This window comes from Manihot esculenta, chromosome 10 (genome assembly GCF_001659605.2).
Source record: "Manihot esculenta cultivar AM560-2 chromosome 10, M.esculenta_v8, whole genome shotgun sequence".
Taxonomy (NCBI): Eukaryota; Viridiplantae; Streptophyta; class Magnoliopsida; order Malpighiales; family Euphorbiaceae; genus Manihot; species Manihot esculenta.
The window spans coordinates 3,673,013-3,745,101 of record NC_035170.2 but is presented as its reverse complement, the minus strand read 5'-3'; the positions used below and the strand labels follow the sequence as shown (position 1 = coordinate 3,745,101).

Sequence of the window (72,089 nt, the reverse complement as noted above, 5' to 3'; positions counted from 1 at the left end):
GGCTAGGAGAATGGAGGCTAGTGCTATCGTTGAGGGGAAGGTAAAACAGTCAGTGGCACAGTCTTCTGGTTCCAAGACCCCAGGTGGGGAAAGGTTAGACTCTTCTTCTCTGAGTGCAGCAGTTGCAGGCAGTAAGAAGTGGGACAGAGGCCACAGAAAATCTAAGAAGAATAAGTTCTGGAACAAGATCAAGTCAGGTCTGGGTTTAGGCAGTGGCTCAAGCTCTGGCGCAGAGGTTACAGCATGTATGAGATGTGGGAGACCACACAAGGGAGTATGTCTGGCAGGGACAAACACATGTTTCAGATGCGGACAGGCGGGTCATTTGGCTCGAGACTGTCCTAGAGCAGTCTTTGCAGCACCGTCTCAGCAGACAGCCTCCGGCAGTGTGGTGCAGCCAGTAGCTCCAGCCGCAACACAGGCCAGTGGCAGAGGCAGAGGGAGAGGGTCAGCCTCTTCATCAGCAGGATACAGAGGTGAAGGTCCATCAGCTCCGGCACGGATCTTCACTATGACTCAGCAGGAGGCCAACACATCCAACACCGTGGTGGCAGGTAATCTCATCATTGGTTGTTCTGATGTGTATGCCTTAATGGACCCGGGTGCATCTCATTCTTTCATTGCTACGAGAGTCGTGGAGAGGGTAGGATTGATGGTCTCTGGGTTAGAGTGTCCCCTATGGGTCAGTGGACCCAAGTGTGACCCGTCAGTGGCAGAGGCAGTCTGCCAATGTAGTCCAGTTTTCATGGAGGGAAGATGCCTTTCCGCCGACCTCGTGGTTCTAGATTTGACAGATTTTGATGTCATTCTAGGGATGGATTGGTTATCGACCCATGGTGCTACCTTGGACTGTAGAGACAAGGTAGTCAGATTCAGAGATCAGGATGGGTCAGAGGTCGTCTTCAGAGGAGACAAGAGGGGTATACCTAGAGGTCTGATCTCAGCTCTTCAGGCTCGTAGGTTGCTTAGGAGGGGATGTCAGGGGTTTCTAGCTCATGTGAGGGAGTTAGATAGTCATGTCAGAGAGCCCGCCTCAGTGCCTGTGGTGAGTGAGTTCTTAGATGTTTTCCCAGACGAGCTGCCAGGGTTACCACCTGCTAGGGAGATAGAGTTCGAGATTGAGTTAATGCCTGGTACCAGACCGATCTCTATCCCTCCCTACAGGATGGCACCAGCTGAATTGAAAGAACTGAAGGAACAGTTGCAGGAGCTGGTAGATAAGGGTTTCATCCGACCGAGTACTTCACCTTGGGGTGCTCCGGTTTTGTTTGTGAGGAAGAAGGATGGATCCCTCAGACTTTGTATCGACTACAGACAGTTGAACAAGGTCACTACCAAGAACAAGTACCCTTTGCCGAGGATCGACGATCTATTCGACCAGCTAGCAGGAGCAAGTTGTTTCTCCAAAATAGATCTGAGATCAGGGTACCATCAGTTGAGGATAAGGAATGAAGATGTACCGAAGACAGCTTTCAGGACCAGGTATGGGCACTATGAGTTCCTTGTGATGCCGTTTGGGTTGACCAACGCCCCTGCAGCATTCATGGACCTCATGAACAGAGTATTCAGTCAGTATCTGGATCACTTCGTTATTGTCTTCATAGATGATATCAATGTGTACTCCAGAAATGCAGAGGAGCATGCCCATCACCTGAGGACAGTTTTGCAGACCTTGAGAGAGCATGGCTTGTATGCCAAGTTCTCCAAGTGTGAGTTTTGGCTTAGGAGCATTTCATTCTTGGGGCACATTGTGTCAGAACAGGGTATTGAAGTAGACCCCAAGAAGGTAGAGGCTGTAGCTAACTGGCCTAGACCCACCACAGTGACCGAGATCAAGAGTTTTCTGGGTTTAGTAGGTTACTACAGGAGGTTCGTTCAGGACTTCTCAAAGATTGCTGCTCCTATGACCAAATTGACAAAGAAGAATCAGAAGTTCATATGGACCGATCAGTGTGAGGAAAGCTTTGAGGAGCTTAAGAGGAGGTTGACTTCAGCACCGGTGTTAGCTCTGCCAAGAAGTAATGATGACTTCTCAGTATATTGTGATGCGTCCCGTGTGGGACTGGGTTGTGTGCTAATGCAGAATGAGAGGGTGATCGCTTATGCTTCTAGGCAGCTGAAGAAGCATGAGCTGAATTACCCCACACATGACCTAGAGATGGCAGCAGTGATCTTTGCACTCAAGATGTGGAGGCATTACCTTTATGGGGTAAAGTGTGAGATCTTCACAGATCATAAGAGCCTGCAATACATCCTGAGTCAGAGAGAACTGAACATGAGGCAGAGGAGATGGGTAGAGCTGTTGAGTGACTATGATTGCAAGATTCAGTACCATCCGGGTAAGGCGAATGTTGTGGCAGACGCCCTAAGCCGGAAATCACTCGGCAGTCTATCCCACATTTCAGCAGAGAGGAGGCCGGTGGTGAAGGAGTTCCACAGACTTATGAGTGAGGGATTACAGTTGGAGTTGTCTGGCACAGGTGCCTTAGTGGCTCAGATGAGAGTGACACCCGTGTTTCTGGAGCAGGTAGCTCAGAAACAGCATGAGGACCCAGAGTTGGTCAGGATAGCCAGAACGGTTCAGTCAGGCCAGAGTAATGAGTTCAAGTTTGATGATAAGGGGATCCTCCGCTACGGGAACAGATTATGTGTGCCAGATGACATTGGTCTGAAGGGAGATATTATGGGGGAAGCCCATAATACCAGGTATAGTGTTCACCCTGGAGCCACCAAGATGTATCAGGATCTGAAGAGAGTGTATTGGTGGCCAGCTATGAGGAAGGACGTGGCACTGTTCGTGTCAGCCTGCGATGTGTGTCAGAGGGTGAAACTAGAGCATCAGAAGCCGGCTGGAATGTTGAATCCACTACCGATTCCAGAGTGGAAATGGGAGAATATAGCTATGGACTTCGTAGGGGGGTTACCGGCGACGTCCAACAGATTGGACTCCATATGGGTAATTGTGGACAGACTCACCAAATCTGCTCACTTCATCCCTGTCAGGAGTGGTTACTCTGTGGACAAGTTGGCGCAGGTGTACGTAGATGAGATTGTCAGACTGCATGGGGTCCCGGTATCTATAGTGTCAGATAGAGGGCCACAGTTCACCTCCAGGTTTTGGCGGAGTCTGCAGAACGCTATGGGTACCAGATTAGACTTCAGTACTGCCTTCCACCCACAGACAGACGGACAGTCAGAGAGGACCATCCAGACAATAGAGGATATGCTCAGAATGTGTGTGCTAGATTTTGGCGGTTCTTGGAGGCAGCATCTACCTTTGGTGGAGTTTGCCTACAATAACAGCTATCATGCTAGCATAGGGATGGCTCCATATGAAGCTTTGTATGGGAGGAAGTGCAGATCACCTATCTGCTGGGAGGAAGTAGGAGAGAGGACTCTTGCGGGTCCGGAGTTAGTAGAGCTTACCAGCAGGGTGGTACCCATAATCAGAGAGAGGATCAAGACTGCTGCTAGTCGGCAGAAGAGTTATGCAAATATCCGCAGAAGACAGCTAGAGTTTCAGGAGGGGGATTTGGTTTTGCTCAAGGTGTCTCCTATGAAAGGAGTGGTTCGGTTCGGGAAGAAGGGTAAGTTAGCTCCACGGTACATCGGTCCTTTCGAGGTGCTTCAGAGGGTCGGTAATGTGTCGTACAAGCTAGACTTGCCTGCTTCGATGGAGAGAATCCATCCGGTTTTCCATGTTTCTCTGTTACGGAAGTACGTGTCAGATCCGAGCAAGGTTCTTAGTGAGCCTGATGTAGAGATCCAAGAGGATCTCACCTATGTAGAACAGCCAGTGCGGATCCTAGACACTCAGATCAGAAAGCTGAGGAACAAGGAAATCCCGATGGTGAAAGTCCTTTGGAACCACCACAATATTGAAGAATGCACCTGGGAGACACGGGAGTCCATGCTCCAGCAATACCCCCATCTGTTTTGAGGTGAGTGTTAGTTGTTCTATGTGTTGCATGTATGATATATTGTATGCTATGTTGTATGTTATGATTGATGCCATGCTTTGTATGTTAGTTGAGGAACATTCGGGGACGAATGTTCTTAAGGGGGGGAGAATGTAATACCCGGCTAGACTCCGGTATCGGAATCCCTACCGTCCGGTGGGACCTCGGATGTCGGAAACCTCTAGAAGGGTAAAACTATGATTTTATGAAATGTTTTCATGTATTTCATGTTTTTAAGTAAGAACTTAAATGAGTTTTTGCATGAAAAATCTTTGGAGGAAAACCCAGGTTCGGCCGCCGAACTCCGAAGTTCGGCCGCCGAACATGCATGCTTTCGGAGGGACTTTAGGCGCCCGAAAATTTTGAGTGAGGGAAATGCAATTTCGGCCGCCGAACTCCAAGTTCGGCCGCCGAACCTTGCATGCATGCGGAGGCACTTTCGGCCCCCGAACGTGGCCTGGCCAGCCACCTATAAAAGGGGCACTTAGCCGAAATGGGAGAGTTTTCTCCCATTTTCAGCCGCAGCAAGCTTCCGACCTCCCTCTCCCAAATCTTGTGTTTTTCCTTCAATCCCCACCATTTTCTTTGAGTTTCAAGGTTCCACAAAAGTTTTTGAGTGTTTTTAAGCAAGTTTGGAGCTTGGAAGTCTTGGAGCTAAATCCCTCCATTTTTCCGAGCTAGGGTCGTTCTTCCTCTCGATCTTCAAGAGGTAAGCTTCGATCTATGCTTCTTTTATGTTTTATGAAAGTTTTATGCAAGTTGATGGGGTAGAATGCATGTTTAGGCTTGTTGTTAGGTTTATGGGTTTATGTTGTGATTTGAACAATGTATGTTGGAAATGTGTTGTTTGAAGTGTTGTAGTTGGGGTATATTATAGTTTGAGACCCCTAGGTGTGATGTATGATGTGTATGCATGTGTAGAGACAAGTTTATGCAGGTTTGAGGCGTTTTGGAGGCTGTGGACACAAGGGAGCCAAGTTTCTGCCCTTCGGCAGAAACTCAGGTTCGGCCGCCGAAGTGACTTTCGGCCGCCGAACCCCCTTGTGGAGGCAGTTTCGGCTGCCGAAGCCTGCCCCCGAAACTCAAGTTTCATCTCTGTCTGGGAGGTTCGGCCGCCGAAAGTGCCGCCGAACCTGCATGACTTTCGGCTGCAGAGGGACTTTCGGCCGCCGAACCTGCCGCCGAAAGTGCCCTGTTCAGCCATTTCTTGCATGTTTTCATGTGATGTTTTCAGGATGTTTTAGGGGGTTTTTGGGGAGTATTTTAGAGTCATATTCATGTATGTTTGGTCCCTCATTTGAGTCCACCTGTGTAGGTTCGGACCCGAGGAACCGAGACCCCCAGCAGTGAGCCAGCTGCTTCAGAGTCTCTTCAGAGCTAGCCAGAGGTGAGTGGAATAAATCTTAAGTTTTAAATTAACGAAATGAAATGTTTTAGCATGATTCACGCATCATGAATGCCATGAGTTATATTAGGTTGCTTGCATTAGAATTCACGAATATGTTGCATTGCATACTTTGTTGTTGATGTGGATGAATGTTGAATGATCCATTAGCCCTTGTATGTCATGATAGCCTATGTGAGTCCAGGTGTGCCTGCTATGGCTCTACGCCCCTGGTACTATGACAGATTATGGAAGTCCGGGTGTGCCTGCTACGGCTCTACGCCCCCGGCATGTATAAGTAAGAAAGATAGGGGCTAAATGGTGACAAGTTCATCCTTGTTGTGAAATGTTTGTGTTATGGCGCATACATGAAAGCATGATTTAAATTGATGTTTTATTATTCTGCTCACTGGGCTCTAGTAGCTCACCCCACTCCCTTTGTCCCCAGAGTTGCAGGTACAGGATAGATCAGGAAGTCGGCTAGAGTGAAGTTAAGTCATGTATGTTGTAATAGATAGTAGTGGACATGAACATGATGTAATGAGTATTTATAACCATGTAATGTAATGAATGATTTGATGATGTATTGAGGATTATAGTAGTGCTTGACCTAGAGGTGTGTGAATCCCCATTATGTACAGAGTGTTTAATGAGTAATGATGTTAATGACCATGATTATCCAAGCTGATATGTATGATGACGATACCCCATTGGAGTATTTGATGAGGACTCCAGTGTGGGGTTTATGTATGATTTTGTGCATGCACAGGTTTTGCTTGGATAAGAGAAAAGAAAATTTTTTACAGATCATGTATATGTTGTTATGTATGGGATTCCACAGGTTTACAGGAGGTATGTAGGCTTGCTACGGGTCCCGGCGGCCTTAAGCCGATCTGGATCCTAGCACCGGTAACGGGTCGGATTCCCGGGTCGTTACAGTTTGCATTAGAATTCACGAATATGTTGCATTGCATACTTTTGTTGTTGATGTGGATGAATGTTGAATGATCCATTAGCCCTTGTATGTCATGATAGCCTATGTGAGTCCAGGTGTGCCTGCTACGGCTCTACGCCCCTGGCACTATGACAAATTATGGAAGTCCGGGTTGTGTCTGCTACGGCTCTACGCCCCCGGCATGTATAAGTAAGAAAGATAGGGGCTAAATGGTGACAAGTTCATCCTTGTTGTGAAATGTTTGTGTTATGGCGCATACATGAAAGCATGATTTAAATTGATGTTTTATTATTCTGCTCACTGGGCTCTAGTAGCTCACCCCACTCCCTTTATCCCCAGAGTTGCAGGTACAGGATAGATCAGGAAGTCGGCTAGAGTGAAGTTAAGTCATGTATGTTGTAATAGATAGTAGTGGACATGAATATGATGTAATGAGTACTTATGACCATGTAATGTAATGAATGATTTGATGATGTATTGAGGATTATAGTAGTGCTTGACCTAGAGGTGTGTGAATCCCCATTATGTACAGAGTGTTTAATGAGTAATGATGTTAATGACCATGATTATCCAAGCTGATATGTATGATGATACCCCATTGGAGTATTTGATGAGGACTCCAGTGTGGGGTTTATGTATGATTTTGTGCATGCACAAGTTTTGCTTGGATAAGAGAAAAGAAAAATTTTTACAGATCATGTATATGTTGTTATGTATAGGATTCCACAGGTTTACAGGAGGTATGTAGGCTTGCTACGGGTCCCAGCGGCCTTAAGCCGATCTGGATCCTAGCGCCGGTAACGGGTCGGATTTCCGGGTCGTTACAGAGTGGTATCAGAGCCCTAGGTTCATATGGTCGGACCTAGTGTGTCGGGCTCATAGATGTTCTAGAAGGTCAAGCACACTAGGAAAATCATGTCCACTAGGATAGGATGTAGAGTCCTGTCTATATGATGATATGATATGCCATGATGATATGCATGTGCATAAATGCTATGATGTGATGCTATGTATGTGATGAGGGTTCATGTGTTTCCAAATGAACCATATGATGCTAATGATTGCTTATACTATGTGCTGTTTTTCAGAAGATAGAATGAGAGGAACCCGTCGATCTGCACGATTGACTGGAGTGCCACCTCAGGACGAGGGCGCTGATGCCCGTCCTCCAGCATTGCCTAGGGCAATGTCCAGTAGGTCCAACAGAGACAGAGTAGCTAGAGACCCTAGAAGGTCTTTGGATCTGGGTAGAAGCAGATCAGTAAGGGGAACAGTGCAGGGAGGAATGTCTGAGGATATGGAAGTAGATCAGAGGAGGGATGGCAGTCTCGGTGTGAGCATGCCGGAAGAGGGCATGGGAGAATCAGAAGGAGGCACTCAGGCCTCGAGTTATGTCCAGCCACATCACTACCCACCCTATTCACACCATCCAGGGTATTCGATGGGAGGTACATCGGATTACCCCAGTTTTAGCCCTTATCCTCCACATATGCCATACCCACCATACTCTCAGTACCCCATGTACCCACCTCCACCTCCCTATACCAGTACAGCAAACCCTACCCCAGGGGATGTTGCACCTCCACCACCACCAGTACCTACTGTCCCGGAAACACAAGTACCCAAACCTACCTCATCTGGAGGGAGCAAGGTCAAGATGACCGATTATATGAAGTTGGGTGCTCCTCAGTACAGAGCAACCGATGACCCATTTGAGTATCTGAACAGGGTCAAGACTATTACAGATGAGATAGGGGCTGATGACAGTAGAGCCATTCAGATGGCTGGGTTCACACTGGAGTGCAAGAAGGCACGTGGTTGGTTTAAGAACTATGTGGACCCGAGATCGGACAGTATGTCCTGGGAGGAGTTCGCAAATGAGTTTGCAGGATGGGCTTTCCCTGAGAGCTCTAGAGAGCAGAAGATGATAGAATTCGAACAGTTGAGGCAGACTGAACAGATGAGTGTGGAGGAGTACACAGACAGGTTCCTGGAGTTGTTGCCATATGCTGGGCAGAATTTGGACACAGATCAAAAGAAGTCAAGGAGATATATTATGAGGCTGCACTCCAGGTATTCCTCTTTGATACAGTCAGCAGAGAGGGAGAGTTTCCATGCCATAGTGGATATGGCTAGGAGAATGGAGGCTAGTGCTATCGTTGAGGGGAAGGTAAAACAGTCAGTGGCACAGTCTTCTAGTTCCAAGACCCCAGGTGGGGAAAGGTTAGACTCTTCTTCTCTGAGTGCAGCAGTTGCAGGCAGTAAGAAGTGGGACAGAGGCCACAGAAAATCTAAGAAGAATAAGTTCTGGAACAAGATCAAGTCAGGTCTGGGTTTAGGCAGTGGCTCAAGCTCTGGCGCAGAGGTTACAGCATGTATGAGATGTGGGAGACCACACAAGGGAGTATGTCTGGCAGGGACAAACACCTGTTTCAGATGCGGACAGGCGGGTCATTTGGCTCGAGATTGTCCTAGAGCAGCCTTTGCAGCACCGTCTCAGCAGACAGCCTCCGGCAGTGTGGTGCAGCCAGTAGCTCCAGCCGCAACACAGGCCAGTGGCAGAGGCAGAGGGAGAGGGTCAGCCTCTTCATCAGCAGGATACAGAGGTGAAGGTCCATCAGCTCCGGCACGGATCTTCACTATGACTCAGCAGGAGGCCAACACATCCAACACCGTGGTGGCAGGTAATCTCATCATTGGTTGTTCTGATGTATATGCCTTAATGGACCCGGGTGCATCTCATTCTTTTATTGCTCCGAGAGTCGTGGAGAGGGTAGGATTGATGGTCTCTGGGTTAGAGTGTCCCCTATGGGTCAGTGGACCCAAGTGTGACCCGTCAGTGGCAGAGGCAGTATGCCAATGTAGTCTAGTTTTCATAGAGGGAAGATGCCTTTCCGCCGACCTCGTGGTTCTAGATTTGACAGATTTTGACGTCATTCTAGGGATGGATTGGTTATCGACCCATGGTGCTACCTTGGACTGTAGAGACAAGGTAGTCAGATTCAGAGATCAGGATGGGTCAGAGGTCGTCTTCAGAGGAGACAAGAGGGGTACACCTAGAGGTCTGATCTCAGCTCTTCAGGCTCGTAGGTTGCTTAGGAGGGGATGTCAAGGGTTTCTAGCTCATGTGAGGGAGTTAGATAGTCATGTCAGAGAGCCCGCCTCAGTGCCTGTGGTGAGTGAGTTCTTAGATGTTTTCCCAGACGAGCTGCCAGGGTTACCACCTGCTAGGGAGATAGAGTTCGAGATTGAGTTAATGCCTGGTACCAGACCGATCTCTATCCCTCCCTACAGGATGGCACCAGCTGAATTGAAAGAACTGAAGGAACAGTTGCAAGAGCTGGTAGATAAGGGTTTCATCCGACCGAGTACTTCACCTTGGGGTGCTCCGGTTTTGTTTGTGAGGAAGAAGGATGGATCCCTCAGACTTTGTATCGACTACAGACAGTTGAACAAGGTCACTACCAAGAACAAGTACCCTTTGCCGAGGATCGACGATCTATTCAACCAGCTAGCAGGAGCAGGTTGTTTCTCCAAAATAGATCTGAGATCAGGGTACCATCAGTTGAGGATAAGGAATGAAGATGTACCGAAGACAGCTTTCAGGACCAGGTATGGGCACTATGAGTTCCTTGTGATGCCGTTTGGGTTGACCAACGCCCCTGCAGCATTCATGGACCTCATGAACAGAGTATTCAGTCAGTATCTGGATCACTTCGTTATTGTCTTCATAGATGATATCTTAGTGTATTCCAGAAATGCAGAGGAGCATGCCCATCACCTGAGGACAGTTTTGCAGACCTTGAGAGAGCATGGCTTGTATGCCAAGTTCTCCAAGTGTGAGTTTTGGCTTAGGAGCATTTCATTCTTGGGGCACATTGTGTCAGAACAGGGTATTGAAGTAGACCCCAAGAAGGTAGAGGCTGTAGCTAACTGGCCTAGACCCACCACAGTGACCGAGATCAAGAGTTTTCTGGGTTTAGCAGGTTACTACAGGAGGTTCGTTCAGGACTTCTCAAAGATTGCTGCTCCTATGACCAAATTGACAAAGAAGAATCAGAAGTTCATATGGACCGATCAGTGTGAGGAAAGCTTTGAGGAGCTTAAGAGGAGGTTGACTTCAGCACCGGTGTTAGCTCTGCCAAAAAGTGATGATGACTTCTCAGTATATTGTGATGCGTCCCGTGTGGGACTGGGTTGTGTGCTAATGCAGAATGAGAGGGTGATCGCTTATGCTTCTAGGCAGCTGAAGAAGCATGAGCTGAATTACCCCACACATGACCTAGAGATGGCAGCAGTGATCTTTGCACTCAAGATGTGGAGGCATTACCTTTATGGGGTAAAGTGTGAGATCTTCACAGATCATAAGAGCCTGCAGTACATCCTGAGTCAGAGAGAACTGAACTTGAGGCAGAGGAGATGGGTAGAGCTGTTGAGTGACTATGATTGCAAGATTCAGTACCATCCGGGTAAGGCGAATGTTGTGGCAGACGCCCTAAGCCGGAAATCACTCGGCAGTCTATCCCACATTTCAGCAGAGAGGAGGCCGGTGGTGAAGGAGTTCCACAGACTTATGAGTGAGGGATTGCAGGGTGAGTTGTCTGGCACAGGTGCCTTAGTGGCTCAGATGAGAGTGACACCCGTGTTTCTGGAGCAGGTAGCTCAGAAACAGCATGAGGACCCAGAGTTGGTCAGGATAGCCAGAACGGTTCAGTCAGGCCAGAGTAATGAGTTCAAGTTTGATGATAAGGGGATCCTCCGCTACGGGAACAGATTATGTGTGCCAGATGACATTGGTCTGAAGGGAGATATTATGGGGGAAGCCCATAATACCAGGTATAGTGTTCACCCTGGAGCCACCAAGATGTATCAGGATCTGAAGAGAGTGTATTGGTGGCCAGCTATGAAGAAGGACGTGGCACTGTTCGTGTCAGCCTGCGATGTGTGTCAGAGGGTGAAACTAGAGCATCAGAAGCCGGCTGGAATGTTGAATCCACTACCGATTCCAGAGTGGAAATGGGAGAATATAGCTATGGACTTCGTAGTGGGGTTACCGGCGACGTCCAACAGATTGGACTCCATATGGGTGATTGTGGACAGACTCACCAAATCTGCTCACTTCATCCCTGTCAGGAGTGGTTACTCTGTGGACAAGTTGGCGCAGGTGTACGTAGATGAGATTGTCAGACTGCATGGGGTCCCGGTATCTATAGTGTCAGATAGAGGGCCCCAGTTCACCTCCAGGTTTTGGCGGAGTCTGCAGAGCGCTATGGGTACCAGATTAGACTTCAGTACTGCCTTCCACCCACAGACAGACGGACAGTCAGAGAGGACCATCCAGACAATAGAGGATATGCTCAGAATGTGTGTGCTAGATTTTGGCGGTTCTTGGAGGCAGCATCTACCTTTGGTGGAGTTTGCCTACAATAACAGCTATCATGCTAGCATAGGGATGGCTCCATATGAAGCTTTGTATGGGAGGAAGTGCAGATCACCTATCTGCTGGGAGGAAGTAGGAGAGAGGACTCTTGCGGGTCCGGAGTTAGTAGAGCTTACCAGCAGGGTGGTACCCATAATCAGAGAGAGGATCAAGACTGCTGCTAGTCGGCAGAAGAGTTATGCAGATATCCGCAGAAGACAGCTAGAGTTTCAGGAGGGGGATTTGGTTTTGCTCAAGGTGTCTCCTATGAAAGGAGTGGTTCGGTTCGGGAAGAAGGGTAAGTTAGCTCCACGGTACATCGGTCCTTTCAAGGTGCTTCAGAGGGTCGGTAATGTGTCGTACAAGCTAGACTTGCCTGCTTCGATGGAGAGAATCCATCCGGTTTTCCATGTTTCTCTGTTACGGAAGTTCATGTCGGATCTTGGAAAGGTTCTTAGTGAGCCTGATATGGAGATCCATGAGGATCTCACCTATGTAGAACAGCCAGTGCGGATCCTAGACACTCAGATCAGAAAGCTGAGGAACAAGGAAATCCCGATGGTGAAAGTCCTTTGGAACCACCACAATATTGAAGAATGCACCTGGGAGACACGGGAGTCCATGCTCCAGCAATACCCCCATCTGTTTTGAGGTGAGTGTTAGTTGTTCTATGTGTTGCATGTATGATATATTGTATGCTATGTTGTATGTTATGATTGATGCCATGCTTTGTATGTTAGTTGAGGAACATTCGGGGACGAATGTTCTTAAGGGGGGGAGAATGTAATACCCGGCTAGGCTCCGGTATCGGAATCCCTACCGTCCGGTGGGACCTCGGATGTCGGAAACCTCTAGAAGGGTAAAACTATGATTTTATGAAATGTTTTCATGTATTTCATGTTTTTAAGTAAGAAATTAAATGAGTTTTTGCATGAAAAGTCTTTGGAGGAAAACCCAGGTTCGGCCGCCGAAAGTCAAGTTCGGCCGCCGAACATGCATGCTTTCGGAGGGACTTTAGGCGCCCGAAAATTTTGAGTGAGGGAAATGCAGGTTCGGCCGCCGAACTCCAAGTTCGGCCGCCGAACCTTGCATGCATGCGGAGGCACTTTCGGCCCCCGAACGTGGCCTGGCCAGCCACCTATAAAAGGGGCACTTAGCCGAAATGGGAGAGTTTTCTCCCATTTTCAGCCACAGCAAGCTTCCGACCTCCCTCTCCCAAATCTTGTGTTTTTCCTTCAATCCCCACCATTTTCTTTGAGTTTTAAGGTTCCACAAAAGTTTTTGAGTGTTTTTAAGCAAGTTTGGAGCTTGGAAGTCTTGGAGCTAAATCCCTCCATTTTCCGAGCTAGGGTCGTTCTTCCTCTCGATCTTCAAGAGGTAAGCTTCGATCTATGCTTCTTTTATGTTTTATGAAAGTTTTATGCAAGTTGATGGGGTAGAATGCATGTTTAGGCTTGTTGTTAGGTTTATGGGTTTATGTTGCGATTTGAACAATGTGTTGTTTGAAGTGTTGTAGTTGGGGTATATTATAGTTTGAGACCCCTAGGTGTGATGTATGATGTGTATGCATGTGTAGAAACAAGTTTATGCATGTTTTGAGGCGTTTTGGAGGCTGTGGACACGAGGGAGCCAAGTTTCTGCCCTTCGGCAGAAACTCAAGTTCGGCCGCCGAAGTGACTTTCGGCCGCCGAACCCCCTTGTGGAGGCAGTTTCGGCTGCCGAAGCCTGCCCCCGAAACTCAAGTTTCGTCTCTGTCTGGGAGGTTCGGCCGCCGAAAGTGCCGCCGAACCTGCATGACTTTCGGCTGCAGAGGGAATTTCGGCCGCCGAACCTGCCGCCGAAAGTGCCCTGTTCAGCCATTTTTTGCATGTTTTCATGTGATGTTTTCAGGATGTTTTAGGGGGTTTTTGGGGAGTATTTTATAGTCATATTCATGTATGTTTGGTCCCTCATTCGAGTCCACCTGTGTAGGTTCGGACCCGAGGAACCGAGACCCCCAGCAGTGAGCCAGCTGCTTCAGAGTCTCTTCAGAGCTAGCCAGAGGTGAGTGGAATAAACTTTAAGTTTTAAAGCAAATTAATGAAATGTTTTAGCATGATTCACGCATCATGAATGCCATGAGATATATTAGGTTGTTTGCATTAGAATTCACGAATATGTTGCATTGCATACTTTGTTGTTGATGTGGATGAATGTTGAATGATCCATTAGCCCTTGTATGTCATGATAGCCTATGTGAGTCCAGGTGTGCCTGCTACGGCTCTACGCCCCTGGCACTATGACAAATTATGGAAGTCCGGGTGTGCCTACTACGGCTCTACGCCCCCGGCATGTATAAGTAAGAAAGATAGGGGCTAAATGGTGACAAGTTCATCCTTGTTGTGAAATGTTTGTGTTATGGCGCATACATGAAAGCATGATTTAAATTGATGTTTTATTATTCTGCTCACTGGGCTCTAGTAGCTCACCCCACTCCCTTTATCCCCAGAGTTGCAGGTACAGGATAGATCAGGAAGTCGGCTAGAGTGAAGTTAAGTCATGTATGTTGTAATAGATAGTAGTGGACATGAATATGATGTAATGAGTACTTATGACCATGTAATGTAATGAATGATTTGATGATGTATTGAGGATTATAGTAGTGCTTGACCTAGAGGTGTGTGAATCCCCATTATGTACAGAGTGTTTAATGAGTAATGATGTTAATGACCATGATTATCCAAGCTGATATGTATGATGATACCCCATTGGAGTATTTGATGAGGACTCCAGTGTGGGGTTTATGTATGATTTTGTGCATGCACAAGTTTTGCTTGGATAAGAGAAAAGAAAAATTTTTACAGATCATGTATATGTTGTTATGTATGGGATTCCACAGGTTTACAGGAGGTATGTAGGCTTGCTACGGGTCCCGGCGGCCTTAAGCCGATCTGGATCCTAGCGCCGGTAACGGGTCGGATTTCCGGGTCGTTACACAACCAACCCGCCACAGCCGAACGTCCACAGCCCATTCCAAATCCTATGGTCGCAAATCCCCAATAGGATCATCTTGAAGGTTATAAGATAAATATAGACCTTCAAAACTTTTTTTTGTTCGTTGGATATAAAATCTGTACTGGATTGATTAGCAGAGGTTGATCGATCTTTTAATGTAACAGCTCGGAAACCGGTACCCCTCTGTAACGGTCCAAACTGCTCGGCGCTAGGATTCAAATCGGCTTAAGGCCGCCGGGACCCGTAGCAAGCCTAAACTGAACTCTGTGTATCTGATAAATCCCATACATGATCCAACTAGACCACTAACTTTTTAAAACTTTTTCTGTACAACCACCAGGCTTAACCTTAAAATCACTCAGACATATCAGTCTGAAACAGCCCCCAGGGCCTACACCAGCGATCCACTACCAAGCTCAACCTCCATGCTCTATGTCTGAAACCATAGAACCCACTTTCTTAGGGTCAGCATATCATCGGTTAGTCTTGGTTTCCACTTTGGGTCAAGGGATTGAAACCCTTTCTTCCCTAATCACTGGAGTTTTATAAACACATCATACGTTAAGCCTAGTTTGACACATTTCTCATCAAGAAACGTAAAACAGGATACATGCATACACTAGGGATTAAGCATACACCAGGCAAAGCACATTCTAAACCATAAACACACTAATTTACAATCTATTACATACATCTCTTTACTTTACATTATGTCCACTATTATGTTACACAAGCAATGCCATAACTGACTCCCTGTTGATTCTGATCTCCTCTGGCTACCTCTGGCCCTGCAAACTGGGGTTAAGGGAAAGGGATGAGCTACTAAAGCCCAGTGAGTAGAAACAATGAAAACAGTTTATTCATTACATGCCTTCATGAAATGTGTCACTGCACAATCATTTCACATCTCGGATTTAGACATGACCCCAAAACTCCCTCTGTCGGTGCACGGCCCCCTACGGAGCTCGTCACTATATGTACTAGCGCCCGACCCCTCCTGTGGAGCTCACACAGGTCTTACCTAGACATAACAGATCCATGGGCTATTGAAGTCGCCTGGGTCCAATCCACACCATCAATAAACAATGCAATGCATCATAGTCGTGATTCTAATGCAATCAACCTAGTGCATACTTATGAAACTCATGATGCATGAAACATGCTACAAATATATATCATTCTTATATTAAAAACATTAAGTTTAGTTCTACTGACCTCTGGCAGACGCTGACTGACTCTGCACCGCTATCACTGATAAACACCTCGGTCCCTCGGGTCCAATCCTATAATGGAGGACTCAAATGAGGCACCAAACACACTTAAACAACTCATAAACAACTCGATCATATTCCCCCAAAACCCCCTCAGATATCCTAAAACAATCACAGGAATCATGCAAAGGAAGGCTGAACAGGGCATCTTCAGCGGCACCTTCGGCGGCCGAATGCTCCCTCCAGAGCCGAACCTCATGCATGTTCGGCGGCACCTTCGGCGGCCAAACCTCCCCTCCAGAGCTGAATGTCCAAACTTTCGGGGGCAAGCTTAAGCAAGCTTAGCCAGCCGAAGCCACCTCCTCACATGTTCGGCGGTCGAACCTTCCTTCGGCTGCCGAACCTGAGTTCATCCAGAACTTAGCTTCGTGCACAACCAAGCCTCTCACACCTCCAAACGCCCAAAACATGCAAAGCTCAACTCCTCAGCCTACATATACGCTAGTATATGCACAAAGGGGTCCAAAACTACCTTCAAACCCCAACAAACAACATAAAACAACACATATACATGTTTTCACCAATAATCACCAAAAACCCTAAACATGCATATCTACCCATCAACTTCCATAAAACCCCAGAAATCATAAAAAACAGGTCAGGATCTTCACATACCTCTTGAGACCACGAAGAGGAACGATCCTAACGTGGAGATATGGAGCAACTCTCCTTCAAACTCTCCACACGTCAAAACTTGGGTTTTTAGCTCAAAAGCTTCAAAACAACATTAAAACCAATCGAAACCTTGCAAGATTGAGAGAAACCATGAAGCTTACGCCTAGGTGACATGGTCTGACCTCTGGTAGTGAAAAGAAAGCCAATCTTATCCCTTTCACCGACTGAGGATCCTTTTATAGCCGACTGACCGCCTCAGCTTCGGCGGCCTAACCTGCAGGCAAAACCATGCAACGTTCGGCGGCCGAACTTGGAGTTTCGGAAGCCGAATCTAAGGCACTTTCGGCGGCCGAACATTACCTTCGGCGGCCGAACCTGGCCAAAGCCTCTTTGGTCTTTTCTCTTCAAAACTCAATCCTTTCTCACTCTAAACCTTTAAAATACTTTAAACCCTTTTAGAAAACCTTTCTCTTACCCTTCTAGAACCCTTTGACATCCTTGAATTCCACCAGACGGTAAGAATTCCGATGCCTGATCTAGCCGGGTATTACATTTAAAGTTATGAATGTGGAAGAGGATCAAAAGGTTCCGATTGTGGCTTATAAATTAAAGAGTAGCGCAGCAGCATGGTGGAATTCTATTCAAGATGAACGCTATCGGAGGAGGCTAGAACCTATATGAAACTAGCTGCTAATGAAGCAGATGATTAAACAATGATTTTTGCCTAGTGATTATGCTCAGATTTTGTATAAGGTCATGACTGTATTCAAGAGAGTCGAAGGGTAGTTGAATATACAAAGGAGTTTTTGAGGTTGTAGGCGAGGTGCGATAACTGTGAAAACAAAGCCCAACAGGTTGCTCATTATCAGAGGGGATTGAATCACAAAATTCGTTGTATGATGGGAGTAGATGTGATTTTCACTTTGGCAGATGCCATTGAGATGGCGAAAAGAACGAAAGGACGTGTTGAATAGCAGCCTCAACAACAGTCTAGTAAAAATTTTAATTATAGAAATTCTGGTTCGACAGGAACTCAGCAGTATAGAGGTAATTACAGTGGACAATCTTATAGAGTGTTAAATTCTGGCAATCCGCAAAATATTGTGAAAGAAAGGAGAGACAATTAGAGAAAGACTGTCATCAATACAACAGACAAAGGAGGCAAGACCAATCCTTATCAGAAATCAACTGGAGATATATGTTATCGCTACAGACAACCTGGACATCGATCGAATAATTGTCCAGAATGCAATGGAGTTAATAATGATCATCGACAGGTTAATATGGTTAAGGAGGTGGTTGAATCTGAGAAGGAAGTGGACGAAGATGATGGGTCTATTGCTGGTTCTAAAGATGGGGAGGTCACCTATGTGGTGAAGAAAATTTTATACTCGACAAAATAGGAGGATGAGACACAAAGGAGGAAGATTTTTCAGGCAAAGTATTGAGTGGAAAAAGCGATTTGCAGGCTAATTATAGATAGTTGCAGTTGTGAGAATCTGATAGCTAAGCAATTGGTGGAGAAACTGTAGTTGCCTACACAGCCTAACCCCTCACCATACAAAGTTGAGTGGATTAAGGAAGGTCTGAAAATTATAGTCAACAGAATCTGCAGTGTGCCTATTTCGTTTAGTAAATCTTACACTGAATGTTTTAGTTGTGATATTATAGATATGGATTGCAGTTGAATTTTGTTAGGTCGTCCTTGGTAATTTAATGTTGATGCTTTGCATAAGGGGAAGGAGAATTCATACATGTTTATATGGTGCCGGAAGAAGATTACTATTTTGCTTTCTGGTTTTGTGAAACATTCTAAAGTGTAAGGGAAAACTATTGTTGTTGTCTCTATGGGGGTGCAAAGCATATCAAGTGCAATTGAGAAATCTGGAGGCACACTGACTTTATTGGTAAGAGCAAAATGTAAAGTGGAGGATGCACCATCTTTATCATCACCATTCAAAGAGCTGTTGAAGGAGTTTCCTAGGATAGTGGAGGAACCTACAAAGCTTCCATATTTGTGGGATATTCAACATCGGATTGATCTCATTCCTGGATCCAAATTACCAAATCTACCTTATTACAAGATGAGCCTAAAGAAGAGCAAAATCCTTTAGGAACAGGTTAAAGAGTTATTGAAGAAGGGGCACATTCAAGAGAGCATTAGTTCTTGTGGAGTCCCTGCCTTATTGGTTCCAAAGAAAGATGGAATCTGGAGAATGTGTGTGGATAGCAGAGCCATCAATAAGATTACAGTTCAGTATCGATTTCTTATTCCTCGACTGGATGACATGCTGGATCAGTTATCAGGGTTTAAAGTCTTCTCTAAGATCGACCTTAAAAGCGACTATCACCAAGTTTGGAGTAAGGAGGGAGATGAATGGAAGACAGCCTTTAAAACTAAGGAAGGCTTGTACGAGTGGCTGGTTATGCCGTTTGGTTTGACGAATGCGCTTAACACATTCATGCGACTTATAAACCAGGTTTTGCATTCTTTCTTATGCAAATTCGTGTTTGTCTATTTTGATGATATCTTGATTTTTAGTCGTAGCGAAAAAGAACATTTATAACACTTCCGTCAAGTCATGACAGCCTTACAAGAAAGTGAGCTGGTTATTAATTTAAAAAAATGCATTTATATGAGGGAATGCATTCTGTTTCTTAGATTTGTTGTTAGTACAGAAGAAATATATATTGATGAAAAGAAGGTAGAAGTAATACAGAACTGGCTAATTTTTAAAAATATTTCAGAAGTTCGCAGCTTTCATGGACTTGGTACTTTCTATTAGCGATTTATCTGAAATTTCAGCAACATTATTGCCCCTATCACCGATTGTTTGAAGAAATAAAAAGTGCAGAAATTTACTTGGACTGACACTGCCAACAAGAGCTTTGAGGAGATTAAAGATAAGCTTTCTTCTGCCCCTATTCTTGCTCTACTTGATTTTGATAAACTATTTGAGGTTGAATGTGATGTTTGTGGAGTTGGGATTGACGGTGTGTTATCGCAGTCTAATAGACCTATTGCCTCCTTTAGTGAGAAATTGAATGATGTTTGGAAGAAATGGTCTACTTATGAGTAGGAATTATATACTTATGAGTAGAAAAGGTCTACTTATGATGTTTGAGAATAGTATCTGATGGGGTGGGAGTTTATTATTTGCACAAATAATTAATCTTTAATTTACTTTAAGAGAAAAAAACATGTGAATAAGATTCATGCTCGATAGGCAGCTTATTTTGAAACTTTTCATTATGTCATAAAATATAAGGCTGGCCATAATAATAAGGTAGCAAACACTTTGAGTAGGAGAGCTGCTTTGTTTATTACAGTTAGTCAGGGGGTCATGGGTTTTGAAATTTCTGAAGGATTTGTATACTACAGATGATGATTTTGCTGATATATAGGCGAAAGTTCAGGTTTGTCAGCCTACTGATGGATTTTTGAAACATGATAGATTTCTTTTTAAAGAGAATATGTTATGCATTCCTCGCTTTTTTTTTGTGGAAAAAATTGATTGGAGAGGTCTATGGAGGAGGTTTGAGTAGTCATTTGGAGCGTGATAAGACTATTGCTGATTTAGAGGAGCATTTTTACTGGTCACAATTGAAAAAGAATACAGGTCGGATGGTCCAGAAGTGCCCAGTTTGTCAAACTCAGAAGAGTCATTCACAGAATAAGGGCTTATACACTCTATTGCCTATTCTAGAATATCCTTGTGAGGACCTGTCTATAAATTTTGTTCTTGGCCTTCTACATTTCATTTTTATTATTATTGATAAATTCTCCAAAATGGCGCATTTCATTTATTGCAATAAAACTAATGATGCTTCTCGTATTGCAAAACTGTTTTTCCAATAGATTGTTTGTTTACATGGCATTTATAAGACCATTACTTCTGACAGAGATATAAAGTTTCTAGCTCACTTTTGGGTGACTTTATGAAAGCATTTTGGAACTGAATTTTAATTCAGTAGTGCTGCCTATCCCCAAACTAATGGCCAAACTAAAGTGATGAATCACACTCTTGGCAATATTCTGCGTTGCATCTGTAGTGATAAGAAAACTGCTTGGGATCTTGCTCTTGCCCAAGCAGAATTTGCTTACAATAGCTCTGTCCACAACTCTATAAAAATATCACCCTTTGCAGTTATATACAGAAAAATTCTTGCGCATACATTTTGTAATACTCGGCTAGACTCCGGTATCGGAATTCCTACCGTCCGGTGGAATCTCGGATGTCGGAGACCTCTAGAAGGGTAAAACCATGTTTTCATAAAATATTTTAATGTGTTTTATGGTTTTAAGCAAGACGGAAATGAGTTTTTGAATGAAAACAACCTTGGAGGAAAACACAGGTTCGGCCGCCGAACATGCATGCTTTTCGGGTGTGCCTTAGGCCCCCGAAGGCATAAGTGAGGGAAGTCCAGGTTTGGCCGCCGAACCTCAAGTTCGGCCGCCGAACATGGCATGCATGCGGAGGCACGTTCGGCCCCTGAACGTGGCCTGGCCAGCCACTATAAAAGGGTCCCTTAGCCGAAAACGGGCGAGCTTTTCTCCCCATTGTCGGCCAAGGTGAGCTCTTCGCCGTTCCTCACCAATCTTTGAGCTTTTCCTTCAAATCTTTCACGATTTTCACAAGTTTTCATCTTGTTTTGAAGATTTTCAAGTTTTGAGCAAGTTTTGGAGCTTTGAGATTCAAGAACTCAAATCTCTCCCATCTCCGAGTTTAGGTTGTCTCTCTCTCGATCTTCAAGAGGTAAGAGCCGATCTTAAGCTCATTGCATGTTTTAAGTAAGTTTTATGTAAGATCTATGAGGTAGAATGCATGTTTAGCTTATGGTTAGGTTTATGAGCTTATGTTGTGTTTTTGAGCAATGTGTTGTTGTTGTGTGTTGTAGTTAGGGTTTAAGATAGTTTGAAGCCCCTAGGAGCCAATGTATGTATATTTGCATGATTTGAATGAGTTATATGCATGTTGGAATGGGAAGGAGAGGTTTTTGTGCAAAGGGAACCAAGTTTCTGCCCTTTGGCAGAAACCAGGTTCGGCAGCCGAAGGACTTTCGGCCGCCGAACCTGCCTGGGAGGCAGGCCTTTCGGCTGCCGAAGTTGCCCCCGAAAAGAGACTTTCGTCTCTATCTGGGACTTTCGGTCGCCGAAGGTGCCGCTGAACCTGCCTGGGTTTCGGCTCTGGAGGGACTTTCGGCCGCCGAAGGTGCCGCCGAACCTGCCCTGTTTAGCCTTCCTTTGCATGTTTTGCATGATTGTTTTAAGGTGTTTTAGGGGGTTTTTGGGGGATGTTTTCAGAGTCATGTTATAGTATGTTGGTCCCTCATTTGAGTCCACCTGTGTAGGTTCGGACCCGAGGAACCGAGGACCTCAGCAGTGAGTCAGCTGCTTCTGTCAGTGTCAGAGCTAGCCAGAGGTGAGTAGAACTAAATTAAACCTTTTATCTTACGAAATCAAATGCTTAAAGCATATTCATGCATCATGTTTATATGTAATAGGTTGATTGCATTAGTTACACGAATATGTTGCATTGCATAAAATGTTGTTGATGCGGATGACTGTTGAATGATCCATTAGCCCTCATATGTTATGACATGATGATATGATATGGAAGTCCAGGTGTGGCCTGCACTACGCCCCTGGCACTATGTAAGAGAAAGACCGGACGTGGCCTGCACTACGCCCCCGGCACCATGGATTATGTATGTTATGTTATGTATAAGAGAAAGACCAGGTGTGGCCTGCACTACGCCCCTGGCATGATTGGAATATGTAGAGGGCTAAATGGTGACAAGTTCATCCTTGATATGATTAGTTGTGATGTGATGCATTTCATGTTATCATATGTTTAAATGTTTTATTATTCTGCTCACTGGGCTCTTGTAGCTCACCCCTTTTTCCCCTTAACCCCAGGTATGCAGGTACAGGGTAGACCAGGAGGTCCACAAGAGTATTGAAGTCGTTTGTATGTAATAGATAGAATGTGGACATGATGAAATTGTAAAGTTATGAATAGTTATGTAATGTAACGATATTGAGGATTAGAGGTTGTGCTTGACCTATGTGTAAGGTATCCCTTCTAATGCATGATCCTAAATCTTTTTATGATGTTTATGTAAACCAACTCAACATATATTGTATCGCCCTTTTGGGGCATTGATGAGATCCCACAGAGGGATCATGTTTATGATTATGTTCAGTGCATGCACAGGTTGAGTTTGGTGTATGAATGAAAGAAAAGTTTTAATTTTTATGTATGTTGTTGATCATGTATGGGATTAAACAGGTTTTCAGGTTATATGTCAGGCTTGCTACGGGTCCCGGCGGCCTTAAGCCGATCTGGATCCTAGCGCCGGTAGCGGTCCGATTTCCGGGTCGTTACACATTTGATCTTATTGCCCTTCCTACAGGTTTTCATAACAGTATTGCAACAACCAACTTTGCAAATCAGCATGTGGACATTTTCAAACAGGTACAACAATGCCTTACGGAAGCCAATAACAAGTATAAAGCTATAGCTAATAAACATAGATATTTCAAGTCCTTCAATGTCGATGATCAAATTATAGTGTATTTGCGCAAAGAACATGGTGGAGGATAGAAAAAGTTTGATTCAAAGAAGATTGGTTCATTCTGGATCATTCAGAAGATTAATGGCAATGCCTATATTATTAACCTCCCAGATGATATGAAAATTTCTAAGATGTTTAATGTGACAGATCCATTTCAGTATTGCCCTGTTGATGACAACTCAAGATTGAGTTCTTATAAGTGGAAGGAAATGATGCAGAGCAATTAGTCTTTAATTTTACTACAGACTTGGATTGAGCCTAACTTCTGCCGTCGACTTTTGTTGAAGGCCCACGTAGATCTGATAGGACATGTCATTAGCCTGAGAGATATGGATTTCTCATGACCGATAGTCGTGAACTTTTGCTCATTGATCGAGATGAGCCTACTACATATCAAGAGGCTGTGTCAGGTCCAGATTCCGAGAAATGGCTTTTTGCCATGAAATCTGAAATGCAATCCATGTATGACAATCGAGTTTGGTCATTAATTGATTCCCTTGAGGGTGTTAAGACCATTGGTTGCAAATGGGTTTTCAAGAAAAAAACTGACATGGATGGAAATGTGCATACCTACAAAGCAAGGCTTGTCGCAAAAGGTTTCAAGCAAACTCATGGTATAGACTATGATGAGACCTTTTCGCCAGTTGCAATGCTTAATTCGGTTAGAATTCTCATTGCCATTGCTGCGTACTATGATTACGAGATATGGCAAATGGATTTCAAAATAACTTTCCTTAATGGAAACTTGCTCGAGGATGTGTACATGACACAACCTGAGGGTTTTGTAATCCCTGAGAATTCTAGAAAGATTTGCAAGCTTCAAAGATCCATTTATGGATTGAAGCAAGCTTCTCGGAGCTGGAATCTTCGTTTTGATGAGACAGTCAGGGACTTTGGATTCATTAAGAATGAAGATGAACCTTGTGTTTACAAGATGGTTAGTGGGAGTGCAGTTGTGTTTCTAGTCCTATATGTGGATGACATATTACTCATTGAAAATGATATCCCTACCTTGCAAAAGGTTAAGACTTGGTTAGGGAATTCTTTTTCAATGAAGGACTTAGGTGAGGCTGCTTATATCCTTGGTGTTAAGGTCTATAGGGATAGATCCAAGAGGATAATCTGTCTGAGTCAAAGTACTTATATTGATAAGGTGCTGAAAAGGTTCAGCATGCAAGATTCCAAAAGAGGATTCTTGCCTATGTCTTATGGTATTCATCTCAACAAGAATCAATGTCCTATGACATCTGATGAGCGAGAACGGATGGATAAGATTCCTTATGCTTCTGCTATTGGATCTATCATGTATGCCATGTTATGTACTAGACCAGACGTCTCATATGCGTTGAGCACAACAAGCAGATATCAGGCAGATCCTGGTGAAAGTCACTGGACAGCTGTTAAGTATATCCTAAAGTACCTTAGAAGGACTAAGGATGCATTCCTAGTTTATGGAGGTTTGGAAGACGAGCTAGTTGTAAATAGTTACACAGATGCTAGTTTTCAAACCGATATAGATGACTTCAGATAGCAGTCAGGATTCGTATTCACTTTAAATGGTGGAGTTGTTAGCTGGAAAAGTTCCAAGCAGAGCATTGTAGCAGATTTTACAAATGCAACTAAGGAGGCAGTCTGGTTGAAGAAATTCATCACAGAGTTGGGAGTGGTTCCCAGCATTGCAAATCCTATGGACCTTTATTGTAATAACAATGGTGCCATAGCACAAGCAAAGGAGCCCATATCTCATCAGAGATCTAAACACATACTCAGGCGATATCACCTTATTCGAGAGATTATTGATAGAGGAGATATCAAAATATGCAAAGTAGACACAAATGACAACATTGCAGATCTACTAACCAAGGCTCTTTCACAGGCAAGCATGATCAGCACACTAGGTCTATGGGTATTAGATACTTGTATGATTAGGCCTAGTGCAAGTGGGAGATTGTTAGTGTATATGCCCTAGGCCATTATCTTAGACTTTTTTGTATGTCATTTTGATTATTAATAAAAGAGGTTATTATTATTATTATTTGTTTGCATGTTACATAATAATGATTATCATCCCTGGTTACTTATTATTATGTTGATAATAATAAAATATAGCTAGTATGATTATTGATTGATAATCATGAGATGATTATGTATATGTTGATATAATTCAATAATCATAGATACTTGTGTAATATCCGGTTAGACCCTGGCATCAGAATTCCTACTTTCCAGTGGAATCTCGGATGTCGGAGCCTTCTAGAAGGGTAAAATAAAGGTTTTCTAAAATGTTTTTACATATTTTTATAGTTTTAATGAAGAAAGAAATTGAGTTTTGAAAGAAAAAGCCATGGAGGAAAAACCCAGGTTCGACCGCCGAACCTCAAGTTCGACCGCCAAACATGGAGAGCTTGTGGAAGCTCTTTTGGCCCCCGAAGGTGGTCTGACCAGCCACCTATAAAAGGCCCCTTATCCAAAAATGGGCGAGTTTTCTCTCTCTATTTTCAGGCATAGGTGAGATTTCGCCCTCCTTTGGTTGATTTTGTGTTTTCCTTCAATCCCTTCAAGTTTTTGATGAGTTTTACTTTGTTTTGAAGATTTTTGAGCTAATATCAAGGTTTTAGAAGTTTAGAGACCTCCGGAGACCTATCCTCCTAATCTCTAAGTTTGGATCACATCTCCTCTCGATCTTCAAGAGGTAAGTGTAGATCCTCGCCTTCTTTTATGTTTTAAGTAAGTTTTAAGGGGTTTTAAGGGTGTTTAATGCATGTTTAGGTTAGTTGTTAAATGTTAGGGTTTATGTTAGTTATATGATAAATGTATGTTCATGTGATGCTATGTGATGTTTGTTGGGGTATAGGCTAGTTTTATGTCCCTATATGCTTGAAAATGTGTTTATGCATGTTTTAGAATAGTTGGATGCATGTTGTGGGAGTTTTGGAGGCTTGGGGCATAGTGGCTGAATCGGATTCTGCCACTCAGAAGGATCCAGGTTCGGCCGCCGAACCTGCCAAGGGAGGCAGTTTTGGTTGCCTAACCTCACCCTCGAAAGTTTGGACTTTCGGCTCTGGATGGGAGTTTCGGCCGCCGAACCTGCCCCCGAAAGTGCCTGACTTTCGGATCTATGAAGGCTTTCGGCCGCCGAACCCTGCTCCCGAAAGTGCTTGACTTTCGGCTCTATAGGGACCTTCAGCCGCCGAAAGTCCCCTGCCCAGCTTTCCTTTGCTCATTTTTTATGCATGTTTTGTGATGTTTTAAGGGGTTTTTAGGGAGTTGTTTAGAGTCTTGATAGAGTATGTTTGGTCTCTCATTTGAGTCCACCTGTGTAGGATCGGACCTGAGGAACCGATGAGACCAGCAGTGAGATAGCTGCTTCAGAGTCAGTTGAGTACCAGCCAAAGGTGAATAGAACTAAACTATGTTTAAAAGTAAATGAAATTTTTAGCACGTTCATGCATCACGAATGCCATGATATGTACTAGGTTGTTTTGCATTAGAATTCACGAATATGATGCATTGCATAATATGATGTTGATGTGGATGGATAATGGATGACCCACTAGCCCTCGATATGATATGTTATGATATGGTATGAAAGTCTAGTGAGGCCCATTCTACGCCCCTGGCATGATGTGAGAGAAAGACCAGTGAGGCCCATTCTACGCCCCTAGTGTAATACCCGGCTAGAGTCCGGCATCAGATTTCCTGTAGTCCGGTGGAATCTCGGATGTCGGAACCCTCTAGAAGGGTAATACATATGTTTTCGAAGGTATTTTTAACATGTTTTCATGTGTTAAATGGTAAAGGAAAAGAGTTTTTTTGAATGAAAAAGCAAGAAGGGAGAAATGCTAATGTTCGGCCGCCGAAGGTCACTTTCGGCCGCCGAACCTTGCATGGTTTCGGAGTCACGTTCGGCTGCCGAAGGTGGTCTGGCCAGCCACCTATAAAAGGGCCAAAGGTCGGTGAGAGGAGGGTATTTTCTCCTCCACTTGCAGTCAGAGGTGAGCCAAAACCTTCTCACGTTGACTTTGCTGAGTTTTTAGTTTTCCTTCAAATCTTTCAAAGTTTTGAAGGGTTTTATGTTTGTTTTGAAGGTTTTAAGCAAAAGAGCAAAGTTTGGAAGTTTGGAGCTTTGGAAGCTTGGTTCTTCATAACTCCACATTGGGATCGTCTAATCTCTTGTTTGGAAGAGGTAAGAGAAGATCCTGACCTTCCTTTCTTGATTTTTGAAGGTTTTATGAAGTTTGTATGGGTAGTATGCATGTGTAGGTTTAGGTGAGGTTTTTGATGATTTTTGAGTTGAAGCATGTTTAAGTGTTGTTAGATGTGTTTGTTTGGGGTTATAGGATAGTTTTAGACCCCTTTGTGCATATTTATGTGTATGTGCTAGTTGGGAGTAGTTGATATGCATGTTGTAGGTTTTTGGGCAACGTTTGCATGAAACAGAGCAAGGTTCTGTCCCCTGGACAAAACCAGGTTCGGCCACCGAAAGAAGGTTCGGCCGCCGAACATGCTTGGAGGCAGTTTCGGCTGCTAAAGCTTGCCCCCGAAAGCTAAGCTTTAGAAAGAGACTTTCGGCCGCCGAAAGAGGGAGTTCAGCCGCCGAAAGTAAGTGAGTTTCGTCTCTGGACGAGACCTTCGGCCGCCGAAGGTGCCGCCGAACATGCATGAGTTTCGTCTCTGGAGAGGGGTTTCGGCCGCCGAACCTGCCGCCGAAAGTGCCCTGTCCAGCCTTCTTTTGCATGTTTTCTGTGAATGTTCTAGGATGGTTTAGAAGGGTTTTGGGGAGTTTCTTAGAAATGTTCGTGAGTGAGTTTGGTCCCTCATGTGAGTCCACCTGTGTAGGTACGGACCAGAGGAATCAGGGAGGTCAGCAGTGAGTCCAGTTTCAGAACCTGCAGAGTCAGTTCAGAGTCAACCCGAGGTGAGTGGAACTGAACTTCGTATTTTAATATGAGAAACGAGTATTGTATCATGTTTCATGCATCATGACTATGCTATAGGCTGAGTGCATTAGTGTACACGAAGATGCTGCATTGCATTTATCCTTGATTCTATGACTGTATGGACATAGTAAGGATTCAATAGCCCTCAGAGGAAAGACCTAGAACAGCCCTACGGGGACCAGGCACAAAGACCTGGAACAGCCCTACGGGGACCAGGCACAAAGACCTGGAACAGCCCTACGGGGACCAGGCACAAAGACCTGGAACAGCCCTACGGGGACTAGGCATATGGTATAGAGGGAGTGTTGATCCGTCCATGCTGAGATGTGATTACTTGTGATGTGATACATTGCATGAGAGCATGTTTTATCACCTGATCTTTATGACTGTTCTACTCACTGGGCTATAGTAGCTCATCCCTCTCCCCTAACGCCAGTTGTGCAGGTTCAGAGGTCAGAGGGAGGTCAGCAGGGTCCAGGAAGAGTACTTTTGTAATAGCTAGTGTGGACATGTAAATGTATAGAGATAGTGTATATGTACAGTGTATAGAATGGTGCTTGACTTATAAGAGTTGTAATCCCTTTTTGTGTTTTCACATGATCAGTTTATGTTTATATATTGGTGTATGTTTATGAGAAAAACCAGGCTTAACATTCTGAGTTTTATCCGCCTAGAGCAATGCGGAGCTCTAGTAGGGATTGGTAGAGAACAGAGATAGTGCATGCATAGGTTAAGCCTTGGAATGAATAACAATTTTATGTTTTTACAGAAAATGTATGATCATGTATGGGATTTCACAGGTACACAGACAGGATAGCAGGCTTACTACGGGTCCCGGCGACCTTAAGTCGATCTGGATCCTAGTGCCGGTGGCAGTTCGGTTTCCGGGCTGTTACAGATTGGTATCAGAGCCTTAGGTTCACATGGTCGGACCGATATAGATAGAGTTGGGCTCATAGAGGTTACTGGGTCAAGCACAGTAGGAAAACATGTCCACTAGGATAGGATGTTAGTCCTGTTTATCTGTTGATGTTGTGCACTGCCATGATGCATGTGTTGTTTTCCTACACATTTCCTCTATGTGTTGCTTATGTGTTCTGTTATGTGTTGTTGCCAGAGAGAGGTATGATGCGAGGAACTCGTCGATCCGCGAGATTGACTGGAGTCCCACCTGAACGTAAGGGTACAGCTGCTCGTCCTCCTGCATTGCCATGGGCAAGATCACACAGGTCAAGCAGGGAGGGAACGTCAAGAGACCCTAGAAGGTCTTCTGACGAGAGCAGAAGAGGAATAGGCAGAGGGGGAAGATCAGAAGAAGAGAGGGAGGAGGCGCAGAGTAGAGATGTCAGTATGGGGGTAGGAAGGTCAGAAGAAGGTATGGGGGAGTCTCAGGGAGGCGCTCAGGCCTCGGGGTTTGGCTATCCACCCTTTCCACAGGGCCTAGGGGATCCGATGGGAGGCACGTCGGATTACTCCAGCTTTGCCCCATATCCACCCTATATGCCATATATGCCCTATCCTTCCTTTTATCCACCATATCACATGTATCCACCCCCATCTTTTCATCCAAGTTCAGCATCGCCTGAAGCTAGAGAAACAGTACCTCCACCACCACCACTTGAACCAGTAGCCCCTGTTGTTGAAGTACAACCCAGTTCTTCAGGGGGAAATAAGGTGAAGATGACCGAGTACTTAAAGTTGGATGCTCCTAAGTTCAATACGGGAGATGATCCCTTTGAGTATCTTAGTGCAGTCAGAATGATAACAAGTGAGTTGGGAGCAGATGAGAGCAGGGCTATTGAGATGGCAGGGTTCACATTAAAGTGCAAGAAAGCTAGAGAATGGTTCAAGAACTATGTGGACCCCAGAATTGACAGTATGACATGGGAAGAGTTCGCCAATGAATTTGCTGGGTGGGCTTTCCCTGACAGTTCTCAGGAGTTAAAGGTTGTGGAGTTTGAGCAGTTGAGACAGACGGAGGCGATGAGCGTTGAGGAGTATACAGATAAGTTCTTGGAATTGTTACCATACGTGGGTCAGGCGTATGATACGGATCTGAAGAAGGCAAAGAGATATGCCACAAGGCTTCATCCCAGGTATTTCTCTTTGATTCTTCATGCGGAGAAGGAGAGTTTCCACTCCATTGTGGATGCTGCTAGAAAGATGGAGGCCAGTGCCATAAGTCAAGGTGTAGTCAAGGCACAGTCTTCTAGTGTTAAACCAGGTTCCTCCTCACAGAGTACAGCAAGTGCAAGCAAGAAGAGATGGGAGAAATTCAGAGGAAAGAGAGGCAAGTTCTGGAACAGGATTAAGACGGGTCTGGGAATGAGTAGCGGCGCCAGCTCTGGCACAGATCTTCCAGTTTGCAATAGGTGTGGGAGACAGCACAAAGGAGCTTGTTTGTTGGGATCTACAGCCTGCTATAGATGTGGGCAGGAGGGACATTATGCACGAGAATGTCCTCAGGCGACTTTGGTTGCACCATCCCAGCAGATGACCTCAGGTAGTGTCGTTCAGTCCGCAGCTTCAGTTCGTCCACCAAGCAGTGGCAGATGTAGAGGAAGAGGGGCAGCCTCTTCATCAGGGATGGGTTCCCGAGGTGCAGGTCCGTCAGCTCCAGCACGGATTTTCACCATGACGCAGCAGGAGGCAGACACTTCGAACACAGTGGTGTCAGGTAACCTCATCATTGGGTGTTCAGAGGTGTATGCTTTGATGGACCCCGGTGCTTCTCACTCTTTCATTTCTTTTAGAGCCGCAGAGAGATTGAGGTTGATTGTATCCGAGTTAGAGTGTCCTCTCTGGGTCAGTGGACCTAGATGTGACCCATCAGTGGCAGAGTCAGTCTGTCAGTTCAGTCCAGTGTTTATAGCGGATAGATGCCTTCCAGCTGACCTTGTGGTGCTAGAGTTGACAGATTTTGATGTCATTCTAGGGATGGATTGGTTATCTACCTATAGTGCTACTTTGCACTGCAGGGACAAGGTAGTGAGTCTCAGAGACCAGGATGGGTCAGAGTGTGTCTTCAGAGGAGACAAGAGAGGGACACCTAGGGGTTTAATATCAGCCCTCCAGGCTCGTAGGATGTTGAGGAAGGGGTGTCAGGGGTTCCTAGCTTATGTGAGAGAGCTAGACAGTCAGGTTAGGGAACCATCCTCAGTACCAGTTGTTAGAGAATTCACAGATGTGTTTCCTGAAGAGCTTCCAGGACTACCACCTGATAGGGACATAGAGTTCGAGATCGAGTTGATGCCCGGTGCTAGACCGATCTCTATTCCTCCCTACCGGATGGCACCAGTAGAGCTAAGAGAGTTGAAAGACCAGTTACAGGATTTGGTAGCAAAAGGGTTCATCCGCCCGAGTACCTCCCCTTGGGGTGCTCCAGTATTATTTGTCAGAAAGAAGGATGGACCACTTCGACTTTGTGTCGATTACAGACAGTTGAACAAGGTCACGATCAAAAACAAGTATCCTTTACCCAGGATTGATGATCTATTCGACCAGCTGTCAGGAGCAGGTTGTTTTTCTAAAATAGATCTGCGATCAGGATACCACCAGTTGAAGATCAGAGAAGAAGATGTCTCCAAGACTGCTTTCCGGACCAGATATGGGCATTATGAGTTCCTAGTAATGCCGTTCGGGTTGACTAATGCCCCTGCAGCATTCATGGATCTCATGAACAGGGTTTTCAGGGAGTACTTGGATCGTTTTGTGATCGTCTTTATAGATGATATCTTAGTGTACTCCAAGAATGCAGAGGAGCATGCCCAGCATCTGAGACTCGTTTTGCAAACCTTGAGAGAGCATGGCTTGTATGCCAAGTTCTCCAAGTGCGAGTTCTGGCTAAGGAGCATTGCCTTTTTGGGACATGTCGTATCAGAAGAAGGAATAGCAGTAGATCCCAAGAAGGTAGAAGCAGTAGCCAACTGGCCTACACCCACGACAGTGACAGAGATCAAGAGTTTTCTGGGTTTGGCAGGCTACTATCGGAGGTTCGTTTAGGACTTTTCGAAGATAGCTGCTCCTATGACCAGACTGACCAGGAAGAATCAGAAGTTCGTATGGACAGAAGATTGTGATGAGAGTTTTGAAGAGTTGAAGAGACGGTTAACTTCAGCACCGGTGTTAGCTCTGCCGATCAGTGAGGAAGATTTCACAGTGTTCTGTGATGCATCCCGAGTGGGATTAGGTTGTGTGTTAATGCAGAATGACAGAGTGATAGCTTATGCGTCTAGACAGCTGAAGAAGCACGAGCTGAACTATCCGACACACGATCTTGAGATGGCCGCTGTTATCTTTGCACTTAAGATGTGGAGGCATTACCTCTATGGGGTAAAGTGTGAGATCTATACGGATCATAAGAGCTTGCAACACATCTTCAGTCAGAGAGAGTTAAACTTACGGTAGAGACGGTGGGTAGAATTGCTCAGTGATTACGATTGTAAGATCCAATATCATCCGGGTAAGGCTAATGTTGTAGCTGATGCCTTAAGTCGGAAGTCACTTGGCAGTTTATCCCACATTGCAGTGGAGAGACGACCGGTGGTGAAGGACTTTTACAGGCTTATAGATAACGGGCTACAGGTGCAGTTATCTGGTACAGGTGCTTTGATTGCACAGATGAGAGTTACACCAGTGTTTCTAGAGCAAGTGGCTCTGAAACAGCACGAAGATCCTGCGTTAGTGAAGATTGCCAGGACTGTTCAGTCTGGCAACAGTGCAGAGTTCAGATTTGACAGTGAGGGGATTCTTCGTCATGGCAAGAGATTATGTGTACCAGATGATAGTAGTTTGAAGGAAGACATTATGAGGGAAGCTCATAATGCGAGGTATAGCGTTCACCCTAGAGCCACTAAGATGTATCAGGACCTGAGAAGAGTGTATTGGTGGCCAGCGATGAAGAGGGAAGTGGCACAGTTTGTGTCAGCCTGCGAGACATGTCAAAGGGTGAAGCTAGAACACCAGAAGCCGGCTGGAATGCTTAACCCACTGCCGATTCCAGAGTGGAAATGGGAGAATATCGCTATGGATTTTGTAGTGGGGTTACCGGCGACGTCTAACAGACTAGACTCCATATGGGTGATTGTAGATAGACTCACCAAATCTGCTCACTTCCTACCAGTCAGGAGCAACTATTCTGTAGACAAGTTAGCGCAGGTCTATGTAGAAGAGATAGTCAAGCTGCATGGAGTTCCAGTGTCGATAGTCTCAGATAGAGGACCGCAGTTCACCTCCAGATTTTGGCGGAGTCTGCAAGCTGCTATGGGTACAAGAGTGGATTTCAGCACTGCTTTCCATCCACAGACAGACGATCAGTCAGAAAGGACCATCCAAACCATAGAAGATATGCTGAGAATGTGTGTGTTAGACTTTGGCGGTTCTTGGAGGCAGCATCTACCTCTAGTAGAGTTTGCCTACAACAACAGCCATCATGCTAGCATAGGCATGGCTCCTTATGAAGCTCTGTATGGGAGGAAGTGCAGAACACCTGTTTGCTGGGAAGAGGTAGGAGAGAAGGCTCTTGCAGGGCCAGAGTTAGTTGAGATTACCAGCAAGTTGGTGCTTGTGATCCGAGAGAGGATCAGAACAGCAGTAAGCAGGCAGAAAAGCTATGCAGACATCTGTAGGAAGCAGATAGAGTTCCAGGAGGGGGATATGGTATTGCTGAAGGTGTCGCCAATGAAGGGAGTGGTTCGCTTTGGAAAGAAGGGTAAATTAGCTCCACGGTACATAGGTCCCTTTGAGATCTTGCAGAAGATCGGGCCTGTGTCTTATAAGCTGGATTTACCTGCATCAATGGAACGAGTTCACCCGGTATTTCATGTTTCTATGTTAAGAAAGTTTGTGTCAGATCCAGAGAAGGTTCTTAGTGAGCCTGAGGTGGAAATCTTAAGCGATCTCACCTATGTCGAGCAGCCAGTGCGGATCCTTGACACCCAGATTTGGAAGCTGAGAAACAAGGAGATACCAATGGTGAAAGTCCTGTGGAACCACCATAACCTCGAAGAGTGCACCTGGGAGACTCGTGAGTCTATGCTTCAGCAATACCCATATCTGTTTTGAGGTTCGTTTTCCCCTTTTCTATGTGGTTTATGTTATGTTAGGAACATTTGGGGACGAATGTTCTTAAGGGGGGGAGAATGTAATACCCGGCTAGAGTCCGGCATCGAATTTCCTGTAGTTCGGTGGAATCTCGGATGTCGAAACCCTCTAGAAGGGTAATACATATGTTTTCGAAGGTATTTTTAACATGTTTTCATGTGTTAAATGGTAAAGGAAAAGAGTTTTTTTGAATGAAAAAGCAAGAAGGGAGAAATGCTAATGTTCGGCCGCCGAAGGTCACTTTCGGCCGCCGAACCTTGCATGGTTTCGGAGTCACGTTCGGCTGCCGAAGGTGGTCTGGCCAGCCACCTATAAAAGGGCCAAAGGTCGGTGAGAGGAGGGTATTTTCTCCTCCACTTGCAGCCAGAGGTGAGCCAAAACCTTCTCACGTTGACTTTGCTGAGTTTTTAGTTTTCCTTCAAATCTTTCAAAGTTTTGAAGGGTTTTATGTTTGTTTTGAAGGTTTTAAGCAAAAGAGCAAAGTTTGGAAGTTTGGAGCTTTGGAAGCTTGGTTCTTCATAACTCCACGTTGGGATCGTCTAATCTCTTGTTTGGAAGAGGTAAGAGAAGATCCTGACCTTCCTTTCTTGATTTTTGAAGGTTTTATGAAGTTTGTATGGGTAGTATGCATGTGTAGGTTTAGGTGAGGTTTTTGATGATCTTTGAGTTGAAGCATGTTTAAGTGTTGTTAGATGTGTTTGTTTGGGGTTGTAGGATAGTTTTAGACCCCTTTGTGCATATTTATGTATATGTGCTAGTTGGGAGTAGTTGATATGCATGTTGTAGGTTTTTGGGCAACGTTTGCATGAAACAGAGCAAGGTTCTATCCCCTGGACAAAACCAGGTTCGGCCGCCGAACATGCTTGGAGGCAGTTTCGGCTGCCAAAGCTTGCCCCCGAAAGCTAAGCTTTAGAAAGAGACTTTCGGCCGCCGAAAGAGGGAGTTCAGCCGCCGAAAGTAAGTGAGTTTCGTCTCTGGACGAGACCTTCGGCCGCCGAAGGTGCCGCCGAACATGCATGAGTTTCGTCTCTGGAGAGGGGTTTCGGCCGCCGAACCTGCCGCCGAAAGTGCCCTGTCCAGCCTTCTTTTGCATGTTTTCTGTGAATGTTCTAGGATGGTTTAGAAGGATTTTGGGGAGTTTCTTAGAAATGTTTGTGAGTGAGTTTGGTCCCTCATATGAGTCCACTTGTGTAGGTACGGACCAGAGGAATCAGGGAGGTCAATAGTGAGTCCAGTTTCAGAACCTGCAGAGTCAATTCAGAGTCAACCCGAGGTGAGTGGAACTGAACTTCGTATTTTAATATGAGAAACGAGTATTGTATCATGTTTCATGCATCATGACTATGCTATAGGCTGAGTGCATTAGTGTACACGAAGATGCTGCATTGCATTTATCCTTGATTCTATGACTGTATGGACATAGTAAGGATTCAATAGCCCTCAGAGGAAAGACCTGGAACAGCCCTACGGGGACCAGGCACAAAGACCTGGAACAGCCCTACGGGGACCAGGCATATGGTATAGAGGGAGTGTTGATCCGTCCATGCTGAGATGTGATTACTTGTGATGTGATACATTGCATGAGAGCATGTTTTATCACCTGATCTTTATGACTGTTCTACTCACTGGGCTATAGTAGCTCATCCCTCTCCCCTAACGCCAGTTGTGCAGGTTCAGAGGTCAGAGGGAGGTCAGCAGGGTCCAGGAAGAGTACTTTTGTAATAGCTAGTGTGGACATGTAAATGTATAGAGATAGTGTATATGTACAGTGTATAGAATGGTGCTTGACTTATAAGAGTTGTAATCCTTTTTTGTGTTTTCACATGATCAGTTTATGTTTATATATTGGTGTATGTTTATGAGAAAAACCAGGCTTAACATTCTGAGTTTTATCCGCCTAGAGCAATGCGGAGCTCTAGTAGGGATTGGTAGAGAACAGAGATAGTGCATGCACAGGTTAAACCTTGGAATGAATAACAATTTTATGTTTTTACAGAAAATGTATGATCATGTATGGGATTTCACAGGTACACAGACAGGATAGCAGGCTTACTACGGGTCCCGGCGACCTTAAGTCGATCTGGATCCTAGTGCCGGTGGCAGTTCGGTTTCCGGGCTGTTACACCTAGTACATTGGATATGTTATGTTACGTCATGTTAAGAGAAAGCCCAGTGAGGCCCATTCTACGCCCCTGGCACAATTGGATAAGTAGAGAGTTATTGGCGACAAATCTATTCTTGATGTGAATTGTTTGTGTTGTGATGCATTTCATAATGGCATATGTTTATAAACTGTTTTTATGGTTCTGCTCACTGGGCTTTAGTAGCTCACCCCTTTTCCCTAACTCCCAGGTTGCAGGGCCAGAGATAGCTCAGAAAGTCAGCAAGGGTAAAAGCTATGTATATGTAATAGATTAGTAGTGGACATGTAATGTAAAATAATGTAACGTAATGTAAAGTAGAGTGATGTTTTATGGATTAGTATTGTGCTTGGCCCTAACAGTAGTGGTAATCCCTTTCGTACATGATCTGTATGTAATGTTTTTAATGATGTTATCTGATGAACCAAGCTTGATTTATGAGATGTTGACCCAACTGGAGCATTTGATGAGGGTTTCAGTAAAGGGTTTTATGTATACAGTTTTAGTGCATGCACAGGTCAAGCTTGGTATATGAAAAGTTTAAAGTTTTTATGAAAATGTATGATCATGTATGGGGTTTTATCAGATGTACAGGATGTATGTTAGGCTTGCTACGGGTTCCGGCGACCTTAAGTCGATCTGAATCCTAGTGCCGGTAGCGGTCCGGTTTTCGGGTTGTTACTTGTTAGAGAACAAAGTATTGGATGGACCCGCATTGAGATCACTACATGGGTTATTGTCATAAGTGAATCTCAAAGTAATTATGTCTTAATTCTTTGACTTGAGATTATCATAGTTTCCAACATAAGGACTGTTATGTTTTGACATAACCAAACATTGTCTTTAATCGGACAATCATAAAGGTTATGATTGAGCATGATAGAAATTATGTAGAGGATAATGAACAATCAAGATAGGATTTGTCCCTCTCTTTAAGAGAGATATCTTCTGGGCCCCTCGATAAGTGAGACTGAGAAATGCATGGCCGTGCTCAAATGAATTGATAGTGTGATCAATATTATTTGATTTTTATCAGTCTACTTAGAGATCCAGAAATCATAAGTTTAAACATTATAAGTTTGACATTGACCATAACTTATGTTCAAACTAGATATTGTGTGACAAATGGATTAATTCATGTTCTATTTATTAGGTTTTATCGGACTATTGATCCTCATATTAGTTGGGTAGTCATAATGTCTTGCTAGAGGCCACTTATGACTTATGGGCTTTGTGGGACTGGGCCTATTGCCAATTAATGTGAGCCTATTGGGTCACACAAAAAAAAACGTTATTAATGTGCTATGTCATATTAATGGGCTAAAAGCCCAAAGCCCATTAATATAATTAATAATAATAAAGTGTTATTATTATTAATCATTAATATAATTAATAATAATAATAAAGTATTATTATTATTATCATTAATTGTTAATATAATTAATAATAATAATTGTTATTATTATTAATATTAATTATTAATATAATTAATAACAATAAAGTGTTATTATTATTAATTATTTATTATTATGAGATAATAATATTTAAAAGATTTATAGTCTATCTGTAACTGTTACAGATAAAGGACTCTATCACATAAAATATTTGAGTATCTGCGAGATTGTGATAGTGGGTTATGAACACAACTCTTTTTAGGAAAAGGAGTTGTGGGAAAAATAAAAGACTGAAATATATAAATACTCATTCTACGAATTGTGGAAGGCACATTTTTAGAAAACTCAGTCTAAAAAGCTGCAGATTGTGGAGCACATAATCTATCTATCTTTGAGAGAGCTAGCACTCTAGAAGGATAGAAGACGTTTGTGTGGATACCATAGAGGGTGTTCGTTTGAAAAAGCAGCACCATCAGTCCAACATTGTATCTTCTTGACGAGATTAACAGGTTAGTCTCATATCCTTCTTGTGAATTAAACGAAGCACTCGGATTATGGGAAAATGAAATCAGAGAAATTTTATTTTTTCGCTGCGCCTTTGGGTTGCAATATTCTCGGGATTTCCCAACAAAATAGTCCCTATATTTTCTCATATATATTAAAACGTCCTTATCGTTTATTTCCGTCAATGAAATAGTCTTTCCTCATCGTTTCTTTCCGTCAATGAAATCGTCACTCCCTATATTTTTAGAAATCTATTAAAACGTCCTTATCGTTTCTTTTTGTCAATAAAATAATCCCTATCTTTTCTCACATCTATTAAAACGTCCTTATCGTTTCTTTTTATCAACGAAATAGTCCCTATCTTTTCTCTCCTTCTCCTCCTCCTCCTCCTCCTCCTCCGACTCCGACTCCTACTCCTACTTCGACTCCTACTCCTACTCCGACTCCGACTCCGACTCCGACTCCGACTCCGACTCCGACTCCGACTTCGACTGCTCCGAAAAAGAAGAAGAAGAAGAAAAAGAAAAAGAAGAAGAAGGAGAAGAAGGAGAAGGAGAAGAAGGAGAAGAAGGAGAAGGAGAAGAAGGAGAAGAAGAAAAAAAAAAGAAGAAAAATAAGAAGGAGAAGGAGAAGAAGGAGAAGAAGGAGAAGAAGAAGAAGAAGAGAAAGAAGAAAAAAAGAAGAAAAAGAAGAAGAAGAAGAAAAAGAAGAAAGAGAAGAAAAAGAAGCAAAAGAAGAAGAAGCAGAAGCAGAAGAAGAAGCAGAAGTAGGAGGAAGAATTGATGAAGAAGAAAAGGAAGGAGGAGGAGGAGGAGGAGAAAAATAATGAAAGGTAATTTAGTTTTTTACTATATTTTTAATGGCAAAAATAGATGAAATGACTATTTTATTGACGGAGAGAAAAGATAAGTACGTTTTAATAGGTTTTTAAAAATACAGGGACTAACTTGTTAATAATGACAATATTCAGAGACTAAATTATAAATTTTCCAAATTAAAATGAGTAAATTACTATAAAACATGAAAGTTAAATAATTAAATTATTATAATTAATGGTAAATTTAAATAAAATAATTATTATATTAATAAAAAAATTAAAAATTAAGTTATTTCTTTTTAAAAGAATGGAATTATCATAACTACATTTAAATCACCCTTTCCAATTTCAGCTATTAGCCACATAAATTCTACAAATAAAATCATTTTGTTTGAAAATTTTAAGCCAACTTTTCAGAATCCAAGACAATGTCAGAATTGAAGCCTATCCTTAGTTTATAGATTTGCTAAGGGGAAAATTTTGGAGGTGGAATCGATCAGCAGCTGGGAATCGGAGAAGGAGTGATCGCTGGAAAAGTAGAAGTGCATTTGGTTTAAAAATTCCCACATCGAGAAAAAGAGAAGTGAGGGGTCAGCGAGGACCTTACAAAATGGCAAGACAAAGCAACGTTCAATCACGCAGCCGAGCGGTGAGTACAAAGCGAACTATTCTTTCGCCTTTTACTAAAGAATACCGTGTCCTCGCCGTTAGCACCGGCTTACGCTTATTTTTGGAGGGTCCTTTCCATGGAAGTGGGCCCACACAAAGCCTAGTTTAACTTTGTGAACCCTACGATATTGTAAGAAAAATTTAATATCCGATCGGACTGTCTGGCTGGTGTTTCTTTTATTTTAAAAAATCATCAAAATATCTGATAGTTTAAAAAATTTATTATTTATTCCTTGATGTTTAATACTTATTGGTTGGTAAATTTTGTAAAATTTTAATAAGTTAATAAAGAGATTAATTTTAGTAGATATTTTAAAACGTAATAGCTATTTTAAATATAATTAAACTTTTGTAGATAATTAAATCGTTTTTGGTATAATATAATATTATTTTTTAGTGATAAAATATTATTTTTTAATAATAAAAATAATTTTATATACTAAAATCATATTTTTGTAATTTTAAAAATTATTTACTGTGTTTATATATTTTTTTAACTTTTGTGTTAATTGAAATATTAATTTTAATATTTAAAATATATTATATTAAAATTTATTTTATTCTTAATAAAAATATAAAGTTTTAATTGATAAAAAAAATTTAAAATTAACTTATTTAACCCGTCGGTAAGTTTTTTTTTATATAAATTCTCTTTTTAATTTCTTAAAGAAAGATATGCTTAATAATTTATCTAGTAAAAATAAAAAAATAAGGTTAAACTTTTGATTTTAAAAATTTATTAATCAATTTTCCATTAATTCTTATCCGTTAAGTATTGAATAAAAATTTAAAATATTTTTAATGTGTTGGATCAATTAGTATTTTTTAAAACATTTTAAACATATTTTAATATATTTTATAAAATTGAAACTCTAACTATTAATAAAAATTTTTAAATTATAAAAATTAAACAGTAACTACTTAACGGTGAATTTAAATTAAAATTAAAAAAATAATTAATTAATAATTTTTTTAAATTTCACAAAAGTTATTATATATATACTTATTCACTGAAACGGTTATTAGATAAATAAATTTAATTTTTAAATTTTAATATTTAGTTTATAAATATACTTATTCATATTTATTTTGTTAATAAATAAAAATAATAATTTTATAAAATAAATAAAATATTATAGAAATTTTTATATATTTAAATTTAAAATTGTTATAAAGTATAAAAGAATAATTCATTTTAAAAAAAATTTAAATTACCTTTTATTTTTCTATTAATTAAACACAAATTTTAATATTAAAATTTCGTTTAAAAACTTAAATATTATTAAAATATGTAATTATTATTATAATTATAGATAATATTATATATATAAGATTAATAATAAAAACTATAAAAATATATTAAAAAACTAATTAATATTTTTAATAAAATTTAATTATAAAAACTATAAAAATAGCTAAAAATCATTTAAAGCTGAAAAATTATAAGATATTTTCTCAATTAATTTATAATGTTATTTAAATTTTATATTTATATTTAAAAAATTATATTTAAAATTTTAATATATTTTATTTTTTTATTTTTATTACATATATTACAGTTATATTTTCTTAAAAACATATTACAAAATTTTAAAAAATTTTCTAATGTTAAAGTTTGGTGTTTAGTTAGGAAGAAATTAAAAAAAAGATATAAAATCGTTTATGGTTTTAATTGATATAAATTTTTTTTAATTTACTGCTTATTAAATTTAAATTTTATTTTTTAAAAAACTTAAATAATATTTTATTTATTTTATAAGTTTTATAAAATTATTCTATTTATTTATAACCATATAAATTAACATAAATTATTTATAAATTAAATTATTAAAATATAATATTAAAATTATTTATTCAATAATTTAAACAACTATTATGACATTTATTAAAGATTTTATTATTTTTTTATGAGCATATAATAGTGTTAAATTTTATTATTTTTAATAATTTAAAAGATTAAATAAATTATTTTATTTGATAAAACTAAATGATTTTTAGTAAAATTTTTAAAAGTTTAAAGAGACAATTTAGCTATAAAAATCTTAATAAAATTTTTAAAGTATAGGAAAATAACTTTTATTTTTCTGTTAAAAATAGAAGGTTATTTTTTAAATTTAATTTAATTTTTTTAAATGAATATAAATCACTTCTCAAATCAATTTGTAATTTGTATATAAAATTAAATAAATATAAACGATCTGTAATCCATTTATTTTTAATTAATGAGAAAGAAAAAATAATATAATTAATTAAAAAAAGACATTATCGTATTTAATATATATAATTAAAATAAAAATATTTATTTTAAATGATTATTTTAATAATCAAATAAAACTTTAAAATCATATTTTATAAATTAACATTAATTTTGAAAATTTTAATTTAGTTCATTGACTAAAATGTAATTATTCTTAAAATTTTAATTTTATTATTTATGAAATAAAGTTTATAATATAAATGTTATTTTTCACAAATCTTTATATATGTATGAATATATGATCGCCGAAGTTGGGCTCGCGGATGATTCCGTCTATTATGTATATCTGGATCGAGTCTTGAGATATTGAGTAGGTCAGTTTAAGGGGTTTTTTGACTTCTCAGATAATTTTATTTTTTTGGACTTATCCTTATTCAGAGTGGATGCGCTTCAGCGATCATTATATATATCTGTATATATGATGAGAGGTTTTGCAACTTTCTTAAATAATGCAAACAAATGATAAATGAAGAAAATATGCAAACCATAAGAAATTTGTGGTGGAAAACCAAAACAACAAAGCTTAGAATATTTGCTTTGCTTTTCTTTGATATTTTTAAAACCCACTTTTGCAAAAGTAGTATAATTTAAGAGACCAACCCATCAATTGTAGGACCTTTTGTTTCTTTAATTTCCATTCACTATTTACCACTTATGGGTCTCTTTTTTTCATATATTTACTTAGATTCCATTTATTTATAAGAAATTAAAAATTACTTTTTTTAAAAATATTTTGTAAGCAAATATTTTCTCTTCTATTTTTTATTTGTAATATAAAAATTAAAGATATTCTTAAATACATATACGATAGTTTAAAGTTTGAAAAATAATTTTCTCTTTAAAAAAAATCATTTTTCTTGAAAATATTTTGTTTAGTGTTTCAAACGAGAAAAATGTAAATAAATTCTCCAGCAATCAAATGGAAATTTAATCTTTAATTGTGATGGGAAAAACCTTTTTTGTTTAAATGAAAAAACTTTTACAGAGAGAATAATTAAATTCTTAAATTATTGGTTAATAATAAAAATTATTAGTTTATTGATTTATTAGCAATGAAACAAACAAGATATTCGTAAGTGTACTAATTTTCATTTCTTTTACCTCAAAATTACTACGTTAAAATATTTATTATTATTATTATCATTACGTTGCAAAAAGGCAATTTTGTCACCTTATAATTATGTGTATGCTAAAAAAAAAGTTTTTTATTTTAATTAAAGGATTTAATGTATTAATGAAAATAACTTTTTCTTGTTTTGTCACAGATTATTTTCGCTAAAAATAAACTTTTAATAATTTGAATAACGTTAAGTGATTATCATAAAATAGGAGTTATATAATAAAAATTTGACAAGTGGAAGATGCAGTCTCGCTATGAAAAGTGAGATCCTGACACTTTAATATTCAAACTATCATCAAGCCTCGCCTTCCCCTAGTAGGTCGAGTCTTGATATATAATTACTGTTACTAGGTATATTTTCGCTTCGCCTGTGATCGCGGATCACCTATCCATTAGTTGGCGATGCTCATTATCAAACAGCCGACTACATCATCGTTGGGTTCTCAGAAAATTCTATATTTATCTCCATCGGGAATGATCACACAAACGAAAGTTGTTGTTCTCTAATACAAAACCTCTAAAAGAAAATATGCTTTAACCCCTTCATTTGACAAAAATAATGACAATAAAGAAAGCATACAAAAATATACAAAAACATATATTTTTTTCATTAAAAAAATTACAAAAGTCAATAAAGAGACTTGAATAAAGTCTCTATTACATCAAGAGTCTCTATTACATTAAAAATCTCTATTATATCAGAATTCTTAAATTTTATTTCATCATATCGGAGTAATGCAACTGAAAGGCCATTAGAAGAGATATCTCTCCAACTACCTTCATGGCCTTACCCTTGAAATCAATCTTACACAATCCAATCCCTCAGGGGTTGCGACACTGAAAAACCATTATAGTCGAACTGGTTGCAGTCCTCAACCAATGCATAGAGCTAAGTAGTGTGCTCACACCTTTAGAAAGACCCGTCATTAATTGCTCTTTGAAGACCATGATGATACCCTTCACACAGATTTAGTTATCCTTAAGAACAAAAAAGAAGAAATCTCCATTCCTTTCCCTCATGAGAAACTATTATAAACAAAAAAAGAAGAAAGAAGGGTTCTTATACAGCAAAGTAGCTGACAAAGCTTTGAATGCGGCACAGAAGATAAGGCGACCACATGCAAGTGAAATGGTGCTCACAACCGAGATTATGCCACGTGTCCTAAACCGGAAAAGCAAACGGCCACCTTCAAATCTAAAGAGTCAAAGACCGGTAGAGACCTCTGATGTTACATAACATCCATCAAAAATAAGCTATGAGTTATCATCATAAAACAGAGGTCACGTGGCAGGAATCTGATAAGTGGGAGACGCAATCCTGCTATGAAAAGGGAGATCTAGATACTTTAACACTCGGACTATCATCAAGACTCGCGCTCCCCTGATAGGTCGAGTCTTGATACATGGTTACCGTTACTAGGTACATTTTTCGTTTCACCTGTAATCACGAGATCGCCTATCTATTAGCGAATAATATCTATTATCAAACAATCAGCCAGATTATCGCCGAATTCTCATAAAATATTATATTTTTCTCCATCTCCTTACAATATAAAAGGGAAACGATTACAGAGATAAAACTACGTTATTCTTTAATACAAAAACTCTAAACAATTCATTATATTCTCAGCTTGTCGCGATACTGACTTCAGCGTCGAAATAACTGCCATGAACACCTACCACCACGTCATATTCTCTTTTTTGCAGATTCTAATCAATCATAGCATATTTCCATTCTGACCGCGTCATCAATTTAATCTCAGATACGTCATTAAATATTAATAATAAATAAAAATCTTTTTTAGTTTGGAATTTTTTTAATAAGTATTATTATTATTTTATATCAACCTTTTCAGTATGATTATCTTGAAATATTTTCCAGTAATTGGAATTCTGATTAATAAAGAAGAAAATTTGTCTTTTTTACTAACTATACTAACGTTTTTAAATAGTAGATATTTCATTGAAGGATTATAAATGTTACAAAATATTTTTTATTAACTTTAAATTTAGGAAGAAAAATTTTTAGATTTAGAAAATATACAGTGAGTTTTAATTTGCAGAAGTTTATAATATTGTATATGATTTTTTTTGTGATTTTTTAGGCATATATCTATAAAATAAGAAAAAAAAAGAGAATATTAAATAAATTGGTGTAATAATCTCTTCAATATTTAAATCAGTAGATATTGTATACATATTATCACTAGAGCTATTTAAATGTACTCGATATTTGTATATTTTTATTATTTTTTTATAATTTTTGCCTATTTTATATTTTTTATATGTTAAAAAATTTAATTTTTTAGTTATACTCATTTTAAATATATTAAATTTTTATTATATATTATATATTAAGAGATATTTTAAAAGGTTTTTTAAAAATAAAATAAAATAAAATTATAATAATTAATTTATATATTATTATAATTTAAAATTAAAAAGTAAATAATAATTTTAAAATAATAAAAAATAAATAAAAATTATAAAACGAAAAGGGTAATAATTATATCTAATTTATTATTTATATTTCATAAAACACTCGATTTTTATAATAAGCAAACAAGTATTGCAGTAAATTTCTTTAAAAAAAAATCTAAAGGTTTACTTTTTTTTTTTTTTTTAAAGAAAATGAGATATGGTTGATAGGCTTGTTTGAAGTTTAAATTAAATAGAATTTATATATTAATTACATGAAATTAATTTTTACGTATAAAAATGAAAAAAAAAATCTGATTTTTTTTTTTTATACAAAAGGAAAACTCTGAATGGATGTCGCTTGCAATAAAAGTGTGTCTAATATTTGGAGATGTTCATTGCATTTTTATTTTTAAATTTCGTTTATTTAAAAAAATATTTTTTTTTCATATTTTTTATATTTTAGAGTACTTAAAACAATTAGTAAATAATTTTTTTTTCAAACAATGAAACTTAAAAAAGCTAATTTTGTTTTTAATTTTTGAGAATTTTATTGATATTTAAATTACAACTATAATAATTTTCATGAAAATATTTTTTTATATATAATTTATTTCTTTTGCAAATAAATAGAGTGTAATAAGAAAATATTAAAAAAGGATGACCAATGATTGAGGGGTGACAGATTTTTAATTTTAATAATAGATTTGTAATTTTAAATTATGATATTGACTTTATAAGTTAATTTTCTTTTATTTCTCAGTTAAAAATTAATATTAAAATCTTCCTCTAACAAAATAATAAATTTGAATAATAAATCTTACTAAAATTAACAATAATAAAAGTTAATTTGTAGGAATATTTTTGAGATTTGATAAAATTTACAGAGTAATTTTTCATTAAATTTTTAGTAATAAATTAATTTTTAAATTTAATTTTCGTTTTCATTTACAAATTTAATTTAATAATAATTACATTTAAACAAATATATTTAAATAGATTTGAGAAATCTCAAATTCTAATTTTTTTAATTTTAATTTTCATTTAAAAAAAATTTTAATTTTCGTTTAATAAAATAATCATTTCGTATATAAAAAAATATTTATTATTAATTGACCATTGAATAAGAATTAAATATCTTTAAATGACTAAAATATTCTTCTAAAATATCCCTTTAAATGGTTAATTTTTTTATAATAAGAAATTATTTTATTTATATTTTAGTAATGAAAAATATTAGAAGGTTAGCATTTGAATTTTTGAAGAGGAATGAACTTATGGTTTCATCCATTATTTTTTATTTATTATTATAATAAATAATTTTAATTTTTAAAATATAAAAATAAATATTTTATAAGTATAAAAATTAAAAATTAAAAGTTAAAATTAATAATTTTAATTTTTCTTAAAAATCAAATTTATGTTCTCTAGCTATAAAAATTAAAATTTAATTCTTATATTTACCTATCATAATTGGAGTCCGTTTAAATTGATTTATATAAATATAAAGATTTTTATACTTAATTGAAAATTAAAAATTAATTTTTATATTTGCATATTGTAATTAAAATCTATCTAAATTTACTTTTTATAAGTATAAAAATTTGTATATTACAAAATATTAAATTTTATGTTTTAAAAATTAAAATTATTTATTATGATAAAGAATAAAAGAAAATAATGAATAAAATCTATAAATTTATCCTTTTTAAAATTAAAATAGTAAAATTTTTATTATTAAAATAGTAGATAAAAATTATTTTTTATTATAAAAAATATTAATTATTTAGGGAGATATTTATTTAAAAATACTTAAAGAAGTATTTTAATCATTTAAAAATATTTAATTTTTATTTATTAATTAACCGAAAATATATATTTTTTATGATTTTATTAAATAAAAATAAAATCATAAAAATTAATTTATTACTGAAAATTTAATAAAAATTAATCTATAAATTTTGTAAAACATTAGGAAGTTCCATGTAATTTGTTCATAGTAAATGAATCAAATTATTCATGAACTATTCGATATTAGATTCAATAAAAATTCGATCGAACTCAACTTAATTTTTAAACGAGCCAAATTCGAACTTAATTTTTTGGCTCGTTTGGTAAATGAGGCAAACTTGAACTCCATAATATTTGACTTGTTAAGACTCGTGAGTTCGGCTCATTTTTTAGTTCATAAACAGATTCATAAATAGACTTATAAACAGTCTCGTTAAGGTAAATTGAAATTATTATCATAAAAAAAATAAATTTAAATCCTATATATATTTTCATGAGTTGAACCTAAATTTTTTAAAATTCAATTCTATATAATTTAATTACACTATTAAATTTGTATATATTCAAATCATTAAAATTTAAAAACTCATTTTTATAAATTTATGAGTTAATTTATAAATATATTTATTTAATTAAAATTATTTTAATTTTAAATTTATTAATTTTAAATTAAAATTTATTATATATAAATAAATTAAATTAATAATAAATTATTTAAAATTAAATTCAATAAAAACTAACGCAACTCAATAAAAATTAAACTCATCCAAACTCATTTACTAAATAAATTAAATTTAAATTTTATAATATATAAATTTTAATTCAAAATGAATAAAATTTAATTACTACTCGAGCTTATTAAACTTTTTAACTTTTTAAAATTTGGCTCGGGTGGACAGGATTCGTTTCGAGGGGAGAAAAATTTCAGAAGAAGTTAAAAAGGCTTTGAGAAATAAAACGTGAGAACTTTCTGGATGTCTTTAACAATCCGAGAACGATGGATGTGTCAATATCTAACTGGCCCAGTCCGGTTCAAGTAACTAAAAAGAAAATAATAAATAAGGCCTTCACTGCTCCTTTTACTCTGCTTCATTTCATTCCCGATTGCAAGGTCCTGCAAATTTTCCCAAGAAAATGGCTTTGGAGATCTGTGTCAAGGCAGCTGTCGGTGCTCCTGATGTTATAGGAGACTGTATGCTCTATCTTCCTTTGTTTTTATTTATATATATGCTGTCGATGAGTGCGATTATTTACATGGACTTTGATCGAAATTGGCTTATTCGATCTTTCGGTCTTGTGTTTTTTCAGGCCCATTTTCCCAAAGGGCTCTCTTGACTTTGGAAGAGAAGAAACTTTCCTACAAGTTGCACCTGATCAATCTCAGTGATAAGCCTCAATGGTATCAGAATCAGCTAATCGTTGAGCCTTGAAAAGAAAAAAAATCTTAATCGATGCTTGTTTTGTGTGCGTTTAGTAGTTTATTTGTAGAGTTTGTGCAAATGGTTTTTAATTTTATGACTTTTATCTTTATATGCAATTGGGTTGTGTTTGCTTGCGTGTACACTTTGAGTCCATTTACGCGGCTGTTCTGTTCATATATTCTAAAATTTTTGAAATTGAAGTGTTGATGGTCAACTGTTGGGGGAACCAAGCAAGCAACTTGTTTTGGTGGTTCTCTTTAGGGGGAAACGTCACTCCTCACCTCAGTTCTCCCAGTTTAGGGGGAAAAGTGAAATGTTTTTCTTTTTTCCTTTTCAATTGAGAATCACTGTTTAAGTAAATTCTTAATCTATTTTAACAAAAGTAGTGAAGATCAAATCCTAGATTATTACAAAAAACAAGGTGAAAAAAGTGCACACATTAAATAGACTCGTTTAAAATATAGGTACTGTTTGAGGCTTTTGTATGTATGATTCATTAGTAGATGGGTGCTGTTGTTTTGATAGGTTTTTGGAAATAAGCCCTGAAGGGAAGGTGCCAGTGGTGAAATTTGATGACAAATGGGTTCCAGACTCTGATGTGATTGTTGGGACTTTAGAGGAGAAGTACCCTGAGCCATCTCTTGTCACCCCGCCTGAATATGCTTCTGTGTAAGCGTCCTGAATCTATCCTGGCACATTTTATCTCTCTATTTGTTTGATGTGGTAATCTGCTGAGGGGTTGGATTTTGTTCCGTTTTCCTATTGTTGGTATGCTGATTTAGTTGCAGGCAGTAAAATGTGAAAGTGATTTTCCTTGATGAAATGATGAGATGGAGATTATGATAATCTTGTTGTTTCTAAAATTTATTTTACTAATTTTAATATGTGGATCTGTTTCTTATTATTTGCTTAATTATGTGGTTCTTTCTATATCGATTATGAAATGATGAGATAGAGATTATGATAATCTTATTGTTTCTAAAATTTATTTTACTAATTTTAATATGTGGATCTGTTTCTTATTATTTGCTTAATTATGTGGTTCTTTCTATATCGATTACCATTTTCTCACAAACCTTGAAGAAACTATCTTGTTACCTGGAGAATAAAAGTTAAATATGAAGAACTTCTCTACCTCTCTATCTTTGTATGCGAGATTTTATTAGGACATGCCTTATGTGAAACAAATAGATGTTTATCTTTGCTAATTTCATATTTGTATATGTGCATATGTAGTTGCAATTACTTTGAATTTAAGGTTTCCCTGTATCCTTAAGTTTTCAATCCATCTGTTATGTGAGACTGCAGAGGTTCAAAGATATTCCCATCTTTTGTCAAATTCTTGAAGAGCAAGGATGCCAATGATGGATCTGAACAGGCTTTGCTCGGGGAATTGGAGGCATTGGAAGAGCATCTTAAGGCACATGTATAAATAAACTTGAAACACAAACATAAAATTAATAGATGAATTTGATCCTTGTGTATCTTTTGTTAAGGAAATAAAGATTGATTTGTTGGAGCACTGAATCAGGGTCCATTTATTGCTGGGGAAAAGATCACTGCTGTAGACTTGAGCTTGGCACCAAAGTTGTACCATCTTGAGATTGCTCTTGGCCATTTTAAGAAGTGGAAGGTCCCTGAAAACTTGCCTCACGTCCACAAGTACATGGAGGTATGTGGCTGTTGTCACATAAGTTGTTATATATATATATATATATATATTTGTTGCTGATTTTCATTAAAACAAATTGAATGGTTCTACAAATAGGTATAATTCAGTTTTGGCAAGTGTTGATTCTGCTTGCTGTATTTATTCCTTTGCAAATGGCAATCTGACGAACATTTTAGTGTATTGGTTTGATGAAGTTAGGCCATCAAGTTGAATAGTTTTTGTTGTTAAAGCTTGCAGTCAACTTTTAGGAACATGTATCAATTGGTCCAATGGAGGCATTTTATTTTATTATCTATTGACAGGAGAATATGCAGTAGGTGCAATTTCTATGCTAATGTTCTAGTTTGTTTGGAAATTTGTTGCTTGTCAATGGGGTGTTATCACTTATGATCCACAATTGCCTTGCTAAGCTATTCTTGGAATTTGCTTTTCTAAAGGACTGATAATTCCTTGGAGTGTCAACCCCACTAGGTAGACATCCCAAGTTTGATTATTTCTTGCATTGCCTATTACTTGATGTCATTGTCTTATGGGGAGACCTTGAGCAATGCTCCTTGAAATGCGTCCTGTGGGATTTTACTTCCTTAAATTTGTCTCGTAGATTATGAAAAACTAGTGATGCAGTGATGGTATGTCTATATACTTTATAGTTTATACCCTTTTCTAATGTACCCTGCGCATCAAATGCAAAAATTGGTAGTTAAACATGAATGGAGATAATGGCTTGTATTTCTTAAATAAGGTCCAATTAATGTGAAATATGGCTAGTTGGTTTCACTATTTCACCATTGGATTACTATTTTCCTCGCAGTTGAGTGATTGATATATAATGAGAAACAGGTCGCTGCGTTGAATACTGTGTTAAATTACATTATAGATGAATTTTTAGCTATATCTTGGAATCAAACCTTGTGCATGTGCACGCGCCTATTGGGATGTGCATTTTGAATCACGTAATACTCTTTGCGTATGAAGGGTTACAGGTTCAGAACTTGTAAGTTGGAATTGAAAATGATAGAAATCTGAAATGTTGTTTGCAGTTGCTCTTCTCCAGGGAATCATTTCAGAAGACAAAGGCTGCAAAGGAACATGTGATTTTAGGGTGGGAGCCTAAGGTCAATGCATGAAGAAATTGTAAGTTATGAATAATGGTGAAACTCTTGGCATGAAATGCAGTTGAGACTCCAGAACTATGTATCAGTTCAGACATTTAGAACAGACATATGTATTCTGGTGGTCTGTTGCTTTCTGTAATCAAAATAATCAACTAAAGTAGTTTTTGCTATAATACTAATTTGCAATAACTGGCCTTTGCTTCTTATTTTTTCTTTTGCTAGTAGTTATGCAAGTCTTGTTGAAGAATGGTTGTTGTCCATGTTGCTGAGGCAACAGTCTATAGTTCTCCAGAGAAAAATAAAAACACATGGATCAGTTGGGGTTCATTAAGGAACCCAAATAATAACCATTTTGAATCGAAATGCTTACGAACCTGTGATTCCAGCCTAAAATCAATCGATGGCTGCGTCTTTTTTTTTATTTTTATTTTAATTATAATTTTTGAATACTTTATATGTATCATCAAATAAAGTTTAAAGTAATATGAAGTATTTTAAATAAAATTCAAAGTCGGAAATGTATATTCGCTGTCGCACAATGGGTGATAATGAAGAAGGCATTCTTACCTTTCGGCCTCCGTATCTGCATGTTGAGTTTTTTTTTCCTTGTGGAACCTTCAATTTTTCGCTTAAGACGTCAGTCCGTCCGGCGATGGAGATGGGAGAATCCTTGAAAGCTTCCTCCCTATTGTTGGCCTCTTTTTCTCTGGGTTCCCCTTCATCGATTCGGACAATGATGGGTGTTAAGAGTTTGATGGTAGAAGTCCCCTTCTACTTTTGTTTGGAATCTAGTCTCATTGTTCCCTCATGCTCCGGTATTGCATGTAGTTTTCTTGGATGTTTAATGTCGTTTTCTTAAGTATGTTGTTGCTGGCTTGCCGTCTGGTTTTATCTCCCCTGATATTCAGTTAGTTTGGTTTTTAAAAATGGAGCTTCTTCCGACCAGTTTATTGGTGACAGGAACTCTGGATTTTCAGGAATGGTGGAGTAACAAAATGAAAATAATTACTATTCTTAATTAAAATGTAAGTTAACATTTACTTAATCTATTTAATTTTATTTAATATTTTTATAATAATTGAAGGATAAAGTTTGACAAAAAATAAATTTTGATATTTTTATCTTTTATAATTCCTTCTCTACTACAATGTCGTGAACAATTGCATACTATCTCATATATATAAAAAAATGGGCTGATGAGAGAAAGGGCAACAATAACTGATATCAGACTACTGGCCCTTGGAGCAAGCTTCTGACAATAACATTCCTTTCATAACAAACCTGACTGTGACCTCGGCTGCTGTAGTATAGTATAGTATAGTCCTGTCCCTACCCTATTTTAACTTATTTTTTTAGCTTAGGTAGGATTTAGTTTTCATCTTTGTTCGTAAAAAATAATTTATATTTAAAAAATATTTTTTATAAAAAAATATTTTTTAAGATAATTTATTTTTCATTTTTAATTTTAATTTAAAAAATAAAATATATTAAAAATTATATATATATATAGATAGATCTTAATAAAATTTTAAAAAAAAAATTCTAAAAACAAAAACACTGCAAAGCAATTTTTTAAAAAAAATGTATTTTATTAAATGTCAAAATTTTTATAGGCTCACAATTTGGCGACGTGAAATTACCGTGTTAAAGTATAAAACTCCAGAACCTTCTCTCGTACAACCACTAGAATCGATATGCATAATCCACCGTGTCAAATTACATCATTCAAAGTTTACAAGACATGCATGAAATTTTTCCAACACAATGTATGTGTCATTCTGTGATTGGTAACATGGGATTTTTTATACTAAATAAGGAACATTATATCCATTATTTTAGCATGCATCGGATTCAGCTTATAATTTACCCTTCCGTAGTGTAGTTTCGTATGTACATATGCTAGTCCTTTTTGGCAGGATTAGAATTGGAAGGGAAAGCCAAAACTACCAACCAGTACAAGAGATAGAGATAGATAGAGAGAGAGAGAGAGTGCATATCATTTTCGCATAGCATCATAACGTTTAGTCATCGGTAGCTTTAGAGGATTCCGACATCATTTTCTGGATTATTTGACTAGTTTCCTCCTCAGACATCCGATCATCTTTGCTTTTGTATTGAGCGTATGCCTTGAAGAATTCCTTGTTCTCTTTCTCCAATTCATTCCACACTGCATTTATACATATTTTTTAAGTATAAATTATTTTCTACGAATAAACGGAGCCTACGTGTCATCTCCCCATGTATTTTTTAAGCTTTCAAGTAAGAGAAAAGAGAAGTAAGACAAAACAAAGCTGCTCAAAGTTGCCTTTCAGCATGTGTGATAACCAAATACTTCAGTGATTGCTTGTGCAAGAAATGCCAAGTTTTGAACCTTGTTTTATACTGGATATTGGATTTAAAGGGTAAAACCAAGCTACTGAAGCTAAGAGAGAGAGCAGCTTACAACTATACAAAGTTTTTTTTTTTGAAGTTAAGAAAAAAAAGATTGTGAGGTAAAACAGATCAAGTTCAATCTTGTTTCGAAGTTAAAGTATAAGGAATTTCATTTACAGTAAGGAGTATCCATGATTGACCAGACACTATAGAGATCGTATTACCCAGAATTCGTAAGAGATCATTGATGAAATAGCTAAAACTAGGTCAGACCTATGCAAGAACATGTTGATTTTTCAACCCAAACTTCTTTTAGAACAGCTTATCTGTGATCCTACTATTCATATTACCCGTATAAAGTTCAATATGGTGATGAATGTGCACAGAAATATATCTTATCAATGTGGAATATCAAAATGTCGACCCTTTTTTTTGAATAAATAACTAGGATCTTGCAAAGTCAAGGATTTGAGAATCGGAGTAAAAGGGAAATGAACCTGTAGAGGTGATGACAGGTTCTATGCTTGCATGTTTCGAGAGGGCTTCCATGCATTCCTCTTTTGTCATGCGAAAGATCAGACACTTCTCTATAAGATGCTGCACCTATAAAACAAGTCATAATCATAGCCATCATACAGAAAACAGAAGCCCAGTATGATCATGCCTAATCAAAAATCAAATAAAATCAATCAAGAAAAATTCTTTAAAGACTAACCATGTGTATGTATGAAGCAGAAGAGTCCCCCATGATCCAAAGAAAAACACAACTATGTTATCGCTTGTTATGAAATTTTAACAGGGAGAATGAAATTACATATCCTTGGAGAATATATACAGTTGGTGCAATATTACGATATCATGATCATATGCAAGAGTGATGTGGAAGGGTAAGATAAAGAACCTAAAAGGGAAGAGAGAGTGGGGGAGGGGGGATGCTGGTGATGGGTCCAGGAGTCCCACGTGGGAGATAGATGATAATTGGTTGGGAGAAGATTGGAGATTTCTAAATGACCATTCCTATGTCTTATGGGATTACCATTAGACATCCCCTCTCCACGTGAATAGTGGGTCCTTCCATCAGAAATACTCTAAAAAAGACAAATCACTACTCCTAGATGGCATCCTCTAACAGTAGGAAAATGATCCCCTTCCTATCCAGCCTATTGCTGCCCCTTCCTCACAACAGGTATCAACATAATGTTTTATAAGCTCATCCAGGTGAAAATGTCTGAGGAACCTTAAATAATTCAATCATTGTACCAGCATACAGAACTAGATCATCCAACCCTCTGCAGCTTCAATGACTAATATAGAATTCTGCTAATCATATTTATCAAAGATTAACAAATAAAAAAAGCCAACTTTTCTTGCAAAGTATTAAAAGTGATCACTTGTTATACATTGGAAACTTTTAAAGAAGAGTTAGAATCTAAACTCCTAAATTTTAGGCAACTTGTATCATTACCCAGCATCCCCTATTGCCCATATTCTGACAAATGATGATGATTCAGCTATTGTAATTTTCTTATTGACATGACAGTATGATTACTCTTAATAGATGGAATTGAGAATGCATCTGGAATTAAAAGGAAGCAAATTAATCCAACAAAATGGCCATACCATTGATCGTGACATTGAACAACTAGTGGCACAGCCTAGCCAACCTGCCAAGATGCCAGTTTGAATTGCGGCGGATTTCACCAATTTCTTGTTTCAGCAAACGACGCCGCCTTTATAGAGATATTTACCCACTTTGGGTTCTTCGTTGTCTAGCTTTTGATCACTGTATCCTTCTATAAATTTCAATTGTATCTGCTACTCTGATAGCAGTACAGATACATTCTCTAGCCCAGGAAAGATGTATATTATCCCTAAAGCTTTGCAGCTCCACCTGTTTTGCAAATAACTTACACAAAAAGGTTATAGTATAAGAACATAGTCACAGTAGAGCATGAATTAGAAACCAAGGGAAGATTTTTTTTTTTCCTTCTAGTGTATCATGAAAATAATATGATCCAGTTATCTATGATCAGTAGAAAGAGTCTTGAAAATATAGTTTCTTGGTTAAATGCATGAACATTCTCTAGTGGTTCTTGACAGGTTTGTCTTCTCTCTTCTAGTGCCATCAAAATATTCCTCAACAACCACAACAAAGCCTTAATCCCACCAATCAATTCCATTTGCCTGCCTTGCTTCTCCAAGATATTTTCCTTCAAATAAGCATTCTCTCAACTGAGATCTTGACTTCCATATCTGTAAAAAGCCATATAGAATATTTACGATATTTTTTATTTATCATTCCTCTTTCGCAAATCTCCAAGTAACAATTTTTCATCTGTGGTTCACCTTGAAGGGTCACCAACAATCACAGAATGTGGGTTGACGCATTACATCATGCAGTACACCTTTCAAGAACGATGCTTCTATTTGAGCCTGTTTTTCCAAGTCAGCAGAAAACAATAGCCATAATCTGATATGGTTGTAGATTGAGCCTGATGATGTGTCATAAATTGATTGGCTTTGGTGGGAAGTAAGAGTAAATTTTCATCCCCATTGATTAAAAGTTTTTAAGCCTAGTATTTTTGTCTCCTACCTAGCCCCTGGCCGGTGATTTCTAAATTGTTTGCCGCATCAAACAAACCACTACAAGACAGAAAATGACAAGCAAACGCCACAGAAAGATCCATTATTGATATTGCTCTCAAGAGCACACAAACAGTTAACATACGGTCACCAATCGTGCACTAAGTTGGCTGGCTAGAACCATGTCTCCGTCAACCTGAGTCAGCTCAATCAACACCAAAGATGTGATATTCTCGCAAAATGATAAATCAAATGCAGAAATTATTAATATTTAGAATTTTATTTATTTAGAGGCAAGGATTATATACAGAAGAAAGTAACAAAAATAAACACAACGTTCAGATTTCTGTAATCTCATAAGTAACTCATTTGTCAACTCTGATGAGAGTTATTTCTTAGTTATCAATTTTTCTGCAACTTGGGAGGAAAATTTCAGATGCACAGCACTACTTTGCCATTTAATTGGTGAGAAATTGACTAAATCTGTGGAGTGCACCATGGAATTTCAAACTACATGATTTAAAACTCAAAAGAAGTTTCTGTTTTTGGGAATTGTAGAAAGTCAGTTTTGTGTTGTCGCCCTTACCATCCCAGTTCTAATTCCTTAAATCTGTATAACATAAGAACAAGATCGAGAAAGGCATAAGATCCACATAAGGTAGATAAGGGAATCCTGACTCCTTATCTAAAACCTGTAGCAGAAATAATACCCCAAAAAGAAAAAACTGTAGCAGAATATTAAGTTGCACACAAGAAGCCAATTGATGTAGAACCAAGATAGCAGAGGGAAACAAATCCTCAGAAGGTAAAGCAACAACGTTTTCTTATAAAATAATTCTCAAAATCTAGAAATCATTCTTAATAGATTGAATGGCAAAGAGATGTATTATGGATTGAGATCCAAATAAAAGGGGATTTCATGCCTAGAGGGGTTAGGAAATTGTAATTACAAGGATTAGTTTTGTAATTTCAGGTTCCCCTGCACATCTAGACCAATTCCACAAAGGGGATTCAGGATCATTGATTTCTAGACATGAAAATATGCATATTTTCTAGTCCATCTCCACATATAGTAGCTTTGCGTTATTGATTCTAGGAAAAAGCATTACATACATGCTCTGACCCTTCCTCTCTTAAAAGTTTTAACCAGTTATCAACCTCTGTGTTAGCAATGCTGATGCAGGTCCAGTTCAACAATGCCCGGATTCTTTGAGAGTTTATTATCGCAGGAGGTGGAAACGGAATATGGCAGGAGCTGGAATGGAAGTTTCTGAAGCAGTACAGGTGTATAAGTAATTGCTGATATTTCTTGAGTCCTACCATTTGTTAGAAGATTGAAGCAGGCTGCTGTCTTGATTACACGGTGCATCTCCTTTCCTACATGTATATTTCTCTACATTTGTTTTCTACTTAGAAAGAAAATAATTTATAAAATGTTTCTTATGGCTTTCAAAGTTTCACATAATAAAAAATAATCTTCACTAAGAGAGAAGAACTATTGCTAGGCAATTTTAATCATCCTTCTGCATTCTGCAGTTCTACATGTATGATGCATAGATAGCCTTAGCCAAGATCGCAGGGCCAAGTCAATTGCAATCTAAGCTCAAAACAATGTTGTGAAAATTATTTTTTTAAAACAAAAGAAAATCTTTTATAAAACAATCATAAGGACCTCAATTTTTAGAATTATATCACCCAGAAAAAGAAACTAGAATTGTAGTTACCCTTAATGGCTAGCTGCTGCCAATGACAGCTACAAATGATATGCAGTGATTCTTAACCTAATGGGCACAATAAATCATTTTTGTATGGGTTTCATCCTTTTTACTAATGTAAAAAAATGAAAAATAACTAGCCGTTTTAAGTAGATTTTGAATATAAACATTTTTGCAAAACAAACGGAGCAAAGGAGACGATTCTAATTGCCTAACAAAAGAGGGATTTACATTGATCTTACAAAATTACTTCAACCAGAGTTATTGGCACTCCTAAAACAATGCTACAAACACTTCGATTTGAACAAAATAGACAAACGTGAAAAGTGAAAAATGAAAAATGAAAGCTTTAAAAACAAACATTTTCACAGAACAAACGAAGCAAAGAAACACCCATGCTTCCCTAACAAGGGAGAAATTTATATTGGGAAAACTATAGAATATTGCTGAGAGTACATGGAAATAGTGTCCCCTCATTCAAATCATGCATTGACACTCCCAAAACAATGAGATATCTTATATGCTACAAAATTGACAAATATCTAAATCCAGTACAGACAAATTCCATCAGTTTGAGATTCCCTTAGATTTTCATCCTCACTTGACACTTGATCATCCATATTAGCGCAATGGTTCGTTTACATAGTTTGATTCTTGATTGAACTTCGTATCTGATTAAGAAATGCTATTTGATTAAGAAAAAGCACAAATGTTTAGTTGATTGAAAAGCAATCAATGTTTTCTGCTTTGTCCCATCTGCGAAACAAAAGCAATCAATGCTCTGTTTTGTCCCATCTGCAGAACAAAAGCAATCAAGGATTTCCTCAATCATAATCGTGTTACTTCACGCCCGCCCATCTTCTGCTTTGATAAAAAGCCCAGGCCTGAAATCTAAATAAATCTCGTCGGCTAATTTCCTTCTTTCAATCATAACTACGTTCACACCCCATCGCCTTTGGCACCCCGTTTCTGTTCGTCTAAATGTCCAGGTGATATCATAACGGTTTAGATTTGGACTGTTTAAGGGGGTGGGTCCAAAAGGGAGGCCCGCTCAAGCGAGTTCTGCAAAGTAAGCAGCGTCAACGCTCGGCCAGCCTATAACCCCTCCACAAATTCATGCGCACAATTGATTTAGTGGCGCGGCGAGCGGCTCTCACCGCTCGCTTTGTTTTCCTTACTCATTAGTTTAAGGCAGTTTGCTTTATGCTGCAAAAATTTTATTTATAGCCTTTTCGTCAGACAGGCTTTCTTCAAATTTCCGATGTGGGACAAAACAAAGCCTAAAGGGTTTCACATCCTACAAGAAAATGATTATGTGAAGTCCTGATGCTGCAAAATTAATAATTAAAATATGCATGATCTTACAATCCATACTCATGGAACTTTTTTTTTTCAATACAGGTAAATAAAATTCATTCAAGCCATAAAAAGGCAAGGAGATACTATTGGGTTTTAATTCTATTGATACACAGCAGAAGGAAGGACATGAAAAATAAAAGTTTTTTTATCAACATATATCATATTTAAATAAATAATAAAATATAAAAAAAATAAATATATTTTATTTTACCATAAAATTATAAAATTATTCATAAATTATCGCAATTTATCGTCTAAATATATATTTTTAATCACATAAATAATTTTATATACTTTCTACAATATTTAATTTATTCTAATTTATTATTCATAAATTAAGTAATCTGTAAATTAAAATATAAGATTTGTCTTATTGATTTCAAGTTAAAGATTATATTCATATAAAAAATGATCAAAGTTTAAAAATACGTTCAACAGAAACAAATAGGTCACTGGAAAAAAAAAAATCAATAATTCAACTCTGTGTCTCTGCTGCTAGCACAGTCGGTGACAGCTCAACAAAGACAATGACAGGAAAGAGGAAGTTTCAACCAGATAAGAGGAGATAACTAGGAGCCGATGAGAGAGCGGCAAATTTAAGGCACCAATAAGGGCGAAGGTGGGACTCTATTTGGTGACCCATTCGCGCCTTTTGGAATCTGTAGTTTGCGCGGGTTCTCCTCTAGAGACTAACACTCCATTACTGAGACTTGGCGGTAAATGAAGAACGCAATTTTGTACCAAGCAATACGAGAAAACAAAGATTAAAAAAAAAAAATACCAACAGATCACACAAATTCTTTCTCCAATCTCAGCATAGATCTATTCAAAACCCAACAAAAGCGGAAAAGAAAAAAGCCCACCCGCATGGAGGAGAGCAACCCATAACAAGGCAGGGAAGGGAGGAGTTCCCCTGCCCCATCAGCCACGACCAAGCCAGCATAAAAAAGGGACGAAACCCCAAAGGAGCTCTGATATTTGACGAGGAAACTTAGGGAGAGAAGTCTTTTTTTTATTATGTAAAATTTACAGCCCATAAGTCCATAAACCATATGCATAAATTGTCTCAACTAAGTAATCTTACTTCTATCTTAGAAGTACTTGTTTATGCAAGTGTAGACGACAAGAAAGGCTGCACTTGCACAACAAAATGTTCAAATGAATCTCCTCAAAATACAATTCATTCTATGGATTTAGTTTGGTGGTTCTCAATTTGTGAGCAAAAAACATTAAGTGACTAGATACAATTGATGAGATTTATCTATATTGATCTTAGATTTATTCAACAGAAGTTAAAAGTACTCAATCGTAATAAAAAAAAAAAGACAATTTCTGCTGCAGAAAGCAAACTTTATAGCAGAGTATTACACTGCAACAATACAAATCTTACCACTAGCTTGAAGAATCAAATGATACATTATAATAAAATATTACAACAATGGATTATAAGGAAATGTGACAATAATAGACAATATTTAGAAGAAAACAATCAAACCTTGCCAACATATATAAGCCACTGCCTTGATGAAATGGGCAATAGTATAATTGCTGAAATTATAAATCAATTTTTCATGACTTCTGAGACCGAGACAACAGTGGTTCCAGTTGAGAGTCGGTAATATCACCTGACTCCAACTTTGCAACTGATAAATCCTCCTCTATTTGGTTCAATAGCCTGCGGAAGATATCTGGTTCATCGACAGGTAATGGATCCGGGTGCTTTGTTTCTTGGTTAATGCTCCGAACATGCTGAAGACAAACTTGAACCGCATCATGCATTCTCACAAAGTACCATTCTTTGCCAATCAGCTGTACAAGCCCAGCTTTTGTTAAGGTCAACAAAACTTCTCGGTTGGGATTGGAAATAGCAATCTGCAAAAGAACCCAGTGACATGCAAGAAGATCATCCTCGATGAATACGTATAAAGCAAACGTTCATAGTTAAAATGTGACTTCAAGCAGAATGAGCACTAAACCTGAATATCCCGCGATTTATACTCCTGATGCAAGTCTTTCAACGCTTGAACAGCACTGGAGTCTATGTAGGTAACAGCTGCAGAATGAAGAACATTCAAGATTGTCGAGTTCATCATCAAAACATATCCAATATCAAACTAGGCCAATTTCATGAAAATTTTGATTTGATAAATTACAGCAACATCCTGGATAAATCTTTTGAGCCAAAAATCAATGAACTCAAAACACTGGAAGAAATATTTCATGAAAATATCATAATGAGCCACTAAAATTAAGGTAGCTCGTAATCAGTGAGAAATTATGCAAAAAGGGCATTCTGAGATGGTGAATTGTATGGTACCATTCATATGAAACCATTGCAAGAGGGCATTAGTATAATTTATCTAGAGCATAACTAAAAATCAAAACTTCTGAGAGAACTGAGCAAAGTAAGATGCTGAGATTATTATAGGCATGGTACCATTCATATGAAGCCATTGCAAGATTAAATCAAATGCATTCCTTGTGAATTCAAACAACTGTCACAGTGTCATCATGTAGCGGAATACATGATTGCACTAGCAAAAGACAACAAGACACTATGACAAAGGGAAGGGGGGGGGGGGGGGGTCTAAAGGTTGAAATAATCTATATGGTCAAGTTATTAATTGAAAGTTTTAACTTCTATCTGCTTCTCGAGCTGGGTCCTTCCGACTCAGATAACTACTTAGTGGAGAGTATACAGCAATTTCCAAGGACTTGTCAATTAATAAAGCTTGGTATAGACCTCAGAGTGAAAGAGAAACTTAAAACCATCGCAAGTGGATGAGATGAAACTTTCTTTGAGTTGAAACAGCTATAAGAAATTGTAGAAAAGTTTTAAAATGGGGCACCTATCTTCTCTGCCAAGTAAATATCATATGAATATAAAAAAAGAACAAAGGTGACAGGGCTTCTACAGGAATCACTCACATAAATACACTCCAAAAGTAGTACTCAACTTCAGATTTGAGAATAATGCCAGCAAGGCAGTTGTCAAACATATTGATAACCAATATGATTGTATCCCCACAATTCCAACAAAGAAATGAAAAGGAAGAAACTTAATTTACTAACTCCAGCTTGTTTTAAAACATTAGCTGACATTTGATTAAATGCACATAGCTATTTCAAGCTCCTTACAAGATAGACATATTGATTATTCACACTAATCACTAATGTTCGTTCCAAAATTGAAACTGAGGTGAAAAAAGCCACAACAACATTTTATGGCCAATGTCACTTAAAAATTTTAATATGCAGAATTTACTATTGATTTTTCCTTGCCGTCTATAGGCTAAAAGAAAATTCATGACACAGGCTTTCCTTGAGCTAGCAACTAAAATAAGATAACTAAGACTTACGTGACATCTCCAAAATCACAAAATAAATTCTTTCAACTTCTGGTCCATGTCTGGTAGATTTGTCAACACCAAGTTCATACTCCCTTAGTCTGAAAAAGTAAACCTTGACAACTCAAAATTAAAGCAACTTGACTGAATAATATGAATGAAGATTTAAAGATGCATGGTGGTAATATGTGTTTCCATGTATAGAATTCATTTAGGGAAGCATGTTATTTTCACCTGTCCTTTATGTAACTTATATTGGCAAAATAGATTGGTGCATCAATGCGAACCATCACAATCCCATTATAAGTATATGCTTCTGGATACTGTTGGATGTTTCTGTAAACAGTAGTGCCAGGAAGACGGCCCAATACAGCTGCAGCATACAAAGTAATAAAGAAGAAAACAGTGAACTTCTCAATTTAACTAATAAAGAAAAGATGAAGATAGTCAACATTACTGAAATCAAGAGGATGAAAACAATGATAAAGATAATAATAGCAATTACAGAAGATCAAAGAATAGAAACCTTCCAGGGTACAGGAAAAAATTAACCATGCCTGTTACTAACACGCGCAAACACCATTATACAACAATTACCACTTACCAGTGTGTGGATTCGCTGATTCACTTATAACAAAAGCAATTGACGCACCAACCTACAGTCCATATCAATTTAAAAGTTAAAAAGAGAGTTTCATTCATGTTTCCAACAACATTCATGCTTCCAACACAATTGACTAATTGTTATCAAGCTTTGTCTCAAAGTTGACTAACAAAGAGTTAAGATTCAGGATCCTAGAATATACGTTCATATTAGCTTTTGAGTTCAAGCGCTCCCAAAAAGAAATGCATAAAACTTTAAATTTATTGTACATGCAACTCACCAAATCCAATTATATTTGATTTCTATAAACACTTACCCCAACAAGGACACCAATCTCAATGCCCAGGAACAAAGTTGTAGCACTAGTAATGGTCCAAAGAAGAAAATCTTTCTTATCTACACGCCATAAGAAGAAAGCCTCTTCGTAATCCACCTGACATGCAAACATAAAGAGAGACAAAAATAAAGTTGAAATTTTAGATCAGCACTATTCACTTTGTGGATACCAAATTACCAATGCACAACATAAGCATGAGTATCAACTAGCAAAACAAATTAAAGAGATTCTTTTCTTCCATAATTTGATTTGTTTAGAAAATTGTATTTGGTTAAGACATCATCAGGTTACAGGTTCGATTTCTGTATACCTGTTAGTCAAAAACTATGTCATTCCAACTCATAACGTGGTCTAGACAACAATCTTTGTACACTTCATTTAATTTTTCTTGAATGCAATGTACCCCAGTAAGTTGCTTAGGAAACATGGAAGTCTTGAGTTAAGAGAGGTGCAAACCAAAAACTTCTTAATATACGGTTTGTATTACAAGCTTCTTAACTTCTGAAAAAAAGGCCAGCAAGAACTTCATCGTTCAAACTGAAATAACAGTACCCTAACTTTCAATTTCACATTTATGTGTTATATTTTACATAATTAGTCACACTCTACAACATTGACTAATATACTCCAGCAAGAATTAGTTATAAATATCAGCATAATGAATATAACATGTCGCTACAAAAGTCAAATTGTAGAAAAATTAATAATTTTAATCTCAGTAGTAAATAAACAAGCAAACAAATATCTCTTCCGCCTTTGCAAATGTAACATATGAAAAAGATGGCATGACACACTTGGAAAGCATAAGATAAACGCAATCTACTACAGAAGTCCTCATATTCTGACTTTAGCATACTCACCAGGCCCATTACAGCAGAGATTACTATAGCAGCCAGAGAACACTGTAAAGAACAAAAAGAAATGCAAGATAAAGATTTATATTTTGAGAGAGGCAGAGTTAGTTATAAATCCATCAACCATTGGAATGAGAGACTTAAAAGGGGGAGAAATCAGAAATCAAATAGTAACTCCAGTTACAAGTTCCTAATGTTTCCATCTTCCTAGATCATTAATTCTATGATCTTTTGCAGGACATCATGTTTCGAACCAAAATATTTCTTTGGATTAGGAGCATGATATAACTTGACACCAAATAATCACCATCTTTTTTAAAGCATTTTCAAATTCTAAAAATGAGCAATGGAAACAAACCAGGGGAATGTATTCAAATAATGGAGTCAAGAATAGAAGAGCACAGCCCATGATGATGCCAGTAATAATTCCAGACAAACCAGTTTTTGCCCCACTTTCATTACTTACAGCTGACCTAGAAAAAGAACCTGCAAGAAAAGTTCGAGAAATAAACCCTTTATTTTTTTTTTTTTTTTTTGCTTGTCGCTGTAATACAAATCCCAATGACCAACAAAATCGTGAAGGATGAAGATGATTTTTGTCATGCTAATACCCAATATTTAATTTCACAGTTCATTGAAAATCTCACCTGTTGCAGGGTATGCTGAGAAGAATGAGCCAAAGATATTTGCTAAACCAAGACCCAACAACTGTTAGAAGAGAACTAAAAAGTCAGAATTTGTATTGTGCAACTGTATGAGCATATCCAAAGAAGGAATGTATGGTGATATACATGTCCAGATGGTGCCAAATTTTGCTCTAGAAGCTCTATAATAAGAAATTGTGCATATATTTATATATATCTTTCTACGACAGGACCAAATTGTATTGCCTTTCATCCACAGCCTAACTACTTCCATTTTTGCACCTTATTTAGTACTAGTCACTCCATTGATTGCATAGACAAAGTGTGAGTTGATAGAAATAGAATGAACATTAGTTGGTATTTGGCAAGATTATCTTATTTGAAAGTTGATACTAGAGGCAGCTCACAGACTCTAGTTAGCATTTGGCAGTGACATTAAGCATGACCTTCAGCTAGGGATTTAAGGTTTACTTATTTTAGAAAGGAAATTAGGAAATAGTATTTTTCTAGTTTTAGGATTTCTAATCCTAGTTACTAGTTGATACTGACAACCTATTCCTAGTTACTAGGACCTCTGTCCCACAGTATTTGTCATTTAAGGTTTATTCACTCAAACTATTAAGACCAATTAATATCCTTAATTTTAGAAAAGTTTACAATAATTTATCTAAAATGCCTTTTAGATGGTCATGTTTTTTTCAAATATTAATATTAAATGACTTAAAAGACTAGTAAATGTGTATATGGAAAATAAAAATTAATCTTACCTTGAAATTCTCAAAGACAGATAATTTGGAGCAAAAAAAATTCTCTAAAACGACTATTGTGAGATGGAGATACCAGTTGATATTTTTTTAGGATTCCTAATCCTAGTTAACTTGTAGATATTGATATTCAGATGACAGGATAGGATTCCTGATACCTATGACATTTAGGTATTTTAGTAGAATTTACTATTACTGAAATTGACGATTGAGAGTTAACAGAAAATTTGAGATTTATTTCTCTTCCATCTTCCCCTTTGATTGTTCTACCGGTCCTACATCAGATACCTTCCATTGCAAACATAGTAACATACCTCCTGACTTGAATCCAGCTCATACCCATTCTTTGCTGCTAAAGCCTTTGCAATCCCCACAGATTCCTACAGTCAAAAGTTTAATATGATCAGAATGAGAAGAGCAGCTCAAAATTTATGAGGCCACGAAGCATAAATGTAGATTTGACCCTCATCACTTACCAATATGGCTACACCAGTAATAAGCATCGCTGTGGGGATTAAAGACTTAGCATACCCAAACCCTTTGGGAATAGAGAACCTTGGGAGACCCTGGGGTATCTCTCCTACCTAAAACAACACCGAAATTCTCATTTGGCTCTGCTGTGATTTAGATAAATTTCGAATTGAAAATTATACAGATAAACAAAAGAACAGTAATTCAGACAGATGAAAGAAAATTTCAGCAATAACAGGTTATTTTGTTGATTAGATTCTACAATCCATGGAAATTCCAAAATACTGGTCAGGCAAGCATCCTAAACTTAAAATTATTGCAGAATGGAGAAAGAAACAAAAATTAAGCAATTAAATACAGAGCAAGAGTTACACCTTTCAGATAGACTAAAGGTATCTCACGTCGCTAAGTTGTGAAGAAGTATGCAACAGAAGTACAATTGATCGAGAAGCAAACAGGTGATTGATCAATTTGGAAAAAAAATAGTGTAAAATTAACACTTCCAATGATTAATCTGCCCTGTGTTTGCAAATGACAAGTTTCATTGGAGTAAATGATTGTTCCTTGCAACTTTTAGGCACACAATTGATATATTTAGAAAGACAGAAAAGTTGTATATCCCTTCTACTGCTATCCTGCATACTCTTTTGTGCGAACATTTGAATGCTCTAAAAAGATATTATAGACTCCCTTCATAAAATAGATAAAGCAATTTCATGGTATGAAATCTCAGATTAGAAAGGAATAGCTTATGATTAGCAGTTGCATCATTCTCACCAAAGAAATAGAAGATGGGTGAAATATTTTCACAAAAGTTGTACCCAAAATGACTGCTGTGAGGGGTCCCGCTGCTCGAAGGAATCCAAATTGCTTTCTTGATTTTCCCTTTACATGGAACAACAAAATCATAACCACAGATCTAAAAAATAAACATTTTACGACTAAAAAGGAGGAGAAAAAGAACTGATATCATACCAAATGCTTTATGAACAGAAGTACAGCAAGAATGCTAGATCCCATCACAAAAGGAGGCCACGAGAACTGCAAAAGGAAGATACCACCTGTGGTTAAAAACGAATAAATGAGTTATGGCATCAAACCTGACACATTAAACACGAAAACTAGTTCATGATCACATGGTAATTCATAAATCACAATAAAATAGGACAGAACAGATGAAAAATAAAGTTTGAGTCTGTAAACTTAATATATGGTAATTAGTTGCACATATATAAAGTTGTTGATATCAACTGCCATGCAATTGTATCAGCCTATCAGGTGGCATCAAACATAGGCAGTTGCCACAAAAGTAAGCTCCAGATCAGAGCATGCAAAAACCAGCATAACTACATTCAAAGACTACCTTCATCCATTTTAAAAGATGGAATCAGAAGGGCACACCCTTTGTTTCCACTGTTGCTTGTGCTTTCCTCGCATAACAATTTTTCAGAGGTCCTAACAAGGATGTTAGGATGTTTAAACTTTAAATTTATGGAAGTTCTTGTCTTATCATAGATATTGATAACCCCAAATATATGAAAGGATTAATTTAACTTGAGAAGGGACAGTTAACAAACAAGCAGTAAATGGGTTGCTCTCCACCTTTTGTTTGTTTTAAGTACTTTTCTCTCTAATGAAGCAGTGACTTGTTACAGATAGTGAAAATTAGGGCTAAAGTGTTTTGATGTTTATTAGAGCTCTATAACCTTTCAAAAAAAAAACACATATTTTACCTAGCTGCTCAACATAAAACCATCAAGCACGTCGGGAAAAAGATTGTTTAATGAGAATTCTACAAATTTAAAAATTATTAAACCAACAAGCAAATAAGAAGCTAATAAACAAGATTACACTCAACAGAACCAAAATAATGTAATCAACCAACAATTTCATACCAAGCCTACTAAAAAAAGGACTCCATTTAGGAAATACATGAGAGAATTTTGAATATAAATCAATAAGAAAATGCAAACATGTGAAAGAATATTCACTCCGCTCCGTAGAGCTATACCATAAAGTTTGAACAATCATACCTTATCCACTCCAGATATTATGCTCTTTGCTAATGGTACAATCTTGCTGCTCCGTACAACATCATATCCCAAAAAGTGCTTTGCTTGAGATAATGCAATCACAATGGCCGATGAAGTTGTGAAGCCAGAAATCACAGAGTGGCTAATGAAGCGTATAAGCCATCCAAGCCTGCGAATGAAAATGATACATGCATTGGTATCCCATTTCCGAGTTCACAAGTCAATCAAATTAAAGAATAACTTCGCAATGAAGGTATGAACATTAAAAAATGAATTCTATATATTTCAGCTTAATGAGGCATCTAGAACCAACAACAGCAAAACTGAAAGTTTCAAATTTTAAGCCCAGCGGATGTCCAAAAGGAACATATGCACAGACAGTTTGCAAAAAGCAATCACAGTGCAGGAACAAATTTGTGACTATTAGTGTGATGCTAAAAACAGCAGTACCTCAAAAGCCCCATGATGCATTCCAGAATTCCAACCATTAGAGCTAATAGTATAGCAAGTTCCGTGTATAACTCATCAGATGAATCAACAATTCCACCTAAGACGTTAGAGACTAGGAGAGAAACCAATGCCACAGGACCAGTTGCCAGTTGCCGAGATGACCCAAAAATGGCATACACAAATACTGGCACAAAACCAGAGTCTGCCTTGCCAAACCAGTACAACAGATCTAGAGTTAAATTACAATGTGGTGAAGAGTTCTAAACTGAGAACAAACACCCAAGATAACTGTATGAAAAAGATAATGCAACAGTGATATTCAAGTAAAATGCAATGAGGTCATTGTCATTCGATAATGTAATTCAGTAAGATGCAAACAGTATCACCAAAAATTACGAATGATCAAAGATGGGGGTGTACTCTAGCCAGTATTTGCAATAAAATATTTCAGTCTTTTATGTTTATGGTATTTCTTTATTTAGAACTTTACAAAGTAAGCTCTATATTACTCGTATCAATAAAGATTCTGAAATTTGCCTGCAGATAGAATTTGAAAAATAGACATGTCAAGGGTAATCTACAAAATTTAGATTTGAAACAATTTTATAAACTTACATAGTCCATAAATTGGTTGAAGCCCAGCCAACTTGGCATAAGACATTGCCTGTTCAAATACCACAACAGTAAGAACCAATAAACATATCTAATCTTTATGGAGTAATAGTAATAACAAGAATAAGGCAAATTGATCCAATAAGGCAACTTTTGCGGCGTATTTGCATTTTAATTCAATTATTTTAGTTTTGATTTAGTTGATACGTAAAGTCAAATAAGGCCACTTTTGGGGCGTATTTATATTTTAATTCAATTATTTTAGTTTTGATTTAGTTGATTTAATAGTTTAAGTGTAGTATTATTATTTAATTGATCGATTATTGAAAATTTATGCATTTTATATTTTAATTTAAATATTTAAATTATAGATAAATTGGTACAAACATTTTTTTATAAACGTAATTTTATTAAATTTTTAAAATTAAAATTAAAAATAAGCAATTTCATGATTAAATATGGAGTTTATATTTTCAACGATTTTATTTTATAAAAATAATTATAAATAAAGGCATGTTATTCAATATAAAATAATAATATATGTAAAATAATTAAAAATAATAAATTTATTATTTTAACAAAATAAAATTTATTTATCATTGAAACTGTTGACTACATATTTAACGGTTATATTACTATTATATTATATTTAAAATTAAATATATTATTTAACTATAAATAAATATGAATTAATATTATTTTTCATATATATGAAATTAATTAGTTTATATTTAAAAAATAATAAAATATTATATTTAACATTTTATTTAAACTCTTATATTTTAATTTTTAAAATTTAATTAAAATTATATTAAAATATAAATATTGAGTCAGTTTATTCAAAATTTAAATATTTAAATTAAAATATAAAATAATATAAATATTTAGTCTTTTTTAATCATTTATATAAGAAATTATAATAATACATATGCCAGTAAACTATTAAATTAACAGATAAATTATTAAATTTAATATTTTATAAATTGACTAAAATTATTAAAAGATGTTCGGTTGATTTTGATTAAATCAATTAAATTAAAATTAAGAGAATTGAATTAAAGTGGCTAATAATAATATATCAACTAACGAGAATAAAAGATGTTATTGTTCAGTTTAAGATATTCCAACAATAAAAAATCAAAATGTTCGGTTGCTGGGAGATCGAAATTGCACTGGCCAACGTCCCATTTCCAGGCAACGAAACACGACCTAACTTCGAGATTTGGTCTCTAATCTCTGATTGGCGTAAACTTTGGTAATCACAACTAATAAGAGCCCAAAAGTCAACAATGAAACAGTTAAAACTTTGAAAACAAATTCATCAAATCTAAACAGTAGAAAATTAGAAATTTCATAACCGTCGCTGCAATACATTATCCAATTCGATACCTGATGAGATTTGAAAAAAAAAAAAAATCAATCCAATCAATTTCAGTTGAGTGCTTGACGCAACCATGACAAAATTAAACACAAGTTCAAAACATGCGTTGAAGACGTGCAATCCACACTGTACGTCTATGTTTGGTTGCCGAGAAACTACAAGAAAATTTGTGAAGAGAGGACGAGAGAGACAAAGAGAGAGACAAAGAGAGAGAGAGAGAGGAAATTAGGAAACACAACTTTCCATACGAACTTGGAAACCAAAGTCAGTAGCATTACTTCGATAGAGTTAACAAATTTAAACTGGAAACATTTTTAAGTTACATGTAAGCGCATGCATGTGCTCCAGTTGACTTGTTCATCTTTCAAGAGTTTAAAAAAAAATAAGAATAACAACTAGAAATTTTCTTTTTCATTTTCCAGGGAGCCAAACAAACAGAGATTTAGAATCACCTGCGGCACGAGCATAATACCGATGGTGCTACCAGCCATGAGATCAACCTGAAAATGCTCGCGCCATTTATAAGTCCTAATCCAACGGAAGCAAGGCAAGAACGTCTCAATACACTGAGCTAAAGACATACGTTTCATCTTGGTTAGCCACCGAGAGAAAAGAGCAGAAGGCCGAGAACATGAAACAGAAGAAGATGACGTCCCACTAGGGTGGTGAAGAGGAATAATCTTAACGGTCCGGGCGTCGGTCATCGCCATAGATGATTCAGAGGTGGAAGGGGAGACGAAGGTGAAATCGCGAGTGCTGGAGATGTGTAGGTTATCTTAATCCGCACCCTGCTCGTGCATCGGCGGGAAGGTCTAATTAAATATCAGCGGCAGACAACAAGAAAAAAGAAAAATAAAGGAGAAAGTCCTTTCCAGTCTACTTTTTAATTTTAGATAAAAATTTTAATTTTTAAATTTATTGTAATGATAGTAATTTTTAAATTAATTTTAATTAAATTTATACCATTTCAAAAAAAATTAAATTTATATTAATTTATATGATATATTATATATTTTTATTTTTAT

General features: G+C 37.7%; 3 protein-coding genes and 2 non-coding genes across 8 annotated transcripts; 2 read left to right on the top strand and 3 right to left on the bottom strand.

Annotated features, from left to right (window-relative positions):
• Positions 1-39,714: 39,714 nt before the first annotated feature.
• LOC122724965 lies at positions 39,715-39,828 on the top strand. The gene has a single exon (XR_006352415.1). It is a non-coding gene; the product is annotated as a U5 spliceosomal RNA (small nuclear RNA).
• An 8,533-nt stretch (positions 39,829-48,361) lies between these two features.
• Positions 48,362-51,710, top strand: LOC110623873 (glutathione S-transferase DHAR2). The gene is made up of 6 exons (XM_021768881.2): positions 48,362-48,521; positions 48,638-48,728; positions 49,276-49,419; positions 50,059-50,176; positions 50,282-50,422; positions 51,463-51,710. The coding sequence occupies exons 1-6, from the start codon at positions 48,464-48,466 to the stop codon at positions 51,547-51,549; spliced, it is 639 nt and encodes a 212-aa protein (XP_021624573.1). The 5' UTR covers positions 48,362-48,463; the 3' UTR covers positions 51,550-51,710.
• Positions 51,711-53,212: 1,502 nt separating this feature from the next.
• On the bottom strand, positions 53,213-56,318 carry LOC110624596. 4 transcript variants are annotated; one of them, XM_021769800.2, is made up of 3 exons: positions 55,531-56,318; positions 54,408-54,513; positions 53,213-53,704 (listed from the first exon to the last, which is right to left on the bottom strand). In XM_021769800.2, the coding sequence occupies exons 1-3, from the start codon at positions 55,543-55,545 to the stop codon at positions 53,559-53,561; spliced, it is 267 nt and encodes an 88-aa protein (XP_021625492.1). In that variant the 5' UTR covers positions 55,546-56,318; the 3' UTR covers positions 53,213-53,558. The 4 variants fall into 4 exon arrangements, with proteins under 4 accessions (XP_021625492.1, XP_021625493.1, XP_021625490.1 ...); XM_021769801.2 differs by having other exon boundaries at positions 54,408-54,507; positions 55,531-56,317; XM_021769798.2 differs by lacking the exon at positions 55,531-56,318 and adding an exon at positions 54,626-55,524.
• Positions 56,319-59,246: 2,928 nt separating this feature from the next.
• On the bottom strand, positions 59,247-59,403 carry LOC122724964. Its single transcript, XR_006352414.1, has one exon. It is a non-coding gene; the product is annotated as a U12 minor spliceosomal RNA (small nuclear RNA).
• Positions 59,404-60,877: 1,474 nt separating this feature from the next.
• Positions 60,878-71,876, bottom strand: LOC110624487 (sulfate transporter 4.1, chloroplastic). The gene is made up of 17 exons (XM_021769666.2): positions 71,517-71,876; positions 69,687-69,735; positions 69,072-69,273; positions 68,622-68,790; positions 67,564-67,629; positions 67,366-67,473; positions 66,594-66,701; positions 66,432-66,497; positions 65,357-65,417; positions 65,068-65,195; positions 64,716-64,757; positions 63,835-63,951; positions 63,519-63,570; positions 63,149-63,287; positions 62,927-63,015; positions 61,544-61,620; positions 60,878-61,439 (listed from the first exon to the last, which is right to left on the bottom strand). Exons 1-17 carry the CDS (start codon positions 71,772-71,774, stop codon positions 61,137-61,139), a joined length of 2,034 nt encoding a protein of 677 aa, XP_021625358.1. The 5' UTR covers positions 71,775-71,876; the 3' UTR covers positions 60,878-61,136.
• Between the last annotated feature and the right edge of the window lie 213 nt (positions 71,877-72,089).

Bases quoted from the DNA above. Each gene is read 5' to 3' on its own strand.
- LOC110623873 (XM_021768881.2), top strand. From the start codon at position 48,464: ATGGCTTTGGAGATCTGTGTCAAGGCAGCTGTCGGTGCTCCTGATGTT. The intron at 50,177-50,281 runs GTATAAATAAAC...GCACTGAATCAG, and splicing joins AAGAGCATCTTAAGGCACAT to GGTCCATTTATTGCTGGGGA. The intron at 50,423-51,462 runs GTATGTGGCTGT...TGTTGTTTGCAG, and splicing joins ACGTCCACAAGTACATGGAG to TTGCTCTTCTCCAGGGAATC.
- LOC110624596 (XM_021769798.2), bottom strand. From the start codon at position 54,658: ATGGGGGACTCTTCTGCTTCATACATACACATG. The intron at 54,514-54,625 runs GTTAGTCTTTAA...CTTGTTTTATAG, and splicing joins CTGCTTCATACATACACATG to GTGCAGCATCTTATAGAGAA. The intron at 53,705-54,407 runs GTTCATTTCCCT...GTATAAATGCAG, and splicing joins ACCTGTCATCACCTCTACAG to TGTGGAATGAATTGGAGAAA.
- LOC110624487 (XM_021769666.2), bottom strand. From the start codon at position 71,774: ATGGCGATGACCGACGCCCGGACCGTTAAGATTATTCCTCTTCACCAC. The intron at 65,196-65,356 runs GTGAGATTTTCA...CTTTTCTTGCAG, and splicing joins CTCAGCATACCCTGCAACAG to GTTCTTTTTCTAGGTCAGCT. The intron at 63,288-63,518 runs GTAAGTGGTAAT...TGTATGCTGCAG, and splicing joins ATCAGCGAATCCACACACTG to CTGTATTGGGCCGTCTTCCT.